Below are 72,089 nucleotides of genomic sequence, written 5' to 3'. Positions count from 1 at the left end.
TGTGTGTGTGTGTGTGTGTGTGTGTGTGAGAGAGAGAGAGAGAGAGAGAGAGAGAGATAGAGAGAGAGAGAGAGAGAGAGAGAGAGATTGAGCATGTGCTACAGAGTAAAGACGATGATGACCTTCTCGACATGTAATGCAGTGTAGCTGGCGACGCAAACCGCACCTCTCATGGTGAGTGTAGCGGTTGTACAAACACTCTTACCTTCCCAGCCCGAGAGAGAGACAAATAAATTCGATTCTGAAATGAATGAGTGCAAACAACACAGATCCAGCAACAATTCTTCTAAACAAAATCAATTACGAAAGCCAGGTATAGTACAAAACGAGTACATCTAGGACTCAGAATCTTCGTCAGTGGCTGATAGCAGATGGGAAGTTTATACCCGGCCACAGAAAGGACCCAGTGACTTGGCAGGCGTTCAACAGACAGCGCCCCAGAGTCTCAAGACGCAGAGCCAATCCGGAGATGTAGGGCCTTAGCGTGGAGCCTACAACGCACGAGTGGGGAGCAGACCGGATACGACCACCTGCTGCTGGAGGCACCACACGCAGGGTGCGGGTCCTAGGGCTTGCGTTTGAAAGAGTTCGAGATTACCCAACACGTCGCAGAGCTCGATACAGTGTCGAGTGCTGCTCTAAAGATCACACGACGTTTTACTAATGCGGTGCGCAGCAAGCAATCGCGAGGAACTAAAAAATTGTTGTATTTGATATACTTCACAAGAGTTCACTTATAGCATTTACGGATACCATATATAAGCATTTACGGTGCTTTTTTGTCTAAATCTGACTGTCAAAGATGATAGTACTGTCCTTCGAAAATATTACTCGACACTGAACGCCGTACGCTGTTTACATTTGGTTATTAGAGACTACAATAAATTACAAAGTGATTTGCAAATGAGAAGTTTCGATCCCTGTTCACGTAGTTAAAAACGTGAAAAATTACCAGTTTTTAATTATCTTTAAAGAAATTGGTAACATTCAGTTTGATTCAAGGAAGAAAATTAATTCCACAATAAAAGAAATAAATCATATTAGATTGACTGTATCTTCAATTGCGAATATAAATATCAATGGCATACCCGTCATAGAGATAATACTGAAAGACTTCATTATATCGCAGAACGAGTTAAAGCTCGAGAGTCAGGATGCATCGTGAAATTATTTATTTATTTATTAGGGATTGTGTTTGCATATCATCTGCACTCTATAGATAATGCTGAATCGATTTCACTGCAACTTTTATGATTAAAATTCACAATATCTTAATAATTCCAAGACACGTCTTGCAGATAGGGCAAACAGAAGTCGCTAGATCAAGCGGCGTTCGAAATATCTCGAACTGGCTAAATTCGCGTGGTGTTTGTAACACGTATAGTGTGTATACGTGGTCGCCTAATGTTGCCCCCGCAATGGAATTCTCTCGCCTACAAATAAATAAAACGACCCTGCCATTGACAACATACACCTAGGGATTTCCATAAACCAAAGTGTTGTGTCGTGGTTTTACTTCACTTCAGCATAGCAAATCAAACCAATTATTTCTGACTGGTTATCACTAGACTGAATCACAACTTGGATGCTGTTAATGATTGATTCTAAAAAAAGTAGAGTGCAAATAATTCTATAAATATTAAGTACACAATATCGAATTCTACCCTAAATGTAATACCCAGAGTCTCAGGACTTACGTGTGACTTTCATTACACCGTTCCTCATTTATTAGACAGATAAAAAGTTGACTGTTAGTGATTGAGGATGAGAATCTGAAGACCTACATTCTCACTGGCACTTTCACGGAAAAGCTCAGTGGACAAGCAAATGGAATTCAACATATTTACTCTGAGTATTTTACCGTCCACCAAACTGAAACGCGTACATCATCTATTGAAGTAGGGATAGCAATATACTGAGCACTATGGGACTTAACTACTGAGGTCATCAGTCCCCTAGAACTTAGAACTACTGCTCATTGGGGCGCTGGCCGCAATGCAGACGATGTGCCTGGTATACCTGAAATTCTTGGCCTACAGAGTGGACGCAGTATCCCGTCAGCAAACCTCTAGGGCTGAGATTAACACAGTACGAGAAGAACACAAATCAAGATTTCTGTTTGTTCCCTAGCCAGGAACAGGAATTTGGCTAAACTATTCTTCCATAAAGGAGCATTTCAGTGTGTGTTACAGTCCACAAACAAGTAAAGAATCATCACTCGAGTAAACAGAATTACAACTCTGTTTATATAAAAACGACTTCGCGTGCTCCTTGTGGCCAAATCAACAGTTCTCCAAATGTAACCGCCAGATTCTCCGCTGTGACTCTCGTCAGCAGAGTCCCTAGATCGATCCCAGAAGGAAGGGTCTTCACTCGATCCACGAACAGTACTGTATCCACGCCATAAGTTCACTGCCTCCTAGACATTCAGCGTCCACGTTTGCGCCCAGGCCACGAATCCCGGAGGCCATTAGAAAAACATTGTCCCCAATACATGGGTCATCAATCTACCAGCTAATCACGTGAAGCTCATATTCCTTTCTAAAGCTTTTCTGGAAGTTTTCACTTTCCCTTCAACATCCTTAGCACTCTAGTAACCAAATTACATGTCTCTGCTGTTCAGTGCGGATCATGCCCCAGCGTTACCTGTAACAAGATTCCTTGGAGGTCAGTTCAAGACTATCATTTGTAATCCAGTGATTTACTTCACACTGAAATGGGTTAAAAGGTTTTCGACGGTGTTGAGTCACAGCCATGTAACGCCTATTACAGGAGTAAATCGTCATTTGACTGTGCATTACTATATTTATGTCCGCCTGCTTAACTGAGTAGATACGTGTTTCCCTCCCATGCGGCGGACCCGGGTTCGATTTCCGGCCGGGTTGGAGATTTTCTCCCTTTGTGGACTGGGTGTTGTGGTGCCCTCATCATCATTTCATCCTCATCATCGGCAGGCGAGTCCCCCAATGTGGCGTCGACTGAAATAAGAATCGCACTCAGCGGCCGAACTTCGCCGGATGGGGCCTCCCGGCCGGCAATGCCCTACGATCATTTCATTTTTTTTTACTACATTTATCTTCTTAACTATATAGATTTCGGGTTTTGTGCCGTTATCAAGTACAAAGCTAAGGGTGTTAGACCATTATCATGTCATATTTTTTAAGGTAGTCCAAAGTAGGTAAACAAGAAATCTTTGAACGTTACGTTTTAAAGAAATGAGTTAGTCTTGTGTACCTGCTTTGGACTGCCTTGATAGATATGACGTAATAATGGACTGACTACTTTTAGCATGTATTTGATAATAATGGTTTCAAAGCCGAAATCTAGACAGCACAGAAGGAAAACACAATAATACGCAGCCAAATGGTGGTTTACTCTATAAAAGTTAAATGGATGCCTTGTCGCCCTGTTCCACCTCCCTCCCCCCCACACCCCACCCCCCCACCCCCAATGCTCATTCACCACGCACACAATTCTGACTTTTGTTTTTCAGCCCACCACAGTGCAATCACCCGCCGACACTATACACACTATGGGGATTCTGCAGCTGCCAGCATTGTAAGTGCCTTCTCATCTCTCTGCTCTCTCTCTCTCTCTCTCTCTCTCTCTCTCGGGGCAGAAAATGATCGCCCGTGCAGAATACGACAACTCTCTTTCCAGCCCCTCATTGGCCTATAACGGCTTCTGAGGAACGCATTGCCCATGTCGCACTTTCATTCAGCACTCAGTTCTAATTAATTCCCAGGGATGCAGTACTCCAGAAAGTGTTAGTATGTGATGCTGGACCAATGAAATGGTTAATAATCCGATTTTGCTTCTTAAACGATAATTTAATATATATATATATATATATATATATATATATATATGTATATATATATATATATATATATATATATATATATCGAGAAGAAATCAAATATTAAACGTATGGCAGCAAAAATCTTGCCACCACATAAAAGTGACGTCAACTGCTCGAACAGTTTGAGCCATCCCCAAGCACAATACTAGCGGGACCCCCTTACAGCACCACCAGAGGCACCTGATTTCACAAAATTTTGGTTGTAACAAGAACTGAGTGTGCACCCAATACCTAGGAAAGGGCCTACTTCAGTAGTGTATTCGACGTAAAACTAAATGGAATTCAGTCAGAATCTGGTGCCTTGATTGTGTCAAGTAGTTTAAGCATATTTCATTGTCAGGAGTAGTTATTTTAATGTATCTCATTTGTGAGTTTGTTGGTCAGACATTTGTATAATCAATTTTTTGGGCTATATGTTTACTAATTCGAGTTTTCCAGAGCCAAGAGCGTCTGTTTGCGAGGTTTCTATTCGTCCACTTACTTAATATAGTGTCCGAACATTATAGCGCATTTTTAAGAGTGCAGTGTGTTGGAGGCTTTCCATAAAACCCTTCTTAGAAAAGCTCGAGATGTCACTGACTTCAGCATCAATTTCCATAAATTCTTCTTTGCTGAGAGAGATTAAGAATCTCTGTTTTCGTTAGTTTATCGTAATAGCGCTATTAAAACATAGTGCATACGTAGATATTAGCTGGCAAAGCAAACTGAAGATCTGTCTAGGGTTACAGCACCACAGTACCGTCGAGTTTGTGATCGAGAAAGAGGGATATGGTTCGTGGCGGGGAGGGGGGGATGGGGGGGGGGAGGATAATAGTAAGTATTCCAGTAACTTTATGCGTCGAGCGGCATTTTACGCCACACATCTTCACCACGCGCTGTGCACAGCACAACAATTACACGCTGACCAGTATGTTTGTTTTGCGATATTATTCGTATACTTTGACATTCATCCACAGTATAAAGTGTATTGAATCCACCTTTCCCCTGAAGAAGCCGCTGACCACTTGAGCTCTGATGCTTCTCTTTTTCGTAGAAAATATGTAGTACATCTTTGTTGAAACTATGTCGCCTCGACCGTACAAGCTGACTTGTTTAGTGTAGCTCCTTTGTAAACCCTTTCCCACGTAGGACACAATTTTTTTTTCAGAGTTTCTTAGCTACCTGAATTCCATTCCCATGCAAAAGCTCTAAAGTTTTAGCAAAGTTGTTATTTTCTTGTGGTTTTCATATTACAATAATTGCAGTGAATTACAGCATTATCATCAGTGAAATAATTATTGTGTGCTCTATTTACTTCTTCTTGGAGTAAATACCTCATTTTCACCCATCTGACTGTCGTGTCTCTACTGCCGTAATTTTCGCACCATAAAAATAATCAGCTTTAATATTTTACTTGTACGTTCCTGTCACTTTCTCAGTCTCTACTGCCACTCATGTCTCCTTCTCGTGGACAATACATGTAATGACATAATGTTAATACAATATCTGACAAAAAGTGTAAAGTACGGAGAAGGTGAGGAGGAAACGAAATGAAACTTCACAGGTTGAGAAATATGCGTGTTGCTGCGATTACAAACTGGAGTCAAATGTAAAAACTAGTTGGCAGTATGACCCACTTATCAAAGTAAGATTTCAAATGTTCTGGTGTGGGTACATGCACTGTTTCGATAGAGAAAGATGTCGTAAAGCCACTGTATTCTCTCCTGAGGCAAGCTGGACAACAACTGTTAAGGCATTAAGGCTTGTCCTTGATATCCTGAATAATGGCACTGGGACCAAGCCAAAGTCCGACATCCCACACATGTTTCGTCGACAACAGATCTCGGGCTCAAGCTGTTCGTGTGAATACCTCAACATCACGGAGACAGTTTGTAGAGACATGTTACATGTTTGAACGAGCATTTTACTGTTAAAAATAGCACCAACAATCATTATCAACCGTTACTTTATGTCAAATCCGAAAGCTCCCCTCACCCTGATGCAAGGAGTAATCTTGATGCACCTCTCCGAAACTGGAAGAATAGGACAGGTCACCACGTCGCCGCTGTACTCGCCCATGATGGTCACCCTAATCAGTACAGGACCGCGATACATTGCTAAACACAATGTGATGTCATCCATCAACAATCCTTGCGTCCCCCTCGCGGCACCAATTCTACACTCAACTGCTTTTGTGTTGCGGCGTTAATGGCAGCCTACGCATGGGACAGTAATTTCCTATACCGGCTGCTGCTAGTCTCCGACCAGTAGTGCAGGATACACAGAAAGTTGCATAGGGTCCATTACGTGTCCTCGGATCATTCGCAGATGTGAAGTGGTTAGGATGTGCTTGGTGCACAGTACGGCGATCCTCCATTACGAGGGTCAGAGGTGGTCGACAGGAAACTTGATGATACTTGACGTCTCATGCAATCCTAAATCGGATCTCTGTCACATTCGAATGTCCAACGAATCTGTATATTGCAATATTTGACCAGCCGGACAAATGGAGACCCACAATGAGGCCACTTTAAAGTGCCGTCAGGTGCTGATAACGCTGTCTCAACGTGTGCACCACATCTGCAAGTCCTTCACAGTGATCACTCAATATCTGACTCTGTTCACACCTCTTTTGTATCCTACCAGACCTGAGTACCACACTAAACACTGTCGTCACCTTTCTGCTAGTCACACAGAACTGCAGCTATAATTTAGTTACTTCGACATCCTATTGTGTGTTCTAAGTGCTTCTCCTTTTTGTCACGTGTGCACAGTGATCAGCCAAAACGTTACGACCGCTGCCCATCGCGACGTTGGATGCCACCTGGTGGTGTCGCGGGTGCGTAACGCGGTAACAAAAGTATGTAAGCCGGGCAGACACAGACTGGGTATCACCCTAGTGAAGATATGGGTTGCAAGTGGGGAAATCTTTTGATATAACCGATTTTGACAAAGGGCAGATTATTATTACGCAGAACCTGTGAACGAGTATCTCTAAGCCAGCGAAACTGGTCGTGTGTTCCCGTGCTACAGTCGTGAGCATCTACGGAAGGAGGTAGAAGTACAGTGTGTAACGTTCTCTTAAAAGATTTGTGTTTTTGTTTGCCAGTGAATAGGTAGCGCGTAATGTTTGTCTTATGCAAATTTACTGTGTGATGTGTTGTTGAGCAATGGTGTGCTTCATCAGTTTTACTATAATCCAAAATAAATTAAACAACTTAATCTGGTTAACAAATTTGCAATTTTCATAATGCAATCAATTCCTCTGATATTTACCCAGGACCTAGTTCTATGGCCCTTTGCAATAAAAGTCCCTATGTTAATGAACAATGAAATAAATTTTCATTAGCTCTAGAGTCGCAAAGGATGTAATCTTGGCATTCTGTTCTCTCCACATTAGACACAGAAAACATTCAAACTTGGCACAGCGAAGTGCAATGCCGGGCGTAAGATAGCTTCATACAATATATATCAGTAGATTGGTTGATAAATGAAAAATCTTGCAAATGTTCTGTGAAAATACTGCATATTGGATCAGCGCTGTGCAATGCTGACCGCACTGACGCTGTTACAAACATTAACACTTTTCTGATTCTGGCTCATTAATATTTTCTGACGCTGACTGAAAAATTTCTTTAAAGAAAATATTCATTGGGTTTCAATAAACACGACATGCAAGACGATGAGGTACGGATAAGGGGATATTCCAATACCAAATGCTAGGCGCTACAGTCTGGAACCGCGCGACCGTTACGGTCGCAGGTTCGAATCCTGCCTCGGGCATGGATGTGTGTGATGTCCTTTGGTTAGTTACGTTTAAGTAGTTCTAAGTTCTAGATGACCTCAGAAGTTAAGTCCCATGGTGCTCAGAGCCATTTTGAACCAAATGCTACAGTTTGAAAATTGAATTCTAAATAAAGTTTCTCCTTCACAGAATCTGATATGAAACATTTTACATTAACTTCAAAATGTGAACTTCGCAACTGTCCCACAAATATCACTTACTGTCGTAATTAAACACCCTTGGATTGTTATATGACAAAAGTCTGACATCGTTTGAAAAAATAGATTCCAAAACTTAGCTTCTCTGTATCAGGATAACAAAACACACAAAATATTACAAATCGGGTATACCTAATCAACCTACATATTAAATCTGATGGAAAATACTTGGTTCATACATTCAAGGCTCAGCACTGTAAAAATTACCGAAAGCCACATTGCGTTGCTGAATACTTAAAACTAAATACACAAAATTACATTACCTTACAAATTTGTTCCAGTTGCTTTATCCATGAGTTACAGTATCAATTCATTACTCTTCTCTAATTGCCATGGACAGTGGCAATATTTGTTAATGGTAAGTACACTTTTATAAAAATGACTACGACCTAATGTTTAAGGGCTCTGTGTGAGCGCAAACAATACTCTTCATATGTTTATTTTATAAAAACTGTATTATTCTGCGTCCATAGACAAACTACTAAATTCTCACAGCTAGCTACTAGCTTTAAGCCTTACATCCTACCTATTACAGAGTGCTATGGCAACTGCTACTGCGCTCCGCGCGCCGCTACTTACGCTACTGGCCATTAAAATTGCTACACCACGAGGATGACGTGCTACAGACGCGAAATTTAACCGACAGGAAGAAGATGCTGTGATATGCAAATTATTAGCTTTTCAGAGCATTCACACAAGGTTGGTGCCTGTGGCGACACATACAACGTGCTCACATGAGGAATATTTCCAACCGATTTCTCATACACAAACAGCAGTTGACCGGCGTTGCCTGGTGAAACGTTGTTGTGATGCCTCGTGTAAGGAGGAAAAATGCGTACCATCACGTTTTCGACTTTGATAAAGGTCGGATTGTAGCCTATCACGATTGCGGTTTATCGTATCGCGACATTGCTGCTCGCGTTGGTCGAGATCCAATGACCGTTAGCAGAATATGGAATCGGTGGGTTCAGGAGGGTAATACGGAACGCCGTGCTGGATCCCAACGACCTCGTATCACTAGCAGTCGAGGTGACAGGCATCTTAGCCGCATGGCTGTAACGGATCGTGCAGTTAAGTCCCGATCCCTGAACAACAGATGGGGACGTTTGCAAGACAACAACCATCTGCACGAACAGTTCGAGATGTGTACAGCAGCATGGACTATCAGCTCGGAGACCATGGCTACGGTTACCCTTGGCGGTGCATCACAGACAGGAGCGCCTGCGATGGTGTACTCAACTACGAACCTGGGTGCACGAATGGCAAAACGTCATATTTTCGGATGAATCCAGGTTCTGTTTACAGCATCATGATGGTCGCAACCGTGTTTGGCGACATCGCGGTGAACGTACATTGGAAGCGTGTATTCGTCATCGCCATACTGGCATATCACCCGACGTGATGGTATAGGGTGCCATTGGTTACACGTCTTGGTCACCTCTTGTTCGCACTGACGGTACTTTGAACAGTGGACCTTACATTGCAGATGTGTTACGTCCCGTGGCTCTACCCTTCATTCGATCCCTGCGAAAACCTACATTTCAGCAGGATAATGCACGACCGCATGTTGCAGGTCCTGTACGGGCCTTTCTGGATACAGAAAATGTTCGACTGCTGTCCTGCCCAGCACATTCTCGAGATCTCTCACCAATTGCAAACGTCTGGTCAATGGTGGCCGAGCAACTGGCTCGTCACAATACACTAGTCACTACTCTTGATTAACTGCGGTATAGTGTTGAAGCTGCATGGGCAGCTGTACCTGTACACGCCATCCAAGCTCTGTTTGACTCAATGCCCAGGCGTATCAAGGCCGTTATTACGGCCAGAGGTGGTTGTTCTGGGTACTGATTTCTCAGGATCTATGCATCCAAATTGCGTAATCACATGTCAGTTCTAGTATAATGTATTTGTCCAATGAATACCCATTTAATATTTGCATTTCTTCTTGGTGTAGCAATTTTAATGGCCAGCTGTGCACAATCGATTCTGCCACTCAGGCATCATCTTTGGTTCAGTGGTGTCCGAAATAGACTCTCTTCTACATATGACAATTGTTTCAGGTCATTTATCACGAATTATATTACAAAATCGTGCTCCACGTACAAGTGGACCCTTCACAAGTGAAACTACCACTATGATCTAAATGGTTGAGTTTCCACGACTCTTCACAGATCGCGTGGTTCGTAGGCTAGTCTGCTCTGTAAAGTAGGATAGATGGTGAGCTGTGCCATCCCTGCCGAAAGAGTGCGGTGCTGATGCATGAACAAGTGTTTCGGAGCACACCGTCCATCGTACATTGTTGAACATGGAGCTCCGCAGCGGGCCACCCATACGTGTTCACATGTTGACTCAACGACATCGTCAGTTACGATTGCAGTGGGCAAGGGGTCATCGGGATTTGACCGCCGATCAATGGAAACGTGTCAGCTCCTCCGGTGAATCACATCTTTGCTGCACTACGTCGATGGTCGTCTCCACAAACGCCGTCATCGAGTTGAAGGCGGCCCGTAACCTGCAGTGGTCCACGAACGCAGGATTCATGTGGGAGAAGTATTATGTCCTGAGAGACATCCTCCTGCGCTTGTATTGGTCGTGTGTTAGTGATCGAAGACTCTCTGACAACTTGCAGACAGTCCCCCTCCCCGCGCCACAAGCTTTTTCACTATCACCATGGTGTGGTAGGGCTCCTTCCGTGCCATCTAATTTAAGCTATGTTTCAAGAGGTCAAAATGATTCAACCTCAAGTCACAATAAGTGAATTTTACAGGAGAAAAATAAAGATTTGAAAAATCTATAAATCAGGTTAATAGGTTTTAATGATTGAAAATATGTTGACAGTACTGCACCAACTGTTGAAAAATCAACAAACCACTTCACCAGTAGTTGCACATAGCCATACTCCGTCGATACATAGCGAAATCTCACTCATCGACACAGTGAGGCTTAGACTTGAATCACCTCACCTCTTTATTTGAATGATTCTGCTTCTGAAGTGTCTGAATTTTGTGAATAGTAGAGATAGCCATCGCCAGGTACTCTTGCGCAGGTATTTCTTTGATAACCAACTTTCAGTTGCTATGTTATGTGAAAGAGACTGCTTTCAAGGAGAGAAGGGATTTATGGGACATAGGTGTAAATGGCTCGATAGTTATCAGTTACTAATTTAACATTCTTGCTCTCCTTATTTGATATCCTTTCGTCTTAAATTATTGGTTTTTTCAAAAGTCTGGCTATTGATTGGAGGTCATGTTAGTAGAAAAAAAATGTGCACAGTACTCAAACCCTCTCACTCCCTGCGACAGAGATGGTGAACAGAATGAAACAACAGACTCTAATTCAAGAGAACGGTCAATCAAATTACTCTCTGAGCATCCAGAATGAGATTTTTCTTGGTTCCCCTATGGCAGTTAGTGGAAACATTGGGACGAAGATAGTCAGTTTTCATACCAACCCTCACCCTAATTTCGGCAAGTGTTCCGTCTGTACTCATCTCGCACGTTCGTCTGTTAACCGTAATCTTTCTTTCCTCCTTCCTGCTTGATGTTTCGGCTAGAAAAAGATTATACTACACGTACACTATCACTCAAATCGAGTGAGATAAAACAACAGTAAAATGCTAACAAATACCAGAAAGGTCAGTCATTCAAATGTTAGTATCAGCATCCGTTTCTGTATTTTCCGCGGTTTCTTTAAATCGATTAATGCAAATGCCGGGTTGATTAGGTTGAAGAAAAATATACGACCGATTTCCTTCCGGATCCGAGAGCGTGCTCCGTCCCGAAAGCTCATCGTCCACTAGCAGCTAAACTGAAATCATTTTCTTCTAAGTGGGCACCACAGCCTCGAAAAAATTTAGGAAAGGTGTGATTACACTGGGTTGTATTTTAAAACTGTGCTTTATGTAACATTACTAGTTTCGGGCATGGCCCACTCTCGAGCGCTACTACTATCATTTAGTGCACTTTAAACTCTAGATGATACACTTCGAAGACTGTGCTTTGCGCAGTGCCGCATTGCACGCGAGTTTTGTATGACAAGACAAGGACGATGCGTCAAGCACTTTTATAGGTAATTAGTATATACTATGTATAAACACGATGACCGGTATAGACCCATAACTTTTATGATGTAACTTCCTTCAGATTATGGTGTGTTTTTAAATTTTTAGATGCACTTGAAAGTGGACTGTAAAACTAGGATTACACTAGAAGGTATTTCAAAGTATAGCTCAAAGGAACGACGTCTTCCCATAAACTCAAATACCTACTCTGCTATTGCCTCCGCTGCTGGCACCTTTGAAACAAACAACCTTGTTTGGCTTCTAAGGAGATTTGACGATATGTTATAGTCTTCTCGGTGCACCACCATTCTGTCGCATCGAGCGACCTCGATCGATTTTAAGGAGGCACCGGAGCACGACATCTCCATGTTTTACGTTCGCTGATTCAATAATTTCAGTTTTTGTGCGTTGTAACTAGCTAAGTACGAAAACATAAGTGCCTTAAGAAAATCATCTAAACAAAGTACTACCCATCCTGTACTGATTCTGTCTGTCTCAAGTGAGTCAAGAGCTCTCTAGTGGTACGACTTGGATGGTCATTGTTAATCAGAGTGAGTAATGGGTCGAGTGCGTCGTCTGCGAAAGAGTGAAGTGAAATTGCGAGGTGCCGTTTGGAAAAAAATATGTTGTGGTTATGTTTTAATAAATATGAGAACAGTGAAGCCAGATTTACTACACAATTACTAAACGTTCCATGCAAACGTCTTACAGTGTTTATCCAGTTTACTTCGTGTGATCCGCTATGGGCTAGGTAACTGTTGCGTTACCTTACAGTGTGAGATCAGCAGTTGGGATGGGAAGAGAAGGAGCTCTGACTTTTAATTAGGGGTACGTGCTGCAGATCCTGCAGGTAAGCGCATTTAAGTATCGGTCGCACAGCTTACAGAGGCAGGTGCGCTCCTGAAGTCAGGCACCAAAGAAAAGAATTTAGGACTATAGTTTAAATCCGTAGCCACTGTAACGAAAGAGAACAGTGGAATTCACTCTGTTTTAGTTATAACCCATGTACGAACTGCATTTGAGACAAGACACCTGAAACGTGTTTGACCTCCGCTGGGTCCCCGAGGTGTCATGGAGTTGTAGAGCACACCAAGAGAAGAAGCCAGATACTCTATGGTCATGCAAATTTGTCGGTATCCGTGTATTCACAGTCAAGAGTTGTTCATTTGAGATATAGTGAGCAGCCATGGACACACTTCATTAGAGAGGCAAATACTACAGCACAGCATGGTACGAACTGAGATCATGCTATGTAAGGCGGCCAGTTTTATTTCCTGCATGACGTCAGTGACTAGACCCATGTTTCTGCCTGTGGGCGCCTCTTATTGGTCGTAGGTGAAATCTTCGGCAGTGTATATCGTGGAATATTAACCTCGGTGTCTGAAGTATATAGAAACGATTGACAGGCAGCACGGCTACACCATAACAAGTAACCTCACAGACACTAAACACATCACACAACATTTCAATCCCATTTTGGGCGTTTGTAGAATCATGTGTCCTCTTAGGCAGACGAAGCTGTAGGGAGTTGGCGGACTATGGTACATCAGATTTCGAGCTTATGTTAGGATTCGTCTCAATATCCTGTAGAATCCGGTCCTCCAAATGTGGTGTACACACAGTCCTCCGCCTCTCTGCACGTTCGTCTGTATAAAAGGCCCCACGATCCAACAAACGCCCAAAAAGTGTTTGAAATGTTGTATGATGTGGTTGGTATTAGTGGAGGTACTTCTTTTGGTAAAGCCGTGACTCTGGACCGTTTCCGTCTGCTTGGCAGTACACAAACACCAGGAACACACAACACACGGTCAGAAGGACTGTCATTCGTCAGCGCCAGCTACCGTGGCAACGATGCATTTCCGGACACATGTTCATAGGAGCTTTTTTCCTCCATTTCCAGGCAGCAATCAGTCCATGTAGTTTGTTTTATAGACATTCCATAACAGCGAAATGATTCTCAGTATGTATCAACATTTCTTTCATCAACCATCTGTCTGGTCGGTATAATTACTTTCCATAGACAGCAGCTTAATGAAAAGTAATAGGCAAAACGCAGTAGGCACCTCTCTTCCTTACTGTCGTCAATCTAATGGTCAGTTCCTCTTGTCTCATATTAAAAGCTGCATCATGGAAAATGGTCTAACGTTGTTCGTTCTCATGATTCTTTCTGGCGAGGTTACTTACTCCAACACAGTTCCAACGCATCCCGACTCACTATTTACCCGGCTTACGTTTTTTCTAGTATGCCTGGTAAGCACTCAGTATCAAAGCGTCTTATTTACGTCTCTTAGATATTCTCAGAGTAAATTATTTGCACCATAGCCTGCGATACTACACAAAAACATTTTCTTGGTGTGCTTTGTTAATGAGATGGCCATTACCATTTTCTTTCTGCAAAATTTGTAATACTCCAGAAATCATTTTCCTGCAGTATATTTAAAATACGTTTTGTACTACTTAAATCATGTCAGTCTTTCATTCGAGTAAGCACTCCTTCGCGTAGCGTGAAATTAATTAGTGCCCTGCATCTCTTGTAACGTGTGTGATAGAGCGCTACAAAAAAGTTTCAATGGCGTAATGAAATACCTAGCGTCTGTAGTGGTCTTTTGACACAACTGAGACCACTTCGTCACACAACATGCTAAACTGTACAAATGCCATGCTACACATACCTTTCAAGTGATACAATCTAATTTAAAAGCTAATTAAGTACGACATTTCTCTGTGCCACGCCAAATGAAATATTCGATATACTATACCACAGAAGTAAGAACAAGCAATAGTTATGATAAACTTCCCTTACTCTAATCGCCGAATGCTTATTTGTGACGAACAATGCCATTATTTAATTACATTATATGTGCTGGCGGATTAAGTAGATCACAGAAAGAAATGAAACTGATGTGGGGAGCAACATAATCCCAACTTGTATTTAATTATTGCTCCTATATTTTAAAAGCTTCATTATGATCCCCACACTTACAAGACCGTGCTGCATCCACAGACAAAACAACGCCGTTTAGCAAGCGCAATGTAGATAGCAAAAAGAGATTCGTGGAAAGAAACGCTCAATACGTGCACCATTCACACAGATGATTATTGCTATAGCGCATCGAGTACTGTGAAAGATTATTTAATGATGACAATGATAATAACAGTGATGAAGAAGAAGATGATGATGATGATGATGTGTTCTGCACATGAGTCAGGTCCGTCAGTGCAAGTTCATCATCCTCCAGCTCCTCCAACCTTTATGTAGGTGTGTATGATGCAATTACCTTGATTTTCTCAACTAACTGGTTCTTCTTCTACCTCTGGTCCCCTTTCCAGTCATCATCCCTTCTAGAGCATCTTTTGTTACGCTGTCTCTTCTAGATCAAATATCATGGACAATTTATTTTCCTCCTCTTAATTGTTTCCAGTATTCGTCTTTTATAGTTCATTCTTTGTAATACCGGACACCCTTATTCCATAGTTCAGTGTTTTTCAACCTTTTCGAATTGACGACCCCTTTTCAAGTACAAATATTCTGGGGATCCGCTAGAACGGTGAGACACCCAGCTAAACCCGCAGGACACGACAGGTAGTTCAAGTTGTCGAAAGGGGCAAAAATAAGCAGCTGTCAGTTACACTCGAACATACAACCTTTTATTTGATCAAACATTACAAGAGCAAAGAAAAATTTTAAAAAATCACAGGTTTAGTTTTAGAACTTAATTAGCGGCTGAATGCACCGTACAATCTCATGCCTAAAGGGCAAAACCACTTTAATTTAAAAACAGCTGAAGGCCAATAACTTAAAGCTCAACCAAAATCAGAAATTTAAAAGGCAAAGCCTTACATTAAAACAGTTCCTTAATTAGGCTGAAGGCCCAAAGCATCTGACACTTTAAGAGCAAAACAACTTAAATTCAAAAACGGCTGAAGGCCCAACACTTAAGACGCAATAACATTAATTTTAAAAATGCCAAAGGCTTTACGTAAAACAGTTCTTAAATTACGCTGAAGGCCCAAACCATCTGACACCTTAAGGGAAAAACAACCTTAATCTAAAAATCGGCTAGAAGCCATACAAGTACAAACAACAACAACAAACGAGAAAAGGCAGTACACCCAAGGGCGTTCAGAAGTTCCGAGGATCGGCCTGGAATTCAAACACTAGCGCTCGCTTAGGTGAGACAGGCAGTCGGCCCAACCATTGTCGATCTGACGACAGACAGTCAACGGACCCACCAACAGGAAATGGTGAAAGGACCAAATATACGTCGGCCGATGAGACGACCAACCTAAGGACCGAACAACAGTCGTCCCGCTCCAATCTCCCTCCGCTGGACAGTTTATGTGTGTCGCCAACGGTCGGCGAGCACTGGCTGTCGGCGCCTCACCGGCGCTCCGTCCCCGACTTGACTGCTGGTGCGTCCCGATTGCACTGCTGGTCCGTCCAGAACTGACTGCCAGACACACGATGACCCGGAAATACTATCGGTCGCTCCAGAGATGATGCGACAGCGCACTTATCGATAAGCGCTGCTGCTGCCGCTCACGGGCAAGTGAGGCAGGAAGTTAGTGACGCCAGTAAATGGAATAAGAAAACGAGGTGGCAGTGCCGTAACAGAAGATTCACACAATAAATGGCACGAAGATGAACCATGCAAGACTCAAATGGTAATAAAACTATATCAGTGATTTCAAGGGCAATGTATTTAATTGTCTTTCTACTGATACTCTACTGGTCGATAAATCAAATGCATTGTGCAAAGTAGCCACAGCGCCCTGCGGGCGTCGCGTTGGGGGCCTCTGGGCGCGAAGGGGGTCAGCGACGCATGGGCGCCCGTTGCTGCTCGCTTCAATCAGCGGCCGAGTGCGTCACAAGTATAGGACGTGACTGTTGTGTCTCTGCGCTTCGCTCCAAGCGCCCATAAAATGGAGAATTTCTCAAAAGATCGTCGCAGCCTTTCGCATCTGGTACAAGTGGCAGTGGCGGAAGCGAATGAAAATCGAAAAGAAAAAAATAGACTTCATGACGACAATGACGGCGTCTGCACGTGAACTAACAGCGAGGGCTATGAGACGAGAACGAACAGTGATCAAAGACGTTATTGCGGAGGTTTGATGCCAACAGCAGGAGATTATCGGACGAGTGTGCCAACAAGTCACCCGACAAGAGGCTTTGTTGCAAGGATGTGAGATCGAGGCTCACGAAGCAGCGGAGACAGAATCAGACGCATAGGATGAGCAGCAATCTGCGGCTGTTTGCTGAAGATGCTATGGTGTAAGGCAGGGTATCATCGTTGAATAGCTGTAAGAGGGTACAGCACATCTAAGAAAAAAATTCCAGTAGGCGTGATGAGTTTCAGCTTGCTCTAAACGTAGAAAAATGTAAGTTATTGCAGATAACTAGGAAAACAATCCCGTTATGTTCGGATGCAGCACTAGCTTGACACTGTTGCGTCGATTAAAAATCTAGGTATGACGCTTCAAAGCGATATGAAATAGAACAGAACATAAGGGAGTTAGCAGGGAAGACAAATGGTCTACTCCGGTTTATTGGGAGAATTTTAGGAAAATGTAGCTCGCCTATAAAGCAGCGCATAGACCACGAATCTGACCGATGCTTGAGTGCTGCCAGGTTCGGACTAAAGGAAGATATTGAAACAACACAAAGGCATGCTGCCAGGTTAGTTACCGGTAGGTTAGATCAGCACACGAGTATTGCGGAGATGCTTCGAGAACCCAAATGGGAATTCCTGGAGGGAAGACAACGTTTTTAGCGCAACACACATTTACTTCTCTACTATAAGTCTTATTAAGACCAAATGAATCTCTCTTTATTCTGAAACATCTCCAGTGATCAGTGTAACAATATGAATTTTCCTACAATTTTGTTTGTTAGGATTACGAATATTTCTCATACATTCACTTACTACTATAATATCTCTCTTTCCTTGCGTCATTCTTCCCATTCTTCTACACATAAATGGTACATTTTTTCTCACACCTGCTTCGAAAACACTAAATATATTCACTCTCTGTGTTTTGAAGGTCCATTGCCATCTGGCCATTTCGTGTACTTTCTCTTGGTAGTTTTGTTGTATTTTGATGGCAGCAGGAGCGTCTGCTCATGCTCTATGTCTGTTTATATTAATCGACTGGTGTGTGTGTATATGTCAGTGTGTGTGTGTGTGTGTGTGTGTTTATAATGTTCATTCGACTACGTAGTGGACAAAATTTTTATTAGTTTAAATAACGTTTGGTTGTTCATGTTTCTTAGGTCGTTGAGTATGGGTTTATTTTCTATTATTGCCTTTTAGATTAGAAAGTTGTCTCGTAGGCTCATGAGATGTTTTGCTTGTTACTGCATCTGACTCCTTCCGTGTCTGTTGTATTGTGGTAGGGTGGTGCTTTTCTTGTCAGGATGTTCTGCATTTGTTAAATGGCTGGTGCCATATTTCCATGCTCTTTTATGTTCTTAGTATATTCCTACCACAACAGAAACTGTTGACGATGAAAGCCACAGGCACACTGCCTAGGCTTGAAATTATTAGTTGTTACCCAATGCCACCAATGACCAACATCTGCCGGTAAGTTTGGATCTATTCGCACATTCGTTATCGCTTTCATAGGGCCCTCTGCTAAAAATGAAATTCGTGTACGGCAATTTAAGAGAGGAGTCAGCTGCGAGAATGCAAATTTTAATGGGCACTGCCAGATTTACGCCTGATTCTGCTGAGCTTCCCTGTATGAACTCTGGTTCAAGGGACAGCAGGGTCATATTAAATTAGGCTCTGTTGTGATGAGAAGCTATAGCGACACGAACTACCATCATCTGGTCACTTATTTCAAAGACATTCTGAAATGCAGCCAATACCTTGATAATTCAAATGACACGATGAAGTTCATCCGTGTTCGTCTCACCAAGTTGCCACCGTAGTTGAGATGGAAAACTGGAAACTGTGACGGTGGGGACAGCCATGAAAGTCGTTCACTCATTTCAGAACCTATCGCAGGTATTGGGATATGAACGTGAGTCAGAGAGGAATGATAACATGGAACGGTAAGGCTCACAGGCTATTGATTATTTGTTGTGTGATATGATTTGATTCCTTTCTTTTGTCTATAAAGCTATGACCAATGATTGTTTTAGAACATTTGATTGTCTTGGTTGGAAAGCTTACTGTAAGAATTAGATCGAATGACAATGTTACTGTAAGAATTTTCAATATCTATGTTAAAATCACCAAAAAAATGAAAATACCATTTCACTGTTTTTTTTCTGGTAAACAGGATAGTACAGCTTCTAGATTATTTATGAAGAGGTTGTAATATCCTATGCATGCTCTGTTTGTATAAGGGGCGATCAGATAGTTCCATTTGATCGCATGTGCAACATAGAGCGACTCTGGTGCGTGGATACAAGCACTGACATGTAGGCAAGGGACCAGTGTTCCAGTAGTGTCTTTATGACGTGCTTGCGATAAATGCAGAAACGTAAGCTGTGGAGACGTTATTACCAAACGTGTCCAAAGAGTATCAATGTGATTTTATTCTATTCTTGGCTTCTGAAGGACAAACACTGGTAGATATGCATTGGAGAATTTGTATGAGATACCATCCCTGTCGCAAACCATCGTTGTTGAATGGGGCGCTAAATTCCGTGCTTGTTACGATTCGACACAAGACGCTATTCGATCTCTGCGGCAGCCTCATCCACTATTCAAGTGGGAGACACTCTAGCACCCGCCCTATTGTCTTGATTCCTGATATCTCCCCATGTGAGTATCACGCCTCCAGTCCCTTAAAAAGGGCCTTGGAAGCTCGACGACTGCTGTCGGACGAGGATGTGCAACAGGGAGTTACGAACTTCATCAGGCAGCAAGACCCGATGTTTCACCAAACTGATATCTTCAACATAGTGCGTCGGTAGTGTGATTGCCTCAATGCTCACTGCCATTTTGCCAGACTGGCCTACCGATTTTGGATTGTACGGCCTTCGAACAGAAACGTTTTGATTGCACCTTATTGTTACTATTATAACAGATCTGATAAGTAATTCTATTTCTGTTGCAGGTAATTATAGATGCAGTTCTAGACACAGTTTATTAATCTAAAGTCTTCAGTTTAAGACAGATTTTTAAAAAAAGTAGCAGCTCCTTCTCTTTCCATATCTGCCCATCGGAAGTAAGAAGCTAACTTAAATCTTGAAACGTTTAACATACCTACACCAGTGTTAACGTGATATCCTACAGAGGTTTCGTCAACACGTGAACCAGAGATTGCTGCTGACACGCTATTTGTATGGTTCTCCATCTTCGTCCACTTGATCTGTATGCTCGTTAGGGTGGCTGTCTTCATCATACATATTGGTTCAGAAGTTGCCAAACTTTATTGCTCCTCCTTGAAGCAAATAATACACTTAACTACACTGTGTTTACACTTAACAATAAAATAGAGACAATCTCGATGGGTATCGCAAAGATATCTGCTTCAGATTTCTGCGTTCGACGCTACATGGCTTTTCTTCCCATTTGCCTCCCCATTTTAATTCATAATTAACAATTCTCCTTGCCATCAACGGACCTGGTAAGCTAACATAAAATACACACATCAAAATAAGTTTAGCACCACCCTGGTTCCCAGAACTCCTGATGACAGATGTTGGCGGTGAATATTGTATCACAGACACAGTCACTTTGACTGATCAGAGACTTCACTAAACCCATCCAAAGATGTAAACAATCATGCATGGCCAGCGCCTATTAGATGGAGGGGATCCGACAGCCGATCAGTTTGAGTCATTCAACAAAGAAGGAGGAACAAGGCTCGTGTTTTCTGTTGTTCAACCATGCCTAGACGGTCAAAAACGCGGTTCGAGTGCGTCCGCATTGTTGTTTTGTGCCAGGAAGGGCTCTCAACAAGGTACGTGTCCAGGCGTCTCGGAGTGGAGATACACAGAGCCAGGAACTGTCGATGATATGCCTCGCTCAAGCCGCCGAAGGGCTGCTACTGCAGTGGATGAGCGCTACCTAAGGATTATGGCTCGGAGAAACCCTGACAGCAGCGCCACAATGTTGAATAATTCTTTTCGTGCAGCCACAGGACCTCGTGTTAAGACTCAATCTGTGCGCAATAAGCTGCACGATGCGCAACTTCACTCCCGACGTCCATGGCGAGGTCCATCTTTGCAACCACGACATCATGCAGCGCTGTACAGATGGGCCCAAAAACGTACCGAATTGACCGCTCAGAATTGGCATCACGTTCTCTTCACCGATGAGTGTCGCATATGACTTCAGCCAGACAATCGTAGGAGACGGGTTTGGAGGCAACCCGGTTAGGCTGAACGCCTTAGACACACTGTCCAGCGAGTGCAGCAAAGTGGAGAGTCCCTGCTGTTTTAGGGTGGCATTATGTGGGTCGACGTACGCCTCTATTGGTCATGGAAGGGGCTGTAACGCCTTTACGATACGTGAATGGCATCCTCCGACCGATAGTGCAACCATATCAGCAGCATATTGGCGAGGTATTCGTCTTCATGGACGATGATTCGCGCCTCCATCGTGCACATGTGAATGATTTCCTTCAGCATAACGACATCGCTCGACTAAAGTGGCCAGCATGTTCTGCGCACATGAACCCTATCGAATATGCCTGCGATAGACTGAAAAGAGCAGTTTATAGACTATGTGACCAACCAACTGATTCCAACTAGAAGTGTTTAGTAACTACAGTTTAATCAGCTATCATCCGCCTTTAGAGAAATAGCATTCGTTAAAAGTTGATTACTTAACTCTATACAGTAAATTGTTGATTTCTTATGATGGACAGGATGTGTGACTGCTGTGTATGGACGCAGGAGGAGCTGGACACTGTTCGCGAACAGCTGAACGTGCTGATGGCCACGGTCAGCCGTCTTAGGCTGCTGCCTCGGTGTGTAGCGGCAGTGGGGAGTCTGGTGCGTCGCATGGTACACCCCAGGTGTTACATGCTTCACCCTCTGTCCCTGCTGTCGAGACTTCTTCGCGGGTACCGGGTGCGGTTGGGCCACCCTCTCCCCCAGGGGAGAGGCGGGTTCAGCGGCGTTCGCGGCGCACGAGGCGGAGGGTCAATATGGCTGCTGGCCGTGTGGCTCAAATGGTTCAAATGGCTCTGAGCACTACGGGACTTAACTTCTGAGGCCATCAGCCCCATAGAACTTAGAACTACTTAAACCTAACTAACCTAAGGACATCACACACATCCATGCCAGAGGCAGGATTCGAACCTGCGACCGTAGCGGTCGCGCGGTTCCAGACTGTAGCGCCTACAACCGCTCGGCCACCACGGCCGGCTGACCGTGTGGCATCGCCCGCTCTGCCTGTGAGTGGACTTGTGGCCGCTCTTTCAGCAAGGTCCGAGCGGACACACGGGGGGAGGGGTTTATTAGTGATTGGGAGTTCTAATGTTACACTGTTGATGGAGCCCCTTAGGGAAATACCGGAAAGGTCGGGGAAGAAGGCCAATGTTCACTCCGTCTGCTTTCTTTAGGTCTCATCTGAGATGTGGAGGAGGCCCTACCGGCGGCGATAGAGAGCACTGGGTGAACCCGACTGCAAATTGTTGCTCATGTCGGCACCCATGACTCCTGCCATCTGGGGTCAGAGGTCATCCTCAGTTTATACAGGCGGTTGCCGGAGTTGGTGAAGGCGGAAAACCTCACTCGCGGGGTGGAATCTGAGCTAACTATTTGTAGTGTCGTTCCCAGAACCGATCGCGGTCCCCTGGATTGGAGCCGAGTGGAAGGCTTAAACCAAAGTCTCAGGCGATTTTGCGGAGATCTGGGGTGCAAATTTCTCAACCTCTGCTATCGGGTGAAGAAATGTAGGGTCCCCCTGAATAGGTCAGGTGTGCAATACACGCAGGAAGCGGCTACAAGGGTAGCGGAATACGTGTGGAGTGCACATGTGGATTTTTTAGGTTAGAGAATTCCCTCCCTAGGCCCGACAAGACGCAGCAAGGTAGCAGTAGGTAAAACGCAACAGGGAATGACTGTATTAATGTGGCAATAGTAAACTAGGGCAACGGCCTTGCCGCAGTGGATACACCGGTTCCCGTGAGATCACGGAAGTTAAGCGCTGTTGGGCGTGGCCGGCACTTGGATGGGTGACCATCCAGCCGCCATGCGCTGTTGCCATTTTTCGGGGTGCACTCAGCCTCGCGATGCCACTTGAGGAGCTACTCGACCGAATAGTAGCGTCTTCGGTCAAGAGTACCATCATAACGACCGGGAGAGCGGTGTGCTGACTCCATGCCCCTCCTATCCGCATCCTCCACTGAGGATGACACGGCGGTCGAATGGTCCCGGTAGGCCTCTCGTGGCCTGACGACGGAGTGCTTCGATAGTAAACTGCTGGAGCGTCTATTGAAAGGGCCCAGAACTGCTTTCATTAATAAACGGTCACAATGCCCACATTGTACTAGGGACAGAAAGTTGGCTGAAACCAGATGTAAACAGTAATGAAATTCTTAACTCAGATTCGTATGTATACCGCAGAGACAGGCTGGACAGTGAAGGGGGAGGCGTGTTTATAGCGTAAAAAGTGCAATATTATCGAAGGAAATTGACGGAGATCCGAAATATGAAATAATTTGGTTGAAGGTCACGGTTAAAGCAGGCTCAAACATGGTAACTGGATGTTTCTATAGGCCCTCTGGCTCAGCAGCTGTTGTGGCAGAACACCTGAAGGAAAATTTGAAAAATATTTCCAGTAGATTTCCCGACCATGTTATAGTTTTGGGTGGACATTTTAATTTACCAGACACAAAATTAATCGTCGGTGAAACAGTTGCCAGGCTGAGATTCATTGGAAGAATCTTAAGGAAATGCAGTCCGAAAACAATGGAAGAAGGTTACAGTACACTTGTTCGCCTTTTGCTTGTATACTGCTCACCGGTGTGGGATCCGTACCAGATAGGGTTGATAGAAGAGATAGAGAAGATCCAACGAAGAGCAGAGCGCTTCGTTACAGGATCGTTTAGTAATTGTGAAAGCGTTACGGAGATGATCGATAAACTCCAGTGGAAGACTTTGCAAGAGAGACGCTCAGTAGCTCGGTACGGGCATTTGTTGCAGTTTCGAGAACATTCGCATTACTTTCCCTCACGCTCTGTTTCGTAGAGCTTATTCTATCGCACAAGATTCGCTGGTACCGTTACATGACAACTAACTTTATTTGAAATTAGTGACTGGAGCGCTTCCTGTTGCCTCAGTCAATTACCTTTGCAAAATCATGTGCACCAACTGCCTGTGTATTGCGTAAATTTTGATTTGTGGGTTAGCATAACCTGACTATTGATGTACTGTCTCTTCTGCGGTGGAGCCTGGGGATTATCCCAGAATTTTCCTAAAAGACCATGAAAAACCACCTAAAAATACATTCAAGTCTGTACGCACAGCAAATCAATAGTCGTTTATCAGCCACGCGTATTCAAACGGGTCTGTACCACATGCATCCCTCACAAGGGAGCGCCCTCTGTGTGAACCTATATCGACAGGCCAAATAGAACAAATCTATACTAAACTATAGCTCACCGCCACCATCAAATAAAGCTTAGATTATTACAAAAAACAGTCCTATCCACACACACACACACACACACACACACACACACACACACGCACACACACACATACACACACACAGAAACAAACAAGCGATAACTACAAATAAACAAACGAAAAAGAGAATTACATGCAATAGCTAAAAAATAAACAAATAACGTCAAAAAGACGCATTGTGGCAGTGTGCAAACTATAGATAATAAAAACGTACAGAAGTAAACGTTATTAAAAACCACTGCAAACGCGAAGTAAATATGTGAATTACTGTCACAAATATCAAGAATAGGGCGTCCTGAACTGTGTAGAACAATCAACCATAGTTCCATTGCTGGAGATATGTGAGAAGGACCAGACGAAATTGTAAGTAGAACTAAAAGCTCTTAAAAACCTATAGTAAACAAAAAAGTTGTTGCTTAACTAACACTAGACAAAATTATACTGTTAGCACGTGTTACCAATTATTTTATCACAAAGAAAAGCAAAGCTCCTTCATTGCGGCTAGAGACGGACCAATCGGGACCGACCGATCACCGTGTCGTCCTCAGCCAATGGCGTCATTTGGAAGCGACTGATAGGGCATGAAAGCACCACTCTGCTTTACCGACTGTTGTCGGCTATGTAGAACTTGGAGTCACTTCTCCGTCAAGTCGATCTTGAGTTGGTGCCATGGGCTCAGTGGACACCACTTCAGTTCTCCCGTCAAGTAAAAACCCACGGCACAATTGCGAATTGAACCTGGGTTCACTGCATGGGAATCAGCCACGCTGACCACTTTATTCTTCTTTCCTTCGAAGCGGTTCTTCGTTGTTTTTTCGTCAGTGGCTCTGTGCGGATGCCACATGACATATTTGACTTTCAGTCCACGAGAACTTCACTCAGTTTTTCTTTCTTTCTTACAGAGGGTGGCTAGAAGAGGCTGAGCTATCATGCCGATGATCACTCACTTATGGAGGTGGACTATGTCATCACTACATCTATTATATAAATATAGGTGGAATGGGTATAAGTGCAGATATTTTCGTATTTAAAACCCCAGTACCGCCACACATCAGTGTGTTTTCTCTGAATTGAACAGTCTTCCCAAAAACACGACACATAATTTACTACCTGTTGTTTTCAGCATGGTCATAACTGCATCACAATGTGGTCTACGCCTTTTAGTATAGGCTTAGTGTTTTGCGTCCACGTGTCTACACTTCAACACCTGACATGTTGGCCAGGAGAATATACGCGTTAGAAGCTTGCTGTTGCCACTTGCCACATTTACTTGCGGTACTAACTAACCTAAAAACGCACTCCTGTTAATAGCTACCGTTATTGGTCTGTAAAAAAAAAAAAAAAATGTCTCGCAAGCTCCGACATGGTCATCAACAGAACAGTGATCCAAAAAGTATAGAATAAATTTCTTTATTTCCATCAGTGATCTCTGATCTCAGAATTGTTAGGTCCTTAGAGTACCGATTTCAGTCAGCAATATCCACCTTCAGATTTGCAGAAAAACAAGGAAAAAAAACACAAATACAACTAGTGGATTGTCTACGTCTTAAAATAACAAAGTAGGCTGTAACGAAAAGTATTACTGATATACATGTGTAAAACATGAGCTTTAAATATGATGAGGCTTTTCAGTTTTAAAAACGTGTCCTAATATAATGGAGCCATAGTGGCATCATCAAAAAATAAACACAAAATGAGCCTTCCATCGTTGCACATATATAAAATATGGTATACACTAGGTCACAGTGTCAGCGGAATCATCGTATTAGTAGCGCTACTATTCATAGCAAACTGCTATCAGTAACCACAAAATGTTTGGGTCATAAGCGCGTTAGATGTCGCTACTGTAGGTACACACATATTCGTCAGTTATATAATTCTAAGGTGTGGAATAAAACGAATAATTGAATAGGTGAAATCTACAGCAGGCTCACTAAGCGTATAAGTCATTATACTAATAAAATGCAATAAACACGACTAAAGTTAGACTGTTAAAAAGGAAATAATTAAGTAACAATAATTCTAATACCCCCTTGTGGCGAATTTTAGATAAAAATATAGTGGCGAACAAGCTTACTGAGTTAACAAATAACACAAAAATGATCAAAGAAACAGGGGAAGATGACAAATGGATGAACAACAGAGTGATGTAAATAGTCAGTGTCCTCTGTTGGTGTGGCACATCAGAATGCCGCAACCGCCAGAGAGCCCCTCGTACCCAGTGATACGCCGTTCCAAGAAAATAATGATAAAACGTCGTACCAACCAATTAATAAGATAGTGAAAAATATTTTATAAACAGAGAAATACTGGTGTAATGGTGTTACGCACACTGTTCTCAGTCACCAGTAAAACATTTTCACTTATACCCGTTACATCCTGTATGGTAGGAAACAAAAATTAGCCATTGCAGATACTGCGAAACTAAACGAAACGTAAAGCGCATGGCAACTCAAGAGTCAGCATTTTATTTAGATGCAGAACAGAAATTGTAATACTAAGAAAGTATCGATAAAATGTTGTTTATGGATAACACTTGCATCAACCTAGTATTTGAGGACCCAGCTTGGCAAACACACAATGTCTGTAACTCTAGGATCATTTGGCCGTAATGCGGCCAGTCATCATTGGGAAGTCACGAGTGAAGGGTCCCTCAAATTTCGTACTTCCTACTCCACACCGGTATCCTTTCGTTTGCGGACGTGCTGGCCGGTGAGTTCAGCTGGGCAGAAGCAATGAGCGCACGGTTCGGTACATCAAACACGCGTTTCTCCGCTGAGTGCCCCATTAAGCATTCGATAAACAATGTCGCAGCAGTAGATGATAACGCCATTAGTAGTAGCTGTCACTGTTTGCGCCCATTGTAATCAATCTGGGTGACAAAAGCACTCTGTTCATCGGCAGTTTGCTGGGCGCTTTTTTAACCGTCGCTGACCTGTTACCGTGAGGCAGCAATATTTCACGCTGTGTGTATGATCGTTTTGTTCCCCAGAGGCCTGACTGATGGGCTCCAGGCAATGGTAAATATGCCTTCCACTTTGCAAAACCTGAAAGACAAAGAATGGAAGCCCCAGATCTGGCGGCGACATTATGGAGGTGAGTAAATTTTGTATTGTGAAACAATTACCCACGTGTCTGTACGTTCACAAGTCAACAACTCTAGCCAACAACAAAGTGAAGGAATCTTTTTCATCTATCTAAATTGCATTATTTACAACTGTAGCAGATTTTATCGTTGACAACGAATAACGGTTGTGCATGCCCCTTGAAGAGAAACCTGTGTTTAGTAGTTCTGTATTTGGTGTCTGATTATGTGATAATGAAGGAAGCTGGTGCTTGTCATAAGGAACTCAAAATCATTTAGTGGACTGGAAGTCACTTATTTGTTTTGTAATTAAAATGGCCTTTCCTTGTTGCACTGTAATTTATTTATTTATTTATTTATTTACTCTATAGCATCTTCAGTGCGATCTAGAACGATACACTTTTGTTTTGATTTGTGTTATTTTTCAATTATCAAAAAGTTCACGTCGCGTTTCGTATGTGAATAAGTAATTACTTGCAGTTTGTTGGCAACCTCTCATTTTGTCTGGAGGTAGAACTACCGCCTCATATCCGAAACATGGCCACAGTTTTCTATTCCGAACTTTTTCTTTAACACTGTTCACCATGTTTACCCTTATTTTTGTGGTACACTATTAATCTTTATCCACTAGTTATAGATATTTGTTCGAAACCTGTGCTTTTAAAGATGTAAATATTGTGAGTGCATAATGTGTTTCCTTCTGATTTGTGTGTGTGTGTGTGTGTGTGTGTGTGTGTGTGTGTGTGTGTGTGTGTGTGCGTGCGGAGTGAGGAAGGAGGAGTGTTGGTGGTTTGAGTTCCAGAGCGATGAATATGGATGTAATAGCTGTTAGAGAGAGGTTGAAGATTTCGGTGATCAGCTGATTTGGGTTTTGGTTTAAATGTTCTGTGGAGGGGTTCATGGACAAGTGAGTGAAAATGTGTTGGGTGATACTTCTACTACTATTATTATTATTTTAATATTATTATTATATTTTATAGTGTTATTCTAATATTTCTCCTACTAACATAAGCAATGAATTGCTTGGCATGTGTACTTTATCGTTTAACAAGTTTTTTTTCTCCTTTGGTTTTCTAGACACAATAATTTTCTTGCAGTGTTAGGTTCAACTGGTTCAAATGGCTCTGAACACTATGGGACTTAACTGCTTAGGTCATCAGCCCCTAGAACTTAGAGCTACTTAAACCTAACCAACCTAAGGACATCACACACATCCATGCTCGAGGCAGGATTCGAAGCTGCGACCGTAGCGGTCGCGTGGTTGCAGATTGAAGCGCCTAGAACCGCTCGGCCTCTCCGGCCGGCTTTCTGATTATTCTGTGTAGTTGTTATGATACTGAGTATTCGTGTTTGGTTCTGTTGTGTTGTTGTCTGTGGTTTGGTGCTTTCAAACTTTGTTGTTTAGCTTTGTGATTATGTTGTTGCGCTATCTGCGTTATTGTGTCAAGTTCCTTCTGGTAGTTTTCTTTGGTGAGTGGCACTGTACTGACCGCTCCAAAGAGGAGGAAAGACATAATGAACTCACAATATTTACGTCTTTAAAAGCATAGTTTTAGAACAAATATCTGTAACTAGTAGCAGAAGAGTAATAATGCACCACAAAAATAGGAATAAATATGGTGAACAGTGTGAAAGAAAAAGTCCGGAATAGAAAAATGTGCTTATGTTTCGGAAATGAAGTGTTATTGCGACATCCAGACCAGATGAGAGGAAACACAGATGTCAACAAACTGTAAGCAATTACTTATTTAGATGAAAACGCGACCTGAACTGTTTGATACGACGGTACTGGGTGCTACGCACTGTAGATTGAATAGTTTGGCTCGAGCCCGACGTGTTATGGTCTGGTCCCTTTAATCCCACAAACCAACCAACCACGTGTTATGGTATGAAAATAGATATATTTGTTACACTCAACACTCAGCTAAATGGAGCGGCCCAGAGATGTAGCAGGTCTCAATGTTTGGCTCCGTTTTTCGACATAGGGTGTCAGCTCACACCTGTCGTAAACTCAATTTTCAAGCTGAAATAAAATACAGACCAACAATGCAGGCAAGCATTGCGGTGAAATTTAAAAATATTGACTCACGTTGATTTATAATTTGAACAAGTAGTTTATTCCTGTTTTTTCACGAATAGTCTTCAATACATTGACTAAAAACATAAAATGCAGCCTGAGGGGCTTTCACGTCAGGGCGGCCGTTAATAACTGATGCTACAACACTTCACTCTAAAATCCATATGTCGCGATCACGGCACTCGACAGTCTTTTCACAGTCCACAAAATACACTGTTATCTGCTGTCCTAAACCACAATATTGCGATAGCTAGATCTTTTTCAAAAATCGCTTCATACATACTTGTCCCCCGGACGTGGCTACCAACCCAGTACTACCCCCAGATGGGCGGCACGTCCAGACTGCAACCATTTCGTAATTACTACTTCCCTACCAAAGTTTTCTACTTCGGATTTCGTTCCCTGTACTCTGATTAATAGCCTCTTTTGCACCTCTGGCATACCACGTTACTTCTCCAATCCGTTGTCGTTGTAGGCATATGTTATTCCAGATGTCCTCCTCTGAACTTGCAGTCTGCATAGTGTGCGAATCACTCACAGTTTTTTCCCTTCGCCCCGTCGGAATGTTTCCTTCATCAGCTGTGCCAAACATTGTTTTCATAAACCGACCCCCAGCGTCGATTCAATCCTCCTTTCGCGTATGTGGAATAACTCCTTAATTTCTCGTACACTCAACGTATTCTCTCATACACCCAACCACTTCCTTTACGTTCTGGACAGTCGCATAGGACTCGGGGAGTTCTGGACAGTACGGCGCGACGGAGGGACAGTAGCGGGAAAGACTGGGAGAGTGGAGCAGTTTTGCACGTGGCAATAGGAGATAGAAATATTTCGTAGTGCCGACTTGTGCACTTGTGAGATTTCCGTGGCTTCTGCAGTGAAGATGTAGTATGCATTTAGAAGTGAATATCTCGCGAGCTATGTTGTTGTTCATAACTAATTACGTGAAGTAGGAATCTGCTGTTTCCTTGTTATTCAATTTATATTTTATTTAATTGCTGGACCATCGACACCAATAAGTATTTTGCAGTAATAAACGGCATTCTAAAAGGTACTTCTGCTATCGTACTCATCATTTGAAGACGTTAAGATTGTACCTGCAGATTTTATTTAATTGCAATCTTTCACTTATAAATTACTAAGTTGCACTAAAAATTCGCAATTGCCGAGTGATGGGAAACTTCGACCATTTGATTCATGTATCTATTCATATTATATACTGTAGACTCAGCTGTATTAGGCCTGTAGTGCGGCAACTACGTATCCCAGCACCTAGACAACGAAACCAGTCAAAACTTTAAGTATTTCAACTCTGAGTCTGAGGATACGTAATTGAGGGCCACACCACATCACAAGATTACTAATCTACAGCTATATCTACATATATACTCCGCTAGCCACCAAGCGGTGTGTGGCGAAAGGCACAATTGGCCCTGAAGTCATATTTCCCCCCTTCTGTTCCACTCGCGGACCGCGCGAAGGAAAAACGACTGTTTGAACGCCTCAGTACGAGCTCTTATTTGCCTTATCTTTGACTGGTGATCATGGCCCGATCTGAAATTTGGTGGTAATAATATATGCTCTACATCCTCGGTGAAGATCGGATAACGGAATTTAGTGAGCAGCCCCTTTGTTTAGCGCGCCGTCTGTCTGCAAGTGTGTCCCACTTCAAACTTTCTATGAAATTTGTAACGCTCTCGCGATGGCTAAATGTACCAGTCACGAATCTTGCCGCTCTTCTTTGGATCTTCTCAATCTCTTGAGTCAGACGCAACTGGCAAGGGTCCCACACAGACGAACAATACTCCAAGACTGGTCGAACTAACGTATTGTAAGCTATTACCTTTGTTGAAGGACTGCATCGCTTCAGGATTCTACCAATAAACCACAATCTAGATTTTGCCTTACCCGTTACCTGTGTAATCTGATCATTCCATCTGAGATCATTTCGAATAGTCACACCCAGATACCTGACGAAAGTTACCGCTTCCAAAGACTGGCCATTTATTTTTTACTCGTATATTAATGGGAATTTTCGCCTTGTTATAGGCAGTAGGTTACACTTACTAATATTGAGAGATAACTGCAAGTCATTACACCATTCATTTATTTTCTGAAAATCCTCACTGATTTGTTCACAACTTTCGTGTCCTAATACTTTCCTGTAGACTACAGCATCATCGGCAAACAGTCTAAGGCCGCTGCCAATACCATCAACCAGATCGTTTATGTAAATCGTAAAAAGCAGCGGACCTATTACGCTGCCCTGGAGCACACCTGAAGTTACGCTTGTTTCTGTTGTAGTCACCCCGTTCAGGACGACATACTGCTCCCTGTCTGTTAGAAAACTTTCTATCCAAACGCATTTGTCATCGGATAGACCGTAAGCGCGCACTTTTTGTAGCAAGCGTCAGTGCGGAACTGAGTCGAACGCCTTTCAAAAGTCGAGAAATATGGCATCAACCTGGGAGCCGGTATCTAGAGCTTGTTGTATATCACGGACAAGGAGGGCCAGCTGTGTCTCGCATGACCGCTGTTTCCTAAAACCGTGCTGGTTTCTGCAGATGAGCTTCTCAGAGTCTTGAAAGGTCATTATGTCTGAACACAAAATACGTTCCATGATTCTACAACAAATTGATGTCAGTGAAATTGGCCAGTAATTGTGTGCATCCGATTTTCTACCCTTTTTACAGATTGCTATGACCTGGACCTCCTTCCAGTCTCGTGGAACTTTCCGCCGTTCCAGTGATCTCTGATAGATGACGGATAAGAATGGTGCCATATTTGTAGCATAGTCAACATACAATCTTACGGGAATACCATCTGGGCCAGAAGCCTGTCTGGCGTCTAAGAATCTTAAATGTTTTACAATCCCAGATACACTAAACACTATGTCAGCCATCCTTTCGTTTGTTCGATAATTGAAAGGGGGAATGGTGCTGCTGTCCTCTACCGTAAACGAGTTTTTGAAAGTTAGGTTTAGAATTTCGGCCTTCTGTTTATCATCATGAGTTACATTATCCGTACTGTCAGCAAGAGAAGGTATTTAATTATTTGTAGCGCTCACAGATTTTACGTACGACCAAAATATTTTGGGGTTATTTGTAGAATCTGCAGATAAAATATTGCTTTGAAATTCTTTAAAATAATCCCTCATTGTGCTTTTGACAGCTGCTTTCATTTCGCATAATTTCTGTTTGTCAGCGGGGCAGTGACTACGTTTAAAACGACTGTGCAAAATTCTCTGCTTTCTCAGCAACCTCCTAATATGTTTGTTGTACCAAGGTGGATCCTTTCCCTCCCCTATACTTTTGCTAGGCTCATACTTCTCTAGCACATGGTGGACAATACCTTTAAATTCGGACCAAAGATGCTCAGTATCTTTGTGTCCCGTGGTGAATGCTTGGAGCTGACTATGAAGATATTCATTATTGACAGTTTTGTTTGCTTTCATAAACAAGAAAACTCTACGCTGTTTCTTTGGTTTTTTTTGCAACTTCCACTGACATAGAAGCCACAACGACATTATGGTCGCTAATACCTTCTTCTAGATTAACTCAAAAAGATCAGGTCTGTTTGTCACCAAGATATCTAGTATGTTCCCATCTCGAGTTGGTTTTCTAACCAATTGCTCAAGGTTTTCTGGTGCATAATGGCACATATTCCGTAACTTCACATATCCTGAAAGGCTGAAGCAGGCCTCATCTGAAGAAATGAAAAACTGAGAATCCTAAAGTCGCGATTCCACCCCGTTCAGAAACCAAATGCAGAACTCAGCACGCGAAAGTTCGACTTGGCTCATTAACACATACACAACAATAAATTTGTAACGATACATATGCAGGTCCTGTCAACTCAAAAGGCTCCATCTTCAGCACCAAGGATCTGCTTTCCTCTACTCGCTCCCTCTAGTGGAAGGATTTCTCCTCCATCCATTCCCTTGCTCACTGCCAGCCCAAATTTTCTTAATCAGTTCCAGCCTGCTTCCCTCATTGATCTAACTCTTTCCCTTTTTCGGAGTCCAATTTCTGGGAACAACTCAGTAATACGCTGACGAACCAAAACGTTATGGCCACCACCCTCTGGAGACTGAATGTTGCCTGGTGGCCTTGGGGGCATGAGAAGCGATATGGAAAGTATGTAAGCGCCACAGAGACGATGAGGGAATCATTCTAGCAACGATTCTGGGAAATCCACTGACAGAAGCGTCAAAGGGCAGAATTTTATGGTACGGAGCCTTGAAACGTGCATCTAGGAAATGGCTAACTTGGACAGTTGTTCGCGGGCGACTGTCGTTAGCATCTATGGAAAGTGATTTAACGACGGTGGAAACTCCTTGTCACAGAAAGTCGAGGTCCGCTCAATGAAACAAAACAGGCGGCGATCTCTGGCAGATCTTAGAAGACAATGTAATATTAATCCAGACCCAAGTTTTCGGGAACATACCGTTCAGCTCACACTGTCGAATATGGGTCTCGGCAGCAGACGTCCCCTGCGTGTTGTCCCAACACTAACGTCACTTCCTGCTCTTTTGTATTCCCGGATTCGGTTGCCTGCAGAGTTCACAACATTCGACGGCGAATTAGTGGAGCGGATGAGATGTGCCATGCCCGCTGAATTTCTCTTTTCCCACTTCCTGAGTCTCCTTCAGTATCTGCAATGTACATATCCAGCGGAAAAAAAATATCCCAGGGTATCCAGGATGACCTCCTCCACTTACACAGGCTGAGGAAGGAGATGTCTGTCCGATGGGTGCCAGGGCACATGGGTAATGCGAGGAACGAAAGAGCGGATCCAACAGACAAGGAGGCTTGTCACGAACCGCAGGGTTCGGTGCGCCATCCCCTTGCATGAAGTCGTCTCGTTGTTGAGGTACAGAGCGAAGCGTCGATGGCAGGAGGAGTGGCTAGACGTGGCAGACAATAAGCCACTTCTAGTAAAGCCCATTACGCGGGCGAGGTGTACCCTCTTCCAGCCACGTCGACGGAACGAAGTCATCCTTACTCATCTTCGCATAGGCCACAGCCCTTTAACGCGTGATTTCTTGCTTCAGTGAGAGGACCCTTCAATGTGTAGTGGCTGTGGTGTACAGATCACTGTGCACTACATTTTATTACACTGTGTTTTATTTTCAGGCCAGCGGCCAGTGGGAGACTTTCCGACAGATATGTACTCTATTTTAAATGAATTTCAGACAAATGGGGTAAGAGTTTTAAGGATTTGTGAATAGTCCAACATTTTTCCTAAGATTTTAGCGAGATTGTCATAATATGTTAACAGGGTGACTGACTCTGCCCTGAGATCGCCGTTGACATTTGCATGTGTCTCTTTCTCTGCTGTGTTAAGGCGTGTCAAAAAGAGCGGGTGAGGCGGGACTGAGTATGTGAGTGTAGTTTTATACGAGTCTTATTCGGAAAGTAAGGTCCGATCGGTCGCAAACTGGAAACCACTGTGAAAATCAAAAATGTTCTTTTTGCAACAGTTAGCTACATCTTGCAGCTACTTCTCTACATAGTCACCCCTCCGATTTAGACACTTGTCGTAGCGTTGTACCAAGTTTCCAATACGCCCGTCGTAGAAGCAAGCCGCCCGTGCTTCCTGCCAATTCTCTGCGCTGTCTACGCAGAGCGTTGTCTTCATAACTAGCGGTTGATATGAGCAGAAATTAAACTGAGGGAGAGTCAACTAAGGGTTCTATTATGGGTGATGAAACACTTCCCATCGAAAACGTTGCTGGAGCATCTTCATTGCCCCTTTAAAGTGCGGTCGAGGACTGTCATGCATAAGGAAACGTATCGCAGTTATGTAGGTTGCATGATATCAGGCGCAATCTCACAACAGGCCCTCATACCTGGCCGGAGACACTATTGTTCTAAGCATTTTTACGTGCTCACTGTTCACTAAGAAATGATAAACGCGACGTGACGCTATCGCCGGACATACTAGAGACGCTTCCCAACACATCTGTGCAGAGCTTCATCGGATTTTCACTATGGTTTCTATTTGGCAGCCCATCGGACCTTACTTTTCGAACAGCCCTCGTAGATTGCCTCCTCACTGCGTGCAACAATTTTAGTGATTTTACCCACATTCGTTTGTTTTAATGTGTGTAAGGGCGTTGATAACGTGGCCGTTCAGCGCCAGTAAACTCGGAAACACGAGCAAACAATATCGTCAATAACATTTCTTGTTACACCAGGTCGTTCGACGTGTCCAGATACGCCGTAATACAGGCGAACAGCTGCTCGGAATAAGTACAACCTCACGGAAGTAGGACCTGGGGGGAGGGGTGGGGGGGGGGCGGGCTATAGTACTAATCGAAGGCACTGTGACAGCAGTGAACGACATAAACATCGGATGGTTTTTTTCCTCCATTGACGGCCACGATCTGGTAAATATTTTTTACTGAAATTTTCGACATTTGGCTGTATATTACTGTTCATTTATTTTTGTTTTGTCTGCATTATCAACTTCAGTAGGAGTAATCAATGTTGACTGGAACACTCTCTTTCAAATGCTGAAGGTGGCAGGGGTAAAATACAGGGAGCGAAAGGCTATTTACAATTTGTACAGAAACCAATTGGCAGTTATAAGAGTTGAGGAACACGAAAGGGAAGCAGTGGTTGGGAAGGGAGTGAGACAGGGTTGTAGCCTCTCCCCAATGTTATTCAATCTGTATACTGAGTAAGCAGTGAAGGAAACAAAAGAAAAGTTCGGAGTAGGTATTAAAATCCATGGAGAAGAAATAAAAACTTTGAGGTTCGCCGATGACATTGTAATTCTGTCAGAGACAGCAAAGGACTTGGAAGAGCAGTTGAACGGAATGGATAGTGTCTTGAAAGGATGATAGAAGATGAACATCAACAAAAGCAAAACGAGGATAACGGAATGTAGTCAAATTAAGTCGGGTGATGCTGAGGGAATTAGATTAGGAAATGAGACACTTAAAGTAGTAAAGGAGTTTTGCTATTTGGGGAGCAAAATAACTGATGATGGTCGAAGTAGAGAAGATATTAAATGTAGACTGGCAATGGCAAGGAAAGTGTTTCTGAAAGAGAGAAATTTGTTAACATCGGGTATAGATTTAAGTGTCAGGAAGTCGTTTCTGAAAGAATTTGTATGGTGTGTAGCCATGTATGGAAGTGAAACATGGACGATAAATATTTTGAACAAGAAGAGAATGGAAGCTTTCGAAATGTGGTGCTACAGAAGGATGCTGAAGATTAGATGGGTAGATCACATAACAAATGAGGAGGTATTGAATAGGATTAGGGAGAAGAGAAGTTTGTGCCATAACTTGATTAGAAGAAGGTATCGATTGGTAGGACATGTTCTGAGGCATCAAGATATCACCAGTTTAGTATTGGAGGGCAGCGTGGAGGGTAAAAATCGTAGAGGGAGACCAAGAGCTGAATACACTAAGCAGATTCAGAAAGATGTAGGTTGCAGTAGTTAGTGGGAGATGAAGAAGCTTGCACAGGATAGAGTAGCATGGAGAGCTGCATCAAACCAGTCTCCGGACTGAACACCACAACAACAACAACATTGTTAACGTCGATATGCAGCAGGATTTTGGAACATACATAGTGTTCGAACATTATGAATTACCTCGAAGGAAACGGTCTATCTACACATAGTCAACATGGGTTTAGAAAACATCGTTCCTGTGAAACACAACTAGCTCTTTATTCACATGAAGTGTTGAGTGCTATTGACAAGGGATTTCAGATCGATTCCGTGTTTCTGGGTTTCTGGAAGGCTTTTGACACGGTACCACACCAAGCGGCTCATAGTCAAATTGCGTGCTTATGGAATATCGTCTCTGTTATGTGACTGGATTTGTGATTTCCTGTCAGAGAGGTCACAGTTCGCAGTAATTGACGGGAAGTCATCGAGTAAAACATAAGTGATTTCTGGCGTTTCTCAAGGTAGTGTTATAGGCCCTTTGCTGTTCCTTATGTATATAAACGATTTGGGAGACAATCTGAGCAGCCGTCTTCAGTTGTTTGCAGATAACGCTGTCGTTTATCGACTAATAAAGTCATCAGAAGATCAAAACAAAGTGCCAAACGAATTAGAAAAAGATATCTGAATGGTGCGAAAAGTGGAAGTTGACCCTAAATAATGAAAAGAGTTAGGTCATCCACATGAGTGCTAAAAGGAGCTCGTTAAACTTCGGTTACACGATAAATCAGTCTAATCTAAAAGCCGTAAATTCAACTAAATACTTAGGTATAACAATTACGAACAAGTTAAATTGGAAGGAACACATGTAAAATGTTGTGGGGAAGGCTAACCAAAGGCTGCGTTTTATTGGCAGGACACTTAGAAAATGTAACAGACCTACTAAGGAGACTGCCTACACTACGCTTGCCGGTCCTCTTCTGGAATACTGCTGCGCGGTGTGGGATCCTTGCCAGATAGGACTTACGGAGTATATCGAAAAAGTTCAAAGAAAGGCAGCACGTTTTGTATTATAGTGAAATATGGGAGAGAGTGTCACAGAAATGATAAAGGATTTGGGCTGGACATCATTAAAAGAATGGCGTTTCTCGTTCCGACGGAATCTTCTCACGAAATTCCAATCACCAACTTTCTCCTTGGAATATGAAAATATTTTGTTGACACCGACATACATAGGGAGGAACGATCACCACGATAAAATTACGGAAATCAGAGCTGCTACGGAAAGATATACGTGTTCATTCATTCCGCGCGCTATACGAGCTTGGAATAATAGAGAATTGTGAAGGTGGTTCGATGAACCCTCTGCTAGGCACTTAAATGTTATTTGCAGAGTATCCGTGTAGATGTATATGTAGATGCTGAAATATAACAAAACGTCCAACACATAATGCAGATATGTCGGACTTTTCGCGATGTTTCACCTTGCATTTGACGCCACTGCCCTTTTGCTTGTCTCTGCGGTCGAATAGTGAACGACACGATTTCGACTTTGGATACGTTCGCCGAACAGTAACATCGGTGTTGATTCCGCAGACTTTCGGCTAGCGGCGCTTCCCACCCCATTCCACCGCCGTGCAAGGTCAGTGAGGCTTGTAAGTGCACTTTTTGAGAGCGGTGGAGGTTGATACAATGACAAGCGAAAAGAGCAAGAAACTATCCGTGATAAATGGTTTCAAACTCTGTTTCTGTAAGTGTCTAGTTGATGGCGTTGACCGACAAGTGTACGAGGAGCCCATGTATGTGTTTTTTGATACTATCTTCTTTAAATTGTTTTGACTTTTCGCATCAAGATCATAATGATGAAAAGTATGACTGGTATATTAAACCCACAAAGAGTCAGTAATGTTATGAAGGGAACATACCCCTAAACTTATACGGCTCGAGTTAGCTAACTGTACTATTGACACTCTCATAATTTGCTCTTCCCATTCCAAACTGAAACTTCCGTTAAATTGAGAAGCGAGAAGAAAACTACTCAAAATAAATAAATAAATAAAAGAAAAAAAGACGGGACAAACAGAAATAGAGAAGCTGTCTAATTCTACCGTTACTCGGTATGAATATCTTCAAACGCCTGCTACAGGTTTATCTTAGCAACATCATTCTATTACTTACATTTGACACCTATAGCTTCGGTTGTACCGTACTTACATTATCAGAAGTTCAAAAAGCCAAACACCTTTAACCGCAAGTTACCTATTGCATGAAGACAGTCCCAAGGCTGTGCAAAATGGAAAGAGAATTGTTATGGCGTGTTAATAGGTTATGGGAATCAACATTTGCGCTATGGAAAAAGAAGACAGCAGCTAGGGGGAATTAGTACATCCACGGCAGCTACCTGAAATCAAGACACCTGTTTCGGAATCAATTCGTTCTCAGCAGCGCTTAATAATGACTACAAAGCCGAAATCGCCATTCTTTGAAATAAATGAATACTAATATACATTAAAATTGTGGACATTTAATTTTTAAAGTACACGAACGTTATGTGGACCACTAGCGTCCCGTCATCCTCGATGTATTTCACGACGGTGATATAGCATCTCCCCGCAAAATAACTCTGTGTCAATAGGCCTTGGCGTCTTGCCCCACGAATTCGCTTGATCTCAGGCTAATGGAACACAAATGGCATCTTTTAAGAACCAGTTCCGTACCCACAAACCATCAACCCGTAATTTACGGGATCCGTGTGACCTGTACGCAGGTATCTGGTGTCAAGTACCTCCAGAAACGTACCAAGTATTTGTCTAATCTGTGTCACCTAGTATTGCTGCTGTATTGTGTTCCAGAGATGGACGAATACGCTTTTACGCAGGTGATCATAATATCTCGAACATCAGTGTACAGTTCATTAATACTAACATGATATAATGCACAGCGTAATCACCATCTCTTCAGAGGTGTTTTAGCGGCAGACAGTGCCGCGCGCAAAGCGAGGTAACCTCTTTCGTGTACATTTCATAGGCGCACGTAGATTTCATTTTCGCAGCGAAATAATTCGTGTTGCATACACAGTCAAACAAACAACACTGCTTCACGTTCTGTAAGTTGCAGCAACCGTGCCGCCCTGCTTACGGTTGCGTGAAAGCTGCAGCACAGCCGGCACATGGATACCACACGTCCGAGTATTGACCAGGTGCTTCACTTTTAAAAAGTGTAATTTAAAAACAGAAATCCACCATATGCATGCCATACAGCTTTGTTTCGACAGTCACTATAATTTATTTAGAAATTAAAAATCAGTTTTCAGATGGCTGCTACAGGCATCTTCGTCGGGGCTTTGTTTTGGGTCAGGGAGTAATGTAGTACCGTCACGTATGTTATTGGTTCAAATGGCTCTTAGCACTATGCGACTTAACTTCTGAGGTCATCAGTCGCCTAGAACTTAGAACTACTTAAACCTAACTAACCTAAGGACATCACACACATCCATGCCCGAGGCAGGATTCGAACCTGTGACCGCGTATGTTATTAAGCGCTTCCTTTGGGTCGGTTAGTAATGTGGTACCATCATTTGTGTTACTAAACAACGCAGTCAGGACTTTTAAATGTGGTGCATTTTAAATGGGTTGTATCTCAACTGCTGTTTGCAAATTATAGAGAAAATGGTTCAAATGGCTCTGAGCACGATGGGACTCAACTTCTGAGGTCATTAGTCCCCTAGAACTTAGAACTAGTTAAACCTAACTAACCTAAGGACATCACACACATCCATGCCCGAGGCAGGATTCGAACCTGCGACCGTAGCGGTCTCGCGGTTCCAGACTGCAGCACCTAGAACCGCACGGCCACTTCGGCCGGCGCAAGTTATAGACCTTGCAATTGTATTAATTACACGATTACGGAATATGTCTATTTTTGACGCTGTAACTAACCAGTAGCCTCCAAAAGACGGATTGTTGCATCACTGGAAATTCGCAACTCCAGTTAGAGGAATGTAGAACTAACATTCAGACTAACGGGAAAACCAAAAAAACCTTCCATCTGATACAAAAATGAATTGACCTATTATGTGTTTTTAAGAATAAAATAACACTTACGTCATTGAGCCAGTCGAATGTGTCATCGTGGACTATGAAACACAGTATTCGGTGAAGGTAATGGCAATGGCACGCAACAACCAACTCCCCCTCCCGAAATTTTCCGGCGTACTGTAACCGTAAGCAACGCGCAACTACAACTTCACACCAAGACACACGCATGAATACGCATTTTCTTTTGCTCGGTGAGTTAAAGATAGATAACTTACTAGTGTCTGAAGATCACCAACAATATAGAAGTAACAATAACAAATTACGTAATAATGGGCAATGAACATAGCAAGGCTTGCAGCATATGCACAACAACAACAGTGAATTTTACAATTTAAGCCTAATTTCCGAGCTGCGGCTAGCATGTAACAGTACTTGAAACATCCACATCTATATCTACATACATACTATCAAGGCACCGTACGGCGCGTGGCGGAGGGTACCCTGTACCACAGAGCGAGGGAAAAAAGACCGTATAAACGCCTCCGTATGAGCCCTATTTCCTCGTTCTTAATCTTCGTGATCCTTCCGCGCAATGTACACTGAAACGTCAAAAAAACTGGTATGAGCGTGCGTATTCAAATACGCATACAGTTTAAAAAGGCAGAATACGCCACTGCGGTCGGCAACGCCTATATTAGACAACACGTGTCTGGCGCAGATCGGTTACTGCTGCTATAACGGCAGGTTACCAAGATTTAAGGGAGTTTGAACGTAATGTTGTATTCGGCGCACAAGCGATGGGACACAGCATCCCCGAGGTAGAGATGAAGTGGGGATTTTCACGTACGAACATCTCATGACTGTACCGTGAATATCACGAATCCGGTAAAACATCAAATCTCTGACATCCTTGCGGCCGGAGAAAGATCGTGCAAGAACGGGACCAATGACGACTCAAGAGAATTGTTCAACGTGACACAAGTGCAACCCTTTTGCAAACTGCTGCACATTCCTTCGCGGGGCCATAAACAAGTGTCGGCGTGCGAACCATTCAACGAAACGTCATCGATATTCTTCATGACTGCACGACATAAAGCTTTACGCCTCACCTGGGCTCGAGAACACCGACATTGGACTGTTGATTACTGGAAACATCTTGCCTGGTCGGACGAGTCGTTCCAAATTGTATCGAGGGGATGGACGTGTACGGGTATGGAGACAACCTCATGAATCCATGGACCCTGCATGTCATCAGTCGACTGTTGAAGATGATGGAGGCTCTGTAATGGTGTGAGGCGTGTGCAATTGGAGTGATATGGCACCCCTTATACGTCTAGATACGGCTATGACAGGTGACACGAACGTAAGCATCCAGTCTGATCCATCTATTCATGTCCAATGCGCATTCTGGCGAACCTGGGCAATCGCAGCCGGACAATGTGGCATCCCACACGTCCATATTCGCTACAGAGTGGCTCCAGAAACACTCTTCGGAGTTTAAACACTTCTGCTGGCCACCGAACTCCCCAGACATGAAGAGTAATGAGCATACCTGGGACGTCTTTCAAAGTGCTGTTCAGAAGTGATCTTCACCCCCTCGTATTCTTGCGGATTTATGGACAGTCTATGTCAGTTCCCTCCAGGGGCACTTCAGACGTTAGCCGCATCCATGACACGTCGTGTAGCGACACTTCTGCGTGTTTACGGGGGTCCTACACGATATTAGGCAGGTGAGCCAATTTGTTTGGCTCTTCATTGTGTATTGGTAGCTGTACAATAGTTCGGCTGTTAGCTTCAAATACCGTTTCCTCCAAAACAGCATCACCTTCCGTCCAGGAACTTCCATTTGAGTTCTTGAAGTATATCCGTAGCAATTACGCGTTGTGCGAACCTACTGGTAACAAGTCTAGCAAATGGCCTCTGAATTGCTTCGATATTTTCTTTTAATCCGACCTGGTACGGACCCCGAGCAATCGATCGTCCTGTATGCAGTCTCATTTACGGATGAACCACACTTTACTAAAAACTCCCAGTAAACCGAAATCGATCATTAGTCTTCCCTAACACAGTCCTCACATACTCGTTGCATTTCATATCGCTTCGCAACGTTACGCCCAGATATTTAAACTGTTGTGACTGTGTCAAGGACACTACTAACGTTGTAGACGAGCATTACGGGTTTGATTTTCCTACACATCCGCATTAACTTAGATTTTTCTACATTTGGAATTAGGAATCTTAGAAGTCATGAAATGTAATAATGTAAGATACGCAATGTAGAAACTAGCTACGAAATTAGTGGAGACGGATTTGAAATTCACACGTTTTCGATCATCAGCAGAAGAAATTTAAAAGCTTCTACTGACGATGTCAAAATTGTGATCAACCACAATGAAGAAGTTGCGTTCTTTCAAGAAGGTGAAAGTACGAAAGATTAGGATCGTTGGCTGATGATGATATTTTGTTGAGTGCACGATGTCTGGATCCTTAGCGCCCTTGCGAAAACCTTTAAAATGGTCAAAATAGGAAAATAAATTGGCTGTGTCGTGTCTTTTCCATAGCAAGCACCTCGACGTTTTTCTTTGCTGATTTGGAGAAGCTACGAAATACCTATACTAGTGTGGCCGGATTGGGATTTGAACCTCCATCTTTCTGAATGCAGCGCATATTTCAGGTCAGAAGATGGACATTCGTATTGACTAAAACTGAACTGTGTAATCAGAATCAGTATTTGCTGTGTCGCTGCAACAAAAGAGGAACCTGCAAACGTGGAACAAACTCAGGTCCCGTGGGTACCCATGCTTCAGGCAGCGTTTGCTGCAAACGGCTTAAGCGGCTGCAAGACAAATACCAATCCAAGCTGCTCTCGTATTTTCGTAAATGCTACGGAAAATACATCAACACACCGACTTGTTGCACACGGAGTCTCTGGCGCAGGTCGGCCGATAACAACGGCCGACAGCTTGGTCACGGTGCGTCCGATTTGCTTCGGCAGTTTGTGGTAGGGTCAACGAAGTTAGGTTAGGTTAGAATCTGTTCTATGTATAAAGTAGTTTAAATTTTAATGTCCAAAGGTGGGATGGCTTTTATCGGAGACGAGTGCGGCGTTTGCTATTAAAAAGCTGCCGAATGCATTTAAATTAGCAATATCTGCCTCGAAAAGAACGTGGCGAGTACTGTAAACTGTCATCAGTTTATGGAATTACCAGAAAAGTTTTATGAATATATGGATGACGTGAAAACGCCATGCCACAGAAGTTAAAAACCCTTACCTTCGTGACACGAGTTTCCTTTTTATACCACCGAGTAGTGTCAGAGGGAGTTGCTACCTTTGAATCTACGAGGGCAGTTCAATAAGTAATGCAACACATTTTTTTTCTCGGCCAATTTTAGTTGGAAAAAACCGGAAATTTCTTGTGGAATATTTTCAAACATTCCCGCTTCGTCTCGTATAGTTTCATTGACTTCCGACAGGTGGCAGCGCTGTACGGAGCTGTTAAAATGGCATGTGTAATGGATGTGCGTTGCAAACAACGGGCAGTGATCGAGTTTCTTTTGGCGGAAAACCAGGGCATCTCAGATATTCATAGGCGCTTGCAGAATGTCTACGGTGATCTGGCAGTGGACAAAAGCACGGTGAGTCGTTGGGCAAAGCGTGTGTCATCATCGCCGCAAGGTCAAGCAAGACTGTCTGATCTCCCGCGTGCGGGCCGGCCGTGCACAGCTGTGACTCCTGCAATGGCGGAGCGTGCGAACACACTCGTTTGAGATGATCGACGGATCACCATCAAACAACTCAGTGCTCAACTTGACATCTCTGTTGGTAGTGCTGCCACAATTGTTCACCAGTTGGGATATTGAAAGGTTTGTTCCTGCTGGGTCCCTCGTTGTCTAACCGAACACCATAAAGAGCAAAGGAGAACCATCTGTGCGGAATTGCTTGCTCGTCATGTGGCTGAGGGTGACAATTTCTTGTCAAAGATTGTTACAGGCGATGAAACATGGGTTCATCACTTCGAACCTGAAACAAAACGGCAATCAATGGAGTGGCGCCACACCCACTCCCCTACCAAGAAAAAGTTTAAAGCCATACCCTCAGCCGGTAAAGTCATGGTTACAGTCTTCTGGGACGCTGAAGGGGTTATTCTGGTCGAAGTCCTTCCCCATGGTCTAACGATCAACTCTGAAGTGTATTGTGCTACTTTTCAGAAATTGAAGAAACGACTTCAGCGTGTTCGTAGGCACAAAAATCTGAACGAATTCTCCTTCTTCATGACAACGCAAGACCTCACACAAGTCTTCGCACCCGAGAGGAGCTCACAAAACTTCAGTGGACTGTTCTTTCTCATGCACCCTACAGCCCCGATCTCGCACCGTCGGATTTCCATATGTTTGGCCCAATGAAGGACGCAATCCGTGGGAGGCACTACGCGGATGATGAAGAAGTTATTGATGCAGTACGACGTTGGCTCCGACATCGACCAGTGGAATGGTACCGTGCAGGCATACAGGCCCTCATTTCAAGGTGGCGTAAGGCCGTAGCACTGAATGGAGATTACGTTGAAAAATAGTGTTGTGTAGCTAAAAGATTGGGGAATAACCTGGTGTATTTCAATGCTGAATAAAACAACCCCTGTTTCAGAAAAAAAATGTGTTGCATTACTTATTGAACTCCCCTCGTAATATGCTGTTCTTGAATGTTTCTTATTTCTAGGTGTATATTAGGAAAATATGTAGTTTCAGTGATACACAGCATTAAGAATCTCTCTTAAACACGCTGTTCCGAGTACTGTTTGTTATGGTACAGTGGTAGGCTGTGCGATTTCAGTTTATAAAAATTTTTCCAGTGAGGTTTTGAGTACATAACGGTTAAGTTAAGTGGTGGAAGTAGATGCTATTTCTACTACATAACAAACGAATAAAATTTGTGTGCGAGTAAGCAAGTATTAGTTACTTAATGAAAGAATGGTTTGCGATTTCACAGCAGCTCGCTTTACTCTAAAAATGGTGAAATTAAATGAAATCGTGGCAGAATATTCAGTTGATCGGATTCTGGTACTGGAAACTTCAATGATCCTTAATCACTTGCTTGGTGGATTTGGGAAAGGAAGTAGCAAGGTTTCTGGAAGCAGTATTATTTCACATTTAGTGTAGCTTTTAATAAAGGAAATCACGTAAATTCTGTTCAGATTAAATTTAACATTTAGTACTATTTGGGGTGTAAGATTGAAGATATAGCTTTTAAATTAGTCTCTAGGTAATGGTAAATAGTATCCAACATCTCACACGAAAACTTTGAAATTGTACTTTTCAGAACGTGGTTCTGACATCACCAGATGTCAAATAACCAAGTGTCACGTCTAATTTTACTTGAACCAGAACTGCATCTTCAATGTGCGTATCATATTTTTCAATACAGCTCCAATCACACCTCTGCAAGTACTCGAAAATAGCTTTCGTCATCCGGAACGTTTCACGTATGAGCCTTCGGCTTTCCATACTCAAGATGATTAGTGCTGACCCTGAAAAGAAAGATTACAAACACGATCTTTCACTGAATTTATTTGCAGTTGTGCAGACATAAGTACTTTAAACCAACTTTACTTTTACCTTCAAGACTGTCATTTAACATACGTGTGAAAGATAAAAGAAGTTTGGAATAAGTTGCTCTTGATCATATAAAGTGGACACGCGTAAGACCACACTTGCAAACCACTTCAAGTAACAGCATCACTAAGCTAATAGCAAAAAACGCCAATACTACAGTTGCTTTAAGCATAAGATACGTCATTATTCTCAAACGAACAAATTATTTTTCGAGGTTATATTTCACACCTGAGATTTTGGATAAAGATTTTGCCTACTTGAGGCTTCCAATAAACCTGCGATTTCAGCCCACAAATTTCGAACTATGTCCTGATAATGAGACTTTTATCCTTAGGATGCATACTGATTCACTCTTTCTGGGATTAAATCTATATGTTTCTCACGGCACATATGTGAGAACTTCGGTCGATTTGGCCGAAAAAAAGAATCTGATTTGAATATCACAGTTTGTCACCCGAAGTCTATACATTCGGGCGACGGGATCGGCTACAATGTGACAGCGGTCGTAGTGGCGTACCGATTTGAACAGATCGGCCGTCTTCGGCCGACGTCTGTCCTCGACGGAATCCACCGATATCGCTGCCACAGTGACCGCAGCCTTAGGCCGGCGCCCAACCACGGGCCAGCAGTCTCGTCTTAGCTATCGAACCTGTTGTACTTACGAGCTGTCTCGCCCGGGTGCTGGCTGCATCTGGAGCCCTTCAAGCCCTTCTAGCTGTGTTTGTCTTCGAACCTCTACCGAGCCGTTCAGTGTTTACCTTCTAATCCTATCGAATTTAGAACAGTGAGTTTACTTCTTACAACATTGGCCTTATGCCAAAGAAGTGAGTATGGTATCCCTTTGCCGAGACCACCACAGATTGTGTCAATAACTTCTGAACATTCCAAGCCATTCTGGAATTGAGCCTTTTTGTTATTCACATCGGCCTTTGGCCACTTAATTATTATTTGTATTCTGACATCATGACTCAAAGTACCCAACAAATTTTCACATGTACTTAGCTTAACAGTCCATAAGGGAGTACATTGTACATTGTACATTGTACATTGTTTACCTGTGGAGTGTCCCCATGCTCCTCCACCGGTGCCCGACATATCATTTCTAGCAATCATCAAGCACTGAGGTAACACCAGCAATTCAAACAGAGTGAATCCGTCCTTGGAAATGAATTTCCACATCGGTTTCACGTTGATCATTGAAATAAGCGACAGGTTTGTTGAATGTACTAGGCAGAAGAGAAGCTTGGCAAGTCACAGATCCCATCATGAAGTGCTCTTTGAAGTGTGTACAGGTATATTCCAGTTGAAGTAGATCTCCAGAGAAACATCTAGCTTTAGTAACATACGCTGCTCACTGCAACCGATATTGTAGAGGTTAATGATGTTATATTCTGTAGCGCTTTAAGCATTCTGAATAATTACTGTTTGCCCAGTTATAGCAAGGCGAGTAAAAATTTTGTTTCCAACTGTCACAACTCTGTCTGACGAGGCTTTTGTCTTGACTGTACCCCTATGCAGTACGAAGTAATATGTAAACGCAATGTACGAAACAGAAGATTAGGGGGTGGAGGATACAGTTATGATGGCTCCAATAAAATCTTCTCGGTTTACAAGCCCCATCACTCTGAATAAAATATTCGAGCTTTCGATAGCTATCTCCGCTATCGCTACCAGAAGTTAAAATAACTGCTTTCAGAGGATGGGACGGTTTTCTACTTATATTGGTATAAAGGTAGCGTCTGGAACGTTCCAGAGAGAGCAGAAGTGACGAATGTGCTCATAGCTCATAACAGCTCTGTCCCGCAGAGGAACCGGGGCGCATGGGAAATAAGAGCCCCGCAACGAACACGTGAGGTTACACTGTCGTCTTGTCCCACGTACGTGGTTAAAGCTCGGCTACGTCGGAGCCAGGCGGGTAATCAAAATGTCAATGAAAAGGCACCCAATAAGGCCCTTAACTTTTTCATTTGTTATCGAGAGCGTGAGTCTATTTAAACGAGCCGCTACGAAGTATCAAATAGTAACTCGCTTCCTGCTGGGGACGGTCGCTGCAGCTCGTAAGACCGGCAGTGCTGTGATGTACATCGCTGCGATCTGTCTTCCTCGTGGATCTAACTTAGTACCGAATGACGTCACATAGCGCGAGGCAGGACCAATGAGATATGCGGACCCTGTTACGAACTTGTGACGTCACACTAGTCGGCTTGTCCGCCACACCTTGTGAACGCTCGGCTCCGTGCGGGGACCACGGGAAATCAGTATTCAATCGCAAGGGTACCCACTAAAGGCTTTAATTTTGTCGTGTGTTACCGACAACTTGCGTACATTAAAACACGCTGTCTAGAATTATTAAAATCGTCTGAAACAGTTACTCGCTCTGCGCCAGTACTCGTAAGACCTTGCAGTGTCACATACTGTGACGTACGCGCCACGGCCTGTCTCTCTCGTGGGCAGCGCGAGACGGGACAGCGCCACGTTTGAGGTTTCACATTTCCAACCTGTCTTCCGCGCTTGCGCCACTTGGGCCCTCTCCGAAAGGTTCCAGACGCTGCCTTTGTATCTTTATCAGCAGAAAACCGTGTTAGCCACAGCAGTCAGTGATATTAACTCCCGATGTTGGTGGTGCACACAGCTATAGAAAGCTCATGTATATTATTCGAAGTGACGCGGCTTGTAAACTGGGAAGATTTTATCGATGCAAGCCATCGCGAAACACTCCAAGGGCACAATTACAGCTCTGTAGAAGTGTCATAATCCCGTCTCTAAAATCGAGATGTACGTTATGTATTACATTCACGACGTACAGGGTGACAATTATTGAACTATATGAAATAACATCGTCATAACTTCTAAACGGTCTGCGTTACTACGTTCAAACTGCACAATTGGCCACAATGCATGATGGGAATTAGTATGCACATGCATGGTGTGGTTTAGTGACGAGGAAAAGTTTCATTTGGATGGGTTCGTCAATAAGCAAAATTGGTGCCTTTGGCGGACGAGAATTGGCATTTCGCAATCGAGAAGACTTTTCACCCTCAACGGGTGACTGTATGGTGTGCAATGGCTAGACACGGAATAACCGGCGCGATATTCCTTGATGGTGCGGTGACTACTGAACGGTACGTGAAGGATTTTGGAAGATAAAATTAAAACAACTGCAGCCCTCGGTCACGAAAGTGAAGCCTTTTTGACCTAAGTTTCGGCCACTTCTAACTAAGTGTGCCTTCTTCAGAAATAAAACATTAATAACCGGCAAGCCTTTATAAAATTAATAGGAAGCGATAACGCTGTAGTCACAAAATATTAAAATATAAAACACAGAGGCAGGCCACTAAGGGCTGCACCACATGTCGAGCCGCGGTAGCATCAGACTGAGGCGCCCATGATAGCAATTGCGGGCAGGTAAACATTATACCAAAGTGCCATCTAGTAGCCGCAAATACAACCCGGATACTTAACATTCCAAATGTAGACAGGTGAAATGTGTAATACATGAAGTAAGAGGCAATATTTTATCTGACAGAAGTAGACTTGGTAACAATTTGTCTATATAAGAGCTTAGAAGTACAGTTTAAAAGCTGAAAAAGCCATTACAGAATTACGCAAGGAGTAGAGTAACTCAGCGAATATAAAAACGGTATAAGATGAAATGTGGTTAATATAAACCATTTAATGAACAAACAGTTATGAGCCGACTTACATAGAAAAAATATTTCGGTAACTGTACGAGGAAACAGGACAGCAAATATCAAGTAACGGCTTTATACCATTGAAGAAGCTTTTACTACGTAATTGTAGCTGCTCATTAAGAAAGACGCCATCATTTCGAGAAACGTGTTTAAAAATTTCTAATTCTTCGAGAACATCTAATCTCTTTCTTCTCAGTGTGCCAAATGTTGATATCGTGAATAGCTTTAGGCGCGTGACCTGTAACATGAAGGTGGTCAGCTAAACAAGAATGTTGTGTGTTAGTACCATTTTTTCTTAAAAGATGTTCTCTATGTCTTGTAAGGTGGCCATAATTTGGCAACTTACAAGCACTCATCTACATACTTTGCCATGATTTACAACCGGAATTAGGTATCATTTGGTTGGTTGTACGTCGTACATATGAATATTTAAAGAAGACTGACAATGTCACGTACACCTTGTAAATAATAATGTTAACGCTTGTTGCATGAAAGGTGACGGAGTGTCTTTATTGTCAAGAGGACATAATGAATGACTGCCTGTACTAGTAGAGGTTGGAACGCCAGTGGAAATGAAACGGCAGGCGTAACTCGAGCCCTGGGTGGAAAAGCCCGCACAGGTGATTGGTCCTGCACCACACAGGAAGTGCCAAGGCGGTCGGTGTGGGCACCTGAGCGCGAAAGCACAATACAGCGCCGGCTGGCCGATATTGTAAAGGAGCAGGAAGGATAACCGGATAATACACTCCTGGAAATGGAAAAAAGAACACATTGACACCGGTGTGTCAGACCCACCATACTTGCTCCGGACACTGCGAGAGGGCTGTACAAGCAATGATCACACGCACGGCACAGCGGACACACCAGGAACTGCGGTGTTGGCCGTCGAATGGCGCTAGCTGCGCAGCATTTGTGCACCGCCGCCGTCAGTGTCAGCCAGTTTGCCGTGGCATACGGAGCTCCATCGCAGTCTTTAACACTGGTAGCATGCCGCGACAGCGTGGACGTGAACCGTATGTGCAGTTCACGGACTTTGAGCAAGGGCGTATAGTGGGCATGCGGGAGACCAGGTGGACGTACCGCCGAATTGCTCAACACGTGGGGCGTGAGGTCTCCACAGTACATCGATGTTGTCGCCAGTGGTCGGCGGAAGGTGCACGTGCCCGTCGACCTGGGACCGGACCGCAGCGACGCACGGATGCACGCCAAGACCGTAGGATCCTACGCAGTGCCGTAGGGGACCGCACCGCCACTTCCCAGCAAATTAGGGACACTGTTGCTCCTGGGGTATCGGCGAGGACCATTCGAAATCGTCTCCATGAAGCTGGGCTACGGTCCCGCACACCGTTAGGCCGTCTTCCGCTCACGCCCCAACATCGTGCAGCCCGCCTCCAGTGGTGTCGCGACAGGCGTGAATGGAGGGACGAATGGAGACTTGTCGTCTTCAGCGATGAGAGTCGCTTCTGCCTTGGTGCCAATGATGGTCGTATGCGTGTTTGGCGCCGTGCAGGTGAGTGCCACAATCAGGACTGCATACGACCGAGGCACACAGGGCCAACACCCGGTATCATTGTGTGGGGAGCGATCTCCTACACTGGCCGTACACCACTGGTGATCGTCGAGGGGACACTGAATAGTGCACGGTACATCCAAACCGTCATCGAACCCATCGCTCTACCATTCCTAGACCGGCAAGGGAACTTGCTGTTCCAACAGGACAATGCACGTCCGCAAGTATCCCGTGCCACCCAACGTGCTCTAGAAGGTGTAAGTCAACTACCCTGGCCAGCAAGATCTCCGGATCTGTCCCCCATTGAGCATGTTTGGGACTGGATGAAGCGTCGTCTCACGCGATCTGCACGTCCAGCTCGAACGCTGGTCCAACTGAGGCGCCAGGTGGAAATGGCATGGCAAGCCGTTCCACAGGACTACATCCAGCATCTCTACGATCGTCTCCATGGGAGAATAGCAGCCTGCATTGCTGCGAAAGGTGGATATACACTGTACTAGTGCCGACATTGTGCATGCTCTGTTGCCTGTGTCTATGTGCCTGTGGTTCTGTCAGTGTGATCATGTGATGTATCTGACCCCAGAAATGTGTCAATAAAGTTTCCCCTTCCTGGGACAATGAATTCATGGTGTTCTTATTTCAATTTCCAGGAGTGTACTTCGGAAACTCTGAAAATCTTGGACGCAGCAGAGAGAAACGAGGAAGCGTTACCTCGGAAATCGCAGGCTGGGTTATTTCCGAGGACTTTTCTCTGAGAAGCATACCATTGTCACGCAGAATTTCGCTATTCGTCAATGATGGCTGGCGCATCGAACATGCCATAATCTAAATCCAAATATCTATAGTGGCGTTTAAACTTTGAATCAAGAGTCTGGACACTGCAGCTTGTAACTAATTTAAGTTTTTTTGTATAGTTCAGTAATTGTCACCCTGTGTGTATAATTCTGTTATCATGATTTATATGCCATTCTCTTGATTACGACATTTCCTGTTATGATGTTCCATGTCGTTCATACACACATGACTATAGTAACATTAACCACTGCACATTCAGAATACAGTAAATCACATTATATTACGACGAATATTCTTCTCTATACAAGATCCATAATTAGGTACTTATGTAGCATAATAGTCTCTTACGCAGCGTTTAATTGCCACCAGGAAACGTCCCACCTTTAAGGCGCTTATATAAATACCCGACACGAGCGTCGTCAAGAGGGTGCTGTTTAGCCCAAGTATATGCACTTTGTACTTTTGATCATATGCATGACATGCCCTTTTTTCGTATTAATTTGCATATTTCCTTCACGCTGATGCAGGTCTTACGAAAAACGCTGTAAAAAGGAGCAGCGACAAGCCTGGAGCGATACTACAAAGGGTTAACAGTGGCGCCCTGAAGAAAATACACTAAACAAAAAGGGCGGACAGAGGAGCTGCTAATGGGGAAGAATCGTTCTTTTGCGGAATTGAAACATCCCTACTTTTCGCAGAAAAATAAAGTAATTAAGTTTAAAACATTCCTAAACAAATTAATAAGTAAATAGAACTTTTATTTTAAATATTTGACAGAGAAAAATCGCAGTCATCTGTAACGCCATCTTATGTACCTCTGATTATGCACGTAAAGTTTGTGTAGAAGCATTTACATGCATTGAAATATAATATAATTTACTTCACAGTCACTGTTAATCAGGTATTTTTGAGCCATAATCTTGCCGTATTTTTTGCTACCATCATCAGAATATACAATACTTCACCATATTATTGTGCAGCTCGCTGTTAAACTTAGAGCTACAACGTATGCAGGTTACCTCGATTTGAAATTTTGGCAGTGCTACCACATTAAAGCCCCCCCCCCCCCCCCATGAACCATGGACCTTGCCGTTGGTGGGGAGGCTTGCGTGCCTCAGCGATACAGATAGCCGTACCGTAGGTGCAACCACAACGGAGGGGTATCTGTTGAGAGGCCAGACAAACGTGTGGTTCCTGAAGAGGGGCAGCAGCCTTTTCAGTAGTTGCAAGGGCAACAGTCTGGATGATTGACTGATCTGGCCTTGTAACAATAACCAAAACGGCATTGCCGTGCCGGTACTGCGAACGGCTGAAAGCAAGGGGAATCTACAGCCGTAATTTTTCCCGAGGGCATGCAGCTTTACTGTATGATTACATGATGATGGCGTCCTCTTGGGTAAAATATTCCGGAGGTAAAATAGTCCCCCATTCGGATCTCCGAGCGGGGACTACTCAAGAGGATGTTGTTATCAGGAGAAAGAAAACTGGCGTTCTATGGATCGGAGCGTGGAATGTCAGATCCCTTAATCGGGCAGGTAGGTTAGAAAATATAAAAAGGGAAATGGATAGGTTGAAGTTAGATATAGTGGGAATTAGTGAAGTTCGGTGGCAGGAGGAACAAGACTTCTGGTCAGGTGACTACAGGGTTATAAACACAAAATCAAATAGGGGTAATGCAGGAGTAGGTTTAATATTGAATAGGAAAATAGGAATGCGGGTAACCTACTACAAACAGCATAGTGAACGCATTATTGTGGCCAAGATAGATACGAAGCCAACACCTACTACAGTAGTACAAGTTTATATGCCAACTAGCTCTGCAGATGACGAAGAAATTGAAGAAATGTATGATGAAATAAAAGAAATTATTCAAATTGTGAAGGGAGACGAAAATTTAATAGTCATGGGTGACTGGAATTCGAGTTTAGGAAAAGGGAGAGAAGGAAACATAGTAGGTGAATATGGATTGGGTGACAGAAATGAAAGAGGAAGCCGCCTGGTAGAATTTTGCACAGAACACAACATAATCATAACTAACACTTGGTTTAAGAATCATGAAAGAAGGTTGTATACATGGAAGAACCCTGGAGATACTAAAAGGTATCAGATAGATTATATAATGGTAAGACAGAGATTTAGGAACCAGGTTTTAAACTGTAAGACATTTCCAGGGGCAGATGTGGACTCTGGCCACAATCTATTGGTTATGACCTGTAGATTAAAACTGAAGAAACTGCAAAAAGGTGGGAATTTAAGGAGATGGGACCTGGATAAACTAAAAGAACCAGAGGTTGTACAGAGATTCAGGGAGAGCATAAGGGAGCAATTGACAGGAATGGGGGAAATAAATACAGTAGAAGAAGAATGGGTAGCTTTGAGGGATGAAGTAGTGAAGGCAGCAGAGGATCAAGTAGGTAAAAAGACGAGGGCTAGTAGAAATCCTTGGGTAACAGAAGAAATATTGAATTTAATTGATGAAAGGAGAAAATATAAAAATGCAGTAAGTGAAACAGGCAAAAAGGAATACAAACGTCTCAAAAATGAGATCGACAGGAAGTGCAAAATGGCTAAGCAGGGATGGCTAGAGGACAAATGTAAGGATGTAGAGGCCTATCTCACTAGGGGTAAGATAGATACCGCCTACAGGAAAATTAAAGAGACCATTGGAGATAAGAGAACTACTTGTATGAATATCAAGAGCTCAGATGGAAACCCAGTTCTAAGCAAAGAAGGGAAAGCAGAAAGTTGGAAGGAGTATATAGAGGGTTTATACAAGGGCGATGTACTTGAGGACAATATTATGGAAATGGAAGAGGATGTAGATGAAGATGAAATGGAAGATCTGATACTGCGTGAAGAGTTTGACAGAGCACTGAAAGACCTGAGTCGAAACAAAGCCCCCGGAGTAGACAATATTCCATTGGAACTACTGACGGCCGTGGGAGAGCCAGTCCTGACAAAACTCTACCATCTGGTGAGGAAGATGTATGAGACAGGCGAAATACCCTCAGACTTCAAGAAGAATATAATAATTCCAATCCCAAAGAAAGCAGGTGTTGACAGATGTGAAAATTACCGAACTATCAGCTTAATAAGTCACAGCTGCAAAATACTAACACGAATTCTTTACAGACGAATGGAAAAACTAGTAGAAGCTAACCTCGGGGAAGATCAGTTTGGATTCCGTAGAAACACTGGAACACGTGAGGCAATACTGACCTTACGACTTATCTTAGAAGAAAGATTAAGGAAAGGCAAACCTACGTTTCTAGCATTTGTAGACTTAGAGAAAGCTTTTGACAATGTTGACTGGAATACTCTCTTTCAAATTCTAAAGGTGGCAGGGGTAAAATACAGGGAGCGAAAGGCTATTTACAATTTGTACAGAAACCAGATGGCAGTTATAAGAGTCGAGGGACATGAAAGGGAAGCAGTGGTTGGGAAGGGAGTAAGACAGGGTTGTAGCCTCTCCCCGATGTTGTTTAATTTGTATATTGAGCAAGCAGTAAAGGAAACAAAAGAAAAATTCGGAGTAGGTATTAAAATTCATGGAGAAGAAATAGAAACTTTGAGGTTCGCCGATGACATTGTAATTCTGTCAGAGACAGCAAAGGACTTGGAAGAGCAGTTGAATGGAATGGACAGTGTCTTGAAAGGAGGATATAAGATGAACATCAACAAAAGCAAAACATGGATAATGGAATGTAGTCTAATTAAGTCGGGTGATGCTGAGGGAATTAGATTAGGAAATGAGGCACTTAAAGTAGTAAAGGAGTTTTGCTATTTGGGGAGCAAAATAACTGATGATGGTCGAAGTAGAGAGGATATAAAATGTAGGCTGGCAATGGCAAGGAAAGCGTTTCTGAAGAAGAGAAATTTGTTAACATCCAGTATTGATTTAAGTGTCAGGAAGTCATTTCTGAAAGTATTTGTATGGAGTTTAGCCATGTATGGAAGTGAAACATGGACGATAAATAGTTTGGACAAGAAGAGAATAGAAGCTTTCGAAATGTGGTGCTACAGAAGAATGCTGAAGATTAGATGGGTAGATCACATAACTAATGAGGAAGCATTGAATAGGATTGGGGAGAAGGGAAGTTTGTGGCGCAACCTGACCAGAAGAAGGGATCGGTTGGTAGGACATGTTCTGAGGCATCAAGGGATCACCAATTTAGTATTGGAGGGCAGCGTGGAGGGTAAAAATCGTAGAGGGAGACCAAGAGATGAATACACTAAGCAGATTCAGAAGGATGTAGGTAGCAGTAGGTACTGGGAGATGAAAAAGCTTACACAGGATAGAGTAGCATGGAGAGCTGCATCAAACCAGTCTCAGGACTGAAGACCAGAACAACAACAACCACATTAAAGTGGATTTTACCACTTGTTGACTACTCGCTTAAGGAAACACAACCAGAATCAATCACGATACACTGGCTGCTACTCCAGAAAAGCACCAAGAGGATCGGCGGACATAATGTCCGCATTCAATGGGTGAATCAACACCGACAGTGTCATATGTTGCCACTTTATGGTGCACTGCGAAGTGGTCTAGAATTTAATTCAAGACAGCTGCTCAAATCCCGGTTTAAAAAAAAAAAAAAAAAAAAAAAAAAAAAAAAAAAAAAAAAAAATGGCTCTGAGCACTATGCGACTTAACTTCTGAGGTCATCAGCCCCCTACCCCCTATAACTTAGAACTGCTTAAACCTAACTAACCTAAGGACATCACATACATCCATGCCCGAGGCAGGATTCGCACCTACGACCGTAGTGGTCGCGCGGTTCCAGACTGTAGCGCCTAGAACCGCTCGGCCAACTCGGCCGGCCCAAATTCTGGTGATATCGAAATTTACGTCATAATCTTTCTCAGCTTGCTGGCCAAATATATGTAGTGATAATGTCTTCAAAGTGTCTAACGCCAATCTGAACACCACCATGTGAACATCTATAAATAGAACAATGACGTAGGCTCGGTCGTGGGTAGATCAGGTGGCAGGCCCTGCTTCGCTGGCGGGATACCGAAAATCAGTAATTCATCCACAGATGTATTGCTTATGAAATTCTCCCGCACTGACGATGAGAGTATAATTATTCATATCAAGCCACACTTGCAGAAATCCATTCAGATTTGACTGATTTTTATAACGGAGTAACACAAATGCTCCACTGATAAACACTTGAAGAAAGACAAGTAATTCATAATTGAATTCCGGATGGAAAGATTTAACCTTTATACTTCGTCTTAGAACAATTCTTCAGTGTCTTATGTCGTTAAAGGAAGACTGGACTAACAATATACGCATAAAGATGAATATAAGTAATCCTTTGGACGATACAGCGGACGACAGAAAGAAAAAAAATGATACCTAAATGCAGGACAAATACTTATAGAAGCTTAGAGATTTGCTTCGCTGTTATGCACGCATCAGGGGGAAACTGGAGTTTAAACGGAACCGATTCCCACGTGCAAGGTCGCAGGCGCTGTAAACAAGCACCAGCGCTTCTCTTCCTTAACGCCAATTAACGCGGAACACGCAAAATTAATTCGCTCTCCTACGACTCACCTGCCACGCGGACGGGCCATTAAACCGGGCTATTTCTTTTCAATTTACAGCGCCGCCGCTGAATACGAAATTTAACGCTCTATCTGTTCACCGGCAGCTGGTAGCAGCCAGGGTCTCATAACAACCGAAAGCAATCAGCGGGGAGAGTTCAACCCGAAAATGGAGCCGCGCGACGTGTTAACTGCTCTCCCAGCCAGTTCAAAATTAATTCCCGGGTTGATCCGCGCGGAGCCGCCGACCCGGTGCGAAAATACCCACGCGCCGGGGCGCGAGCCGCCGCTTTTACGGCCCTGGCCTACGTCTAATGAGGGATCGACTGGCAGCGAGAGAACTGCTTCCAGCAGGAGCTGCAGTTCCATATCGGGTTGCGAGTTTTTAATACCTGTAACCCTCCGCTAAAGGGAGTCGCCTTGCCTGGAGATCCTTTGTTCCGGTTTCAGATTGCAGTTCAGGATAACTGATGGACGATGTCCGTTGATGAGGACCATTTTCAGATGTTTACGCTCAAATACGGCAGCGTAAATGTACACCTATGTCTTCATCTGCAGGGTGTTAAAAAAAGAAGCCTGTGGTTTGGAACGTGACAATATCCACCAAAACAAGAAAAAAAAGTATTCATTAAACAGGCTATCTAAAACAGCGTTCAAGAAGTAATGCAACTCTTTTTTTCTGTTTCGGTGGAAAAAATTTGGACTTTGTTGTGGGACATCGTGGAATAGTCATGATTCAGCCCCAATAGTTTGATAAGATTCCGATAGGTGGCGGTGCTTCATTTAGCCTTCAAAATGGCGTTTGTAAGGGAAGTGTGTTCCAAGCGGAGAGTTGTAATATAGCTTCTATCGGCGAAAATAGAGCACAGCTGATATTCATAGATGCTTGTAGATTGTGTTTAGAGACCTGGCAGTGAAGAAAAGCGCGGTGAGTCGTTGGGCGAGCCATCTGTCATCATCGCAGCAATGTAGCGCATATCTGTCCCATTCCCGCGTGCCGGCCGGCAGCACACAGCCGGCAACTGTGACTCCTGCAACGTTGGGACGTGCGGACACTCTCATTCGGGGAGATCTACGGATCACAATCAAACATCTCGCTGCACAACGTCTCTGTTGGTAGTTCTGATATTCTGCGAACCCTGGAGGAGCTCACAAAACTTCATTGAACTGTTCTTCCTCATACACCATACAGCTCGGATCTCGCACCTTTCCTCTTCCACCCGTTTGGCCCAACGAAGGATGTACGCTGCGGGAAGCAGTATGTGGATGATGGGGATGTTATTGATGCACCGACTTCGGCAGTATAGAGGTATCATGCGGGCATACAGGCCCTCACAACAAGATGGCGTAAGATCGTCGCACTGAATTGAGATTAACTTGACAAATAGGGTTTTGTAGCCAAGCGAATGGGGGATCATATGGTGTGTTAGAACCCTAAATAATACCAAACTTCCTACGGAAAAAAATTGTTGCATTAATTATAGAACACCCCTCTTCCATATCTTAAGTGTGTGAGCACTTGCTGATTTTCGCTACTGTGAAACACGTCTCTCCTACCGCAAGCCGTTTTCTATCAAGGAAGACCAACAGATAGCCCAAAAAATAATAAACAAAGGAGAACACATTATTCTCTTAGTGTGAAACAAAAGAGTGTCTACTGTAATCTGATTGCTACTACGTACAACCTGCACGTGTGAGCCATCGCTGCAGGTGGTGCTCAGTATGGTGTCAATTCATAGGAATGCATGCGTCCATCCGACGGCGTAGGGAATCACACACGCTCTTCATTAATGGGGCTTACAAACATAAAAGATTTCAACTGTCCCCACAACCAAAACTCCGGGGAACGAGCTAGTTAATGTACTGGGCATCCATGACCAAACCATTTCCCATTAAACACTTGTGTGTGGTACATTAGGACGTATCGGAGAAAATAAGAAAACGGCCGTCTGCCTTTGTCATACGTGAACCTGATCTCCAGTCGTTGTTGGAATGGTATCTTCTTTAGCAGGACCGACAAGTCGTTTGAGAAGATTGTTTGGTTGGTTTGGAGGAGAGGACCAAACAGCGAGGTCATCGGTCTCATCGGATTAGCGAAGGATTCGGAAGGACATCGGCCGTGCCCTTTCAAAGGAACCATTCCAGCAATTGCCTGAAACGATTTAGAGAAATCACGGAAAACCCAAATCAGGATGACCGGACACGGGTTTGAACAGTCGACCGCCTGAGCGCAAGTCCAGTATGCTACCCACTACGCCACATCATTCCGTGTTTCATAAGAACTGACGATGTGTTGGACCAGTCAACCTATCTGGTACTATTTAAGGTTCTACTAATCTACTGCCAGCAATTCCTTTCCATATTTAACTGAAAATCGTCACTGAAACCTACCTTCTTTAACTGCGTGTGGATTTCCATATGACCACACCTGTTGCTTATGAAAATCGGCAGTCACGTCTCTCGTGAAACCAGCCTGTGAACAGTATCATTGTTGTGAAAAGTGGATCTTCACCACAGCTTTGCAACAGTCATTGGTAGGACAGCATTCCTGTGGGCCTATCTTGTGGCCGAATTGTCTGGCGTAGTCGTTACATCGGTTGCAGTTGCTACAAAGGCAGGTTATCAAGATTTAAGTGAATTTGAACAGAGTCTCAGTCAGATTCATACAACTACATTAATGCGGTCTTGATACTGAAGTTCTCACAAGACACGTTCTGCGATAGGCCTATTGAGCTCTTACAGGGAATGGTAAGAATGGCTTGAGCTGTGAATGATCCATACTCTTTAGAATTTTCTTTTAATAAACAACAAAATAAATTTTACAATGCATTTCGACAAATTTAAAAATGAAAGTTTTGTAATTTGCAACATCCGTTAATATTAACAGACTGATAGACTGTCTTTCCCGTCCTATAAGATCATCAGATGATAAAAACAAACTGCAAAGGGTTTAGACAATATATCTGTACAGTGCGAAAAGAGGCATTCGACTCTAAATATTGAAAAGTGTGGTGTGAAGTCATCCACATGAGTACTAAAAAGTATCTGCCAAGTTTCAGTTACACGATAAATCACACAAATTAAAAGCTGCAAACTCAAAGAAACAGGGAGAGAGAGTCACGGATATAATACATGAATTGATGTGGAAGACATTTAAGCAAAGGTGTTTTTCGTTGCGGGGAACTTCTTACGAAATTTCAACCACCAACTTTCTCCTCAGAGTGTGAATGTATTTCGTTGGCGCCCACTTACATAGAGAGAAATGATCATCATAACAAAATAAGAGAAAACAGAGTTCGCAAGGAAAGATTCAAATGTTTGTTTTCCGCGGCGCTGTTCGATAGTGCAAGGATAGAGAAGTATCTTAAAGGTGATTCGATGAACCCTCTGCCAGGCATTTTACTTTGAATTGCAGAATTACCATGTAGATGTAGATACAGTCGTGTTATAACCGTGATAACTCTTACACGAGGGCTTACTCTAAGTAATGGCATACATATAGTCTACCCGATAAGACATTTATAATTTAGCAACATTATTACCAGAGGTAACCAATAACGAAGCAGCTTGAAAAAAAATAACAAAAAGACTGAATTCTTTCACAAGTTTTGAAAACAATTGAGACATTGCACTTACAGTGGAATTATGACAATAACATTAACCAAAAGTAGTAAGGCTTCGAGCTCAATTACTGTAAGAACCAACCGGGTCGAGACACAAGCACTTCATCATAAAATATGCCGAGGCGTGTTTCATTTACACGTGCTCACATGACCTGGTAACAGACGCTATACCAAACGTGGTTGACTCCGTACTACAGCACAAATACACTGAATAAACAACACACCGTTTTGAGAAACAGAAGTAATTTTATAACTGGCCTGAGCATGCACGCAATAACAACTAATTGCTCGAGCAGTGACCAGAAGCGCATGTACACAAAAATTAGTCTGTTCTCTCCTATAAGTACACTATCGATCCTATCGGAAGATAGTAATTCGCACCAAGTGCTTAACCCTTCCCTGGGCACATTTTTTTGAGCCTATTACAGGTTTATAGCTCAGTGACTTGCTATGAACCACCTATGCTATACCATGCAAAAACAAAAGAATTTTAGGCACAAATTTTTTTTGAAAATTTGTGTGGGAAGATGGCCTCCCACGAACCGCGAGATGATACTATCAAATTTTTTGGAATATTTTTATTGTTAATATTGACACTGCAAAACAAAATAAAAATATACATCATTGCTATATTATATTTTACTTACAAAATATTAACAAAAATTCAATTACTGGATGTTATGGAACAATCTGAAACATGGATCTACACACGAAGCAACATTGCAATTTGTGCGTGCTATTCTCGTTATTTTTTCTTATTTTCTTGTACTGCACATATGACAACGTGTACACTTCACAATTTTCTTTGGCAGACGTTCGCCCACATTTGGAACTCTGAGTTCATAAGGAACACCAATCCTGTCTCCTTTTTTTGAAATGAATACAGGTGGACGTCCACTCGTTTCCTTTATGAGAATCCTGACAGTTATTCTCTTGGCAACTGTAAACGGAATGTTAGCTGCTCTCCATTTCCTGTGACTACCACGTGCATTGTAAACGCATTCACGGTGGGTGCCACCATTTTAGAAATCGCCGTCCGACTTCATATCGTTCTCTCTTCTGGTCTAGGAGATCCACACCGCCCATTACACTGTTGCACAAACTTATGGCACTTGGACAAGCAATGCTACATATGGAAGCATCTCTTTCTTTTCTGGAAACGAATGTTATACCCTTGGGAGATTTTGCTGTAGACAAAACTGTTACTGTCCTTGTGTCTTGCCACTTTATCCAACGACTGAATCTTTTATCTGCACCTTGAACTAGCCTCGTGAATGTTCGTCATTTTTCTTCATCATTTCTGGAAGACCTTTCCTGTTGACTCTAACAGTACCTACAGAATATATTCCATTATCCAGAAATGTTTTCATTAGTGCGTACGAAGTGAAATAGTTGCCAAATGCAACAATACATTTACTATTTTTCAAAGATGAACACAATTCAAGTACAACCCTTTCACAAAGAGAAATACTGACGATATTGTCTTCCTCTTTTCCACAATAGATCTGGACCTTCAGTAGACAGCCTGTCCTATCATCAGCCAGGCACCAGGCCTTGTGCCCTCTTTTTATAGGTTTCGTGGGCATATGTTGTTTTATGCTCGATCTACCCTTGAAAGGTATCATAGGTTCATAAACAGATAACCTGCCTGAATGATTATATGCCTCTAAGAAATTAGCGTTTCGGGCGTCAGTCAGGGACCTCACTTTATATAGTTTATCATATCCGTGAGAACCACTGCCTTAAAATTATCGTTCAGATGAAGGTTTTTTAAAAATTTTTGAACGGTTTTAGAGTCATCACTTTCGACACTGATTCAACATGCAGAAGGGTATCTGAACTCCAGTAATTTGAGAAATGTGGCAATTTGTGGATGACCGTAATGATAAGCAGCCCATTAAATGCTTTTATTTCAGAGTCTGTCGTGTCCACCCAGTTCCTTGTTCTTACAGGTATTTCAGAGCTCCGTCGAAAATTGTGTCACTCTTGGGAAGCATACACGTTCCTTTGTACGACAATATTCTGAATGATATTTTCAGTGAAGATCTCAAGAAAATACTCATAAGGACTCTTCGTTTTTGAGAATACTTCCCTTGGCAATACTAAGCTTTCTCTAACAGAATCTATGTCTAAAACACTGAGGCAGTGTTTCGTGCCAATCAGTTTTGCAGGAGGACCTGCGGAGACTGAACACACTCCATGAACTGAAACATTGGCTCCTACTCAAGGCATTTGTTGTTGAAAAGTAGCTGAAGATTGTGGGCGGATGCTCAGTTTATTATTTTCCTCATCTGTCCAAACATTGTCTGATTCAATGTTGGAAACTGACTCATTCTTAGGAAGTGAGAAAAGATATTCTGCTACAAGAAATACCTATACTAATTGAATACGCCTAATAACACTTCAGTAAACATGCCTATTGTATACACTAGAAGTTTGAAATAGTGCCAGACGTATAGCCAACTTGGACCGTGGCAGCAAATGTTCCCACATGTTTACAACATATTTCTGATGTGTTAGTATCGACTATAAAATTTCTTTCGTGCGTTAACATGAAGAAAATTGCATAAAATATCGAATATAGGATTGGGGAGAAGAGAAGTTTGTGGCACAACTTGACCAGAAGACGGGATCGGTTGGTAGGACATGTTCTGAGGCATCAAGGGATCACCAATTTAGTATTGGAGGGCAGCGTGGAGGGTAAAAATCATAGAGGGAGACCAAGAGATGAATACACTAAACAGATTCAGAAGGATGTAGATTGCAGTAGGTACTGGGAGATGAAGAAGCTTGCACAGGATAGAGTAGCATGGAGAGCTGCATAAACCAGTCTCAGGACTGAAGACCACAACAACAACAACAACATCGAATAAATACCGTGGAGTTACATACAAATGCCACTGTCTGCAGATATACAAACAAAATCACGAAATCACATCAAAACGACGACTACTTGCCACCAGATTGAGCTCAACAGACATATAATACTCCGTCAATTGTTGCCAGAGTGACTGCTGGCAGCGGCGGGAATTTTCACGTGTTTCTAATTCTAGTGTACAGATGGCAGAACCAGTTAAACGTGGGAATGTCAAGTCCTTTGGCCCCTGGAGGACAGTAATGGATGTGGGAAGATATCTTCCCATCTCCCATGAAAGGTTTAAGCTGCATGCACGCTGGCGCGCCGGTCTAGGGCTGCGCAGAACGGCGCGGAGCTGCACAGAATTGAGGAGAGTATTCCTAGGTGCGCAACGATGTTCGAGTGAGTGTGCACGCGAGCTTCAGTATAAATGACAACGAGAAACGCCGTCCAAACAGAGCCGCGCACGAACGAGGCATTTCCTTTGATGTAACGACACAATGTGCAAATGGTTCGTTGTTGAGCACAAAGGTGGAGCGACGCGGTTTGACGTCCACACAGGACACGCTGCGCTTCCAAGAAAGGGGGTCCGGACGGCACGGGGCGTCCGGTGCAGACGTCAAATTGCGCCGCCCTGGGCCGCGAAAACACTCTGTGAACTACAGACCAGCACAGGTCAACACACTTCCCGAAACTGTGCCTTTCCAGAACCGACAGGACAGACAGCTCTATTACAAACAGAGACGGGTGTGCCACAACTACACTCATGCTCATAAATTAGGGATAATTGCAGAATGTGGTGCCACACAACATCAGTATGGGATATGATCACCATGCACACGTACACAGGTCGCTCTGAATCAGGTGGTCGAGCAGCTGCTGGGGTATAGGCTTCCATTCATGCACCAGTGCCTGTCGGAGCTCCTGAAGTGTCGTAGGGGTTTGAAGACGTGCAGCGATACGTCGACCGAGAGCATCCCAGACATGCTCGATGGGGTGTAGGTCGGGAGAACAGGCAGGCCACCCCATTCACCTGATGTCTTCTGTTTCATGGTACTCCTGCACGATGGCAGCTCGGTGGAGCCGTGCGTTATCATCCATCAGGAGGAAGCTGGAACCCACTGCACCCTTGAAAAGGCGGACATACTGGTGCAAAATGACGTTCCGATACACAAGACCTGATACAGTTCCTCTGTCAAAGACATGCAAGGGTGTACGTGCACCAATCATAATCTCACCCCACACCATCAAACCACGACCTCCATAAAGGTCCCTTTCAAGGACATTAACAGGTTGGTATCTGGTTCCTGGTTCACGCCAGATGAAAACCCGGCGGGATCACTGTTCAGACTATACCTGGACTCGTCTGTGAACATAACCTGGGACCACTGTTCCAATGACAATGTATTGTGACCTTGACACCAGGCTTTACGGGCTCTCCTGTGACCAGGGGCCAGTGGAATACACCTAGCAGGTTTCCGGGTGAATAAACCATGTGTGTTCAGTCGTCTGTAGACTTCGTGTCTGGAGACAACTGTTCCAGTGGCTGTGGTAAAGTCCCGAGCACGGCTACCTGCAGTACTCCGAGGCCGTCTGCGGGCACTGGTGGTGAGACATCGGTGTTCTTGTGGTGTTGTACACTGTGGACGTCCCGTACTGTAGCGCCTTGACACGTTTCCAGGCTTCTGGAATCGTTGCCGTAATCTTGAGATCACACTTTGTGGCACACAGCGGACCCTTACTACGACCTGCTGTGTTTGACCAGCCTCCAGTCGCCCTAGTATTGTACACCTCATAACGTCATCAATGTGTGTTCTTTGAGCCATTTTCAACACAGAGTCACCATTAGCATGTCTGAAAACGACTGCACACATACTCGCTGCGCCGTACTCTGCGTATGTGGACTGCTGCCAGCGCAACCGTGCGATGACCGCAGGTCAAATGCACCTCATGGTCATACCACGATTTTAACCCGTAAACCGCCCACCAGACCGTTGTTTCACAATGTATCAACATTATCCTTAATTTATGAGCATGAGTGTACAATGTTCGACTAGCATACTCTTCCTTGCGGTCGCCTAGCATGTGAGTGCAACGGCTCCTCAGACCTTCCGTCACATCATCCCTGCCCAGTGGCATTATTACTCTGATGTGCGGTCATTTGTGGTGCCAAACTTTCTACCGTGCCTTCCTAGAGCAGGTACGAGAGACAGCCATATTACAGACTACACCGGGCGTGCCGTACTGCGACAAACCGGCGAGCACACTCTTCTTAACGGCTGCCGACTCTACCACGACTGCCTAGGCGCACGGTAAGTCCATCCGCCTCGCTCATTCGGCACAACCTCCAGGTTCCTTGTGGTGTGTCCTCTTTGCGGTGTGTAATGTTCTCTTGCTTGCAGCTACCGTGTGCTTCTCCTTGGCTCCGAAGGGCGCGGGTGTAGCGTTGCGCCTTCGGTTGCAGCTGTGGCGCCGACGCCGCTCTGGTCGAGGGGCCTTCTTACAGGGTGAAAATTATTGAACTATATACGCAAATTAGTTACAAACTACAGCGTGTACACACTTTATTCAACATGTAACGTCACTATAGGTATTCGGATTTAGGTTGTGACATGTTCGTTATGCCTGCTGACACGGGCGATGATGTGACACAGACGAATAGGGAAATTCTGCATGACCGCTGGAGCGTCGGAACATCGATGTTGCCGATGACTCCCTGACTGGTTGTTTTCAGATGAGTAATGGTTTTAGGGTTATTACTGTACACTGAGTCTTTAATATAGCCCCACAAAAAGGAGTCGCATGTGTTCAGATCCGGAGTATATGGCAGCCAATCGAAGCCCGTGCCAGTGGCCTGTGGGTAGCCCAGATCCAGAATGCGGTCCACAAGGACATCAAACACTCACCTGCTTCGATGGGGTCGAGCTCCGCCTTGCATGAACCACATCTTGTCGAAATCAGGGTCACTTTGGATATTGGGGATGAAATCATCTTCCAAAATCTTCACGTACCGTTCTGCAGTCATCGTGCTATCAAGGAATATCGAACCGATTACTCCGTCACGGGACATTGCACACCACACAATCAAGCGTTGAGGGTGAAGAGACTTCTCGATCGCGAAATGTTGGTTCTCAGTCCCCCAAATGCTCCAGTTTTGCTTATTGACGAACCCATCCAAATGAAATTCGGCTTCGACGCTAAGCCGAACGTAGTGCTCATACTAATTACCATCATGCCCCACGGCCAATCGTTCAGTTTGAACGTCCTAACGTAAACCGTTCAGACGTTATGATTATTTTATTTCATGTAGTTCAATATTTGTCACCCTGTGAATTATCGCAGACGGTTCGTCTAGTGTCAGCACAGAGTTATTTTCAGGTTGCTACTGTTTCCGGACATTATCGTCAAGCGTGTAATCGAACAATAGTGTCTCTGTATCCATTTATGCTCAGAAGGAGAAAGTGTTGTACCCAGAGCGTGGTGTAGATAGGGACACATGAACTTGTACTGGTAGGTACCGGTACTGCAGCCTAGTTATTGATTTTAGAATCACACGAAGGAATGGGCACTACATTCGTAAAAGAGCAATTTTGACCCTTTATTACAGTCCTTGTTGTCGTTGTTAGGCATTAGGTTGTCTTTCGTGCAGAATTCGTAAACGTGTAGCGTTCTACACGTGTAAGTGCAGTATAATATCTTAAAGCTATTTGTGTTTTTCAGTACACTGAAGAGCAAAAGAAACTGGTCCACCTGCCTAATATCGTGTAGGACTCCCGAGCAAGCAGATGCGCCATAACACGACGTGGTAGGATTCGATTAATGTCTGAAGTAGTACTGCAGGGAAACGACACCATGAATCCTGCAGGGCTGTCCGTGCTGGGTCCATCGATTCATGAGGTTGTCTCCATGCCCGTACACGTCCTTCCATTGGATACAATTCGAAACGAGACTCGTCGACCAGGCAGCATGATTCCAGTCATCAACGGTCCAATGCCGGTGTTGACGCGCCCAAGAGAGGCGTAAAGCTTTGAGTCGTGGAGTAATAAAGGGTACACGATTGTGCCTTCGGATCCGAAAGCTCATATCGAGGATGTTTCGTTGAATGGTTCGTCGGCTGACACTTGTTGATAGCCCAGCATTGAAATATGCAGGAATTTGCGAAGGGTTGCTCTTCTGTCACGTTTAACGATTCTCTTCAGTTGTCGTTGGTCCCGTTCTCGCACGATCCTTTTCCGGAAGCAGCGATGTCGGAGATTTGATATTTTACCAGATTCTTGATATTCAGGGTACACTCGTGAAATAGTGGTAGGGGAAAGTCCCTACTTCATCGCAATCTCTGTAATGCTGTGTCCCATCACTTGTTCGCAGACTAGAACACCACGTTGAAACAGTGGCGGATACAGAAACACCTCAAGGAGGGGGCGCTAAAGATGTCTTGAGCTACCTTTACTTTTACCGTAATAAAAAATAACCAAGTAACATGCAAAGTTTAAGAAAGTTTTATTTAAATTGATTACACACATACAGGGTGTTACAAAAAGGTACGGCCAAACTTTCAAGAAACATTCCTCACACGCAAATAATGAAAAGATGTTTTGTGGGCATGTGTCCGGAAACGCTTAATTTTCATGTTAGAGCTCATTTTAGTTTCGTCCACCTACGCTCAATGGAGCACGTTATCATGATTTCATACGGGATACTCTACTTGTGCTGCTAGACATGTGCCTTTACAAGTACGACACAACATGTGGTTTATGCACGATGGAGCTCCTGCACATTTCAGTCGAAGTGTTCGTACGCTTCTCAACAACAGATTCGGTGACCGATGGATTGATAGAGGCGGACCAATTCCATGGCCTCCACGCTCTCCTGACCTCAACCCTCTTGACTTTAGTTTATGGGGGCATTTGAAAGCTCTTGTCTGCGCAACCCCGGTACCGAAAGTAGAGACTCTTCGTGCACGTACTGTGGACGGCTGTGATACAATACGCCATTCTCCAGGGCTGCATCAGCGCATCAGGGATTCCATGCAACGGAGGGTGGATGCATGTACCCTCGCTAACGGAGGACATTTTGAACATTTCCTGTAACAAAGTTTTTGAAGTCACGCTGGTACATTCTGTTGCTGTGTGTTTCCATTCCATGATTAATGTGATTTGAAGAGAAGTAATAAAATGAGCTCTAACATGGAAAGTAAGCGTTTCCGGACACATGTCCACATAACATATTTTCTTTCTTTGTGTGTGAGGAATGTTTCCTGAAAGTTTGGCCGTACCTTTTGGTAACACCCTGTATACAAGACAATGCCATCTTATGATATAAAAAAGGTACAATTGTGATTCTCTTCCTTAAATGATGAATTCTGTGCGCCTATTCTTCCTGGCAAATTGGTTACTTACATCGGCAATAGGAGAATCAATGTTAGGGTGAGTGTTCAACAGAGCTTAACCAGTACGTCGATCCCTGTGTGCGAGATAGACACGTATAAAACACGATGACGCGGACGCGCGTGCTACATAGGAAAGTACAACTACTCGATAACTGGATTCATTCTAGTCGACTAACGAAAGAAACGAACGAATAGCGTGCGGGCTGACTGTCGGGGCGGTGACCCCCACCCCCGTCCGCCCCTCCACCCCATGTATATTTGCCACTGCGTTGATATTCACTTAAATCTTGATAACCTACCATTGTAGCAGCAGTAACCTATCTAAAAGCTGCGTCAGACACTTGTCTTATATAGGCGTTGGTGACCACAGCGCCGTATTCTGCCTGTTTACATATCTTTGTACTTGAACACGCATGCCTATACCAGTTTCTTTGGCGCTTGAGTGTAGATACAGAGATGCACAAGAATGACTTTAATCTACAATTAAAATTTAAAACAATTTCAGTGCATTTTCTTACATTAAAAGATAGAAGATGGCAGTACCAATCAGCTGCAATACACATAGAGTTTAGGAGTTTAGGAGCGTTGTACATACGATCGAAATTAATCAAAAAAATTATGAGAACAATGTAAAAACATTTCACAAAATTCTACGATTAAAAGCAAGAAATTGGGTGGACGAAACTGGTGTCAACAAAGAGCTTGTTAGGAAGCGGCTTGCCTCAGTCGTTGACACAAGATTTTCTTACATTTGAGCATAACGTACATAAATTTTTGCAGTGCATCTGCATACATCAACAGCATAGCGCGGTAAAATACAGAATTCATGGTTTTTGACAGCATATATGTGTGGATCATATGTGTGCTCCCCTATGATCCACACCTGCCAACCAAGTGCTACAGATTTACACAGAATATGTCTATACTACTTAAAAGAGTCGGCTACCACCTGTTGAAATCAACTAAACGTATATATATTTATAAGCTATTTATTCACAATAAAAGGGCCCATGCGCCCTCCAAAACATCAAACCGAGTCCACTACAAGAATACAACGAGAGAAGGTCGGGGACGGGATGGAATCCAGTACAGTGTTGTAAGGTGGCTTATTTCGAGTCCAAGAGACATAGTGTACAATATAAGGATGATCATTCTAATTATTCGTAACACCAAAGCATCACTTGTAACGACCATTACTGCAGAAATTATCGGCCTTCTCGTTATTAGCATAGTAGTGCCCTAAGACTGCTTGTAGTATCAAGAACCGTTTCTGACACCGTATTACCCGATGTTTAATAAGTAACAGAACGTTCACCGTATGTAAACAGCTGCGCATTAATCACAACGTGTTATATAGCATATTATGGTAAGAAGCCCCATATCGAGAACATGGTAAATACAATTGTACGTGCTTATGAAAAGTAACAGTTTATGGTGGCAACTGATACTGATAATATTACTTAGTTTTATTGAACTGAGTAAAGCCTTGTATAATACCTGTAACCATCCAAGGTGTTCTAGTTGATACATCTGCTTTACCAGAAAATAATAACAACACAACACTCGTGACCACATTCGGTAGACTAACGACAGCAATTTTTCGTGTGACGTCACAGGAAACATTCGTGAAAGGTAAGGTTCCCGGTTACAATTACGCTCCGTCGGACAGTTTTAATATGTCAGGTAGTTTCAGTACAGTGAACACTCACTTGTACTATAACAGATTCATACCGTAAATATGCCCACCGTTCACCTCTAAAGTTCGTAGCTAAACCATATCTCGGTGACAGCTTTTCTTGTACGAGTGCTATTCCTGCAAGATATACAAAGAGAGGCACTGGCGAAACTGAACTTTTCAGAGCAGGTCATCGATCGCATCTGGATAGCTTTATCTGTAGGAGCATTTCCCGAAAAACAATCGCGGTCCAGCACACAGCTTTAATCCGTCGGGAAGTTTCAAAA

The sequence above is a fragment of the Schistocerca serialis genome, chromosome 2 (genome assembly GCF_023864345.2).
Source record: "Schistocerca serialis cubense isolate TAMUIC-IGC-003099 chromosome 2, iqSchSeri2.2, whole genome shotgun sequence".
NCBI classification, from domain to species: Eukaryota; Metazoa; Arthropoda; class Insecta; order Orthoptera; family Acrididae; genus Schistocerca; species Schistocerca serialis.
Note: the sequence above shows the minus strand (reverse complement) of the source record.